The sequence below is a fragment of the Salmo salar genome, chromosome 12 (genome assembly GCF_965601325.2).
Source record: "Salmo salar chromosome 12, fSalSal1, whole genome shotgun sequence".
Taxonomy (NCBI): domain Eukaryota; kingdom Metazoa; phylum Chordata; class Actinopteri; order Salmoniformes; family Salmonidae; genus Salmo; species Salmo salar.
Genome location: NC_138302.1, coordinates 69,453,611 through 69,525,699, shown reverse-complemented (window position 1 = coordinate 69,525,699; position 72,089 = coordinate 69,453,611). Strand labels below are relative to the sequence as shown.

The following is a 72,089-nucleotide window of genomic DNA, read 5'->3' as shown; positions in this document are numbered from 1 at the left end:
ACCTCTTCCTAAATATTTGGTCACATGATTCATTTTGTGTATGATTTCCTAGAAAGAAAGTGAAGCTCAACTTACTACATTCTCCCCTACTACCCATGTGCTCAGCTACTGGAACAAAAAAAGTCATCACTAGCTACGTTTCAATCCAATTGGTGACAGATTTTCATGTGAATAAACAATATGCAATTTCCCACCAGAGATGTTCTTGTAGCAGATAAAAGGCTGTGAGTGATGAGGTAGTGCACATAAAAATACTATTACAATACTGATCATTGCAATTCTGTACCTTTTGCTGTTAAATCCCCATGTATTGAATAAAACATTAAATGGGTTTCCATCGCATTTTCAACTATACTGACGGGTTTTCTCACAAACAATGTTGCATTATATAGCGAGTGTGGTAAAGCCCACATCACAGAGTTTCAAAACCCAGAGGCACAAGATCTCGAGACTTCCGAGTTTCTAAATCCAGAGGCGCAAGATCGCGAGACTTCCAGGAAAGATTGCGAAGCAGATCAAGCAGACTAGACAGGGGTTTGGGGTTAGCGAAGTCAATGAGAGAAGTTAAACATTCTTCTTAGTTGTTAATTTGCTCGAAATCTAAAGGCAAAACCTAGAGTACTTGAACATGTTATTACACCAACCTCGTGAGTGACAAACTGACTCGTTTTCATTTTCGTCAAAAATAACTTTGTATCGAAAGTGTGCCTTTGATTTGATGGCCTGCACATGCGCAGTTTGGCGCGAGAAGACCGTTAAACCTAACACCATACCCAAACCCGGCCACGGGCGCCATTGATTAAATGGCCTGCACATGCGCAGTTTGGCGCGAGAAGACCGTTAAACCTAACAGCATACCCAAACCGGGCGCGGGCGCAATCGTGTGCAAATTGATTTTGTCCCCCCACACCAAGTGCGACACGCAGGTTGAAATATCAAAACAAACTCTGAACCAATTATATTAATTTGGGGACAGGTCGAAAAGCATTGAACATTTATGGCAATTTAGCTAGCTAGCTTGCAGTTGCTAGCTAATTTGTCCTATTTAGCTAGCTTGCTGTTGCTAGCTAATTGGTCCTGGGATATAAACGTTGAGTTGTTATTTTACCTGAAATGCACAAGGTCCTCTACTCCGACAATTAATCCACACATAAAACGGTCAACCGAATCGTTTCTAGTCATCTCTCCTCCTTCCAGGCTTTTTCTTCTTTTGACTTTATATGGCGATTGGCATCTAACTTTCATAGTTACCATGACGACCGACCGAACTCAGTTCATATTTCAATCATGGGTATTACCAATGAGGAGATGGCACGTGGGTATCTGCTTCTATAAACCAATGAGGAGATGAGAGAGGCATGACTTGCACCGCATTCAGCATCACAAATACAACTGACTTCTATTTTAGCGCTTGACAACGCAGATGCTCGTCGGGTGCAATAATTGAATAGCATGTATGTTTACATTTATTTTGCGATTTATTTAGCAAAATGTCATACTAGCCTACAAGCAAGAGCACAACTTTGGTTTTAGAAGTGAGGGGTTGTGGCTTCCATCAATGTAATTGTCTGCATCATTTCCAATCCCCCATATATTTTTTGGTAAATAAATATACACTGCTCAAAAAAATAAAGGGAACACTAAAATAACACATCCTAGATCTGAATGAATGAAATAATCTTATTAAATACTTTTTTCTTTACATAGTTGAATGTGCTGACAACAAAATCACACAAAAATAATCAATGGAAATCCAATTTATCAACCCATGGAGGTCTGGATTTGGAGTCACACACTCAAAATTAAAGTGGAAAACCACACTACAGGCTGATCCGACTTTGATGTAATGTCCTTAAAACAAGTCAAAATGAGACTCAGTAGTGTGTGTGGCCTCCACGTGCCTGTATGACCTCCCTACAACGCCTGGGCATGCTCCTGATGAGGTGGCGGATGGTCTCCTGAGGGATCTCCTCCCAGACCTGGACTAAAGCATCCGCCAACTCCTGGACAGTCTGTGGTGCAACGTGGCGTTGGTGGATGGAGCGAGACATGATGTCACAGATGTGTTCAATTGGATTCAGGTCTGGGGAACGGGCGGTCCATAGCATCAATGCCTTCCTCTTGCAGGAACTGCTGACACACTCCAGCCACATGAGGTCTAGCATTGTCTTGCATTAGGAGGAACCCAGGGCCAACCGCACCAGCATATGGTCTCACAAGGGGTCTGAGGATCTCATCTCGGTACCTAATGGCAGTCAGGCTACCTCTGGTGAGCACATGGAGGGCTGTGCGGCCCCCCAAAGAAATGCCACCCCACACCATGACTGACCCACCGCCAAACCGGTCATGCTGGAGGATGTTGCAGGCAGCAGAACGTTCTCCACGGCGTCTCCAGACTCTGTCACGTCTGTCACGTGCTCAGTGTGAACCTGCTTTCATCTGTGAAGAGCACAGGGCGCCAGTGGCGAATTTGCCAATCTTGGTGTTCTCTGGCAAATGCCAAACGTCCTGCACGGTGTTGGGCTGTAACCTGTGGACGTCGGGCCCTCATACCACCCTCATGGAGTATGTTTCTGACCGTTTGAGCAGACACATGCACATATGTGGCCTGCTGGAGGTCATTTTGCAGGGCTCTGGCAGTGCTTCTCCTGCTCCTCCTTGCACAAAGGCGGAGGTAGCGGTTCTGCTGCTGGGTTGTTGCCCTCCTACGGCCTCCTCCACGTCTCCTGATATACTGGCCTGTCTCCTGGTAGCGCCTCCATGCTCTGGACACTACACTGACAGACACAGCAAAACTTCTTGCCACAGCTCGCATTGATGTGCCATCCTGGATGAGCTGCACTACCTGAGCCACTTGTGTGGGTTGTAGACTCCGTCTCATGCTACCACTAGAGTGAAAGCACCCCCAGCATTCAAAAGTGACCAAAACATCAGCCAGGAAACATAGGAACTGAGAAGTGGTCTTTGGTCACCACCTGCAGAACCACTCCTTTATTGGGGGTGTCTTGCTAATTGCCTATAATTTCCACCTGTTGTCTATTCCATTTGCACAACAGCATGTGAAATGTATTGTCAATCAGTGTTGCTTCCTAAGTGGACAGTTTGATTTCACAGAAGTGTGATTGACTTGGAGTTACATTGTGTTGTTTAAGTGTTCCCTTTATTTTTTTGAGCAGTGTATATATTTTTAAATATATTTTCAATTATTATTTTTCCCTAACCCTAACATCCCTCCCCCAATTGGAGTAAACTAATGGCCAACAACATTTAGGCTTCTACTTCCAGCTTATATATACTATACACATTTTGCGGACACAGTATATTTTACAATAGTTATATTTTGTTTGTTTTTAGTCCCATCCTTCAGCTCCACTCAAACGCTCCCATCTATCTCTGAACACCATCTAGTTTTGATTTCGATTTGCCATGTATTTTTCAACTGTGCTATGATGTTTCACAAAAGTTCTGAACCTTTCTATTCTCATATGTTCTACATATTGTAAAAAAATACATTTTTGCTAAGAGTATTATTATATTATTGATCGATTCACTATTACTTTTTAAATCACCCAGCAGTGCTATTTGCAGAAGGGGACATAACATTGCAGGGGGTCTGGGGGTCCTCCCATTTTTGGGGGTATCTAAAGGACATTTCCTGCATTTCTACACAATCTAATACGACCCTTCTAGCCATCTCTATTTACAACAACAAAAATGTATCAAAAATGCCCACAATCATCAAGCTAGGTAAGAGATTATTAAATATGTTTAAGTGATTGATAAGACTGAACTAGATCCATGATAATTAAATAATCAACATTGTGTTGCACCTTTAACCAATAGCCTAACAAATGAACAACTCTTACAAATGAGGTACAAAGACCACTTTTAATTGTCTTTAAGACATCCTCTATATCAAATTTCAGCCAGACCGCCCAGCCAACCCGAGCCGCCTACACGCCCGACCACCACCAGTCTAGTCAATAACTCAACTCTCTCCCCAACACAACTTCCTTCCCATATGTCTCAAGGGAAAGGTTTGGAAAACAAAAGTTGAATGAAAACAAACATACACCTACACATTAACACACAGAAACTATCATGGTGGAACAGTTTTCAAATAAATTATACATTTAATTTATTGATTGTCCTATTATGGGGAACAACATTTTTTCAATAAATTATATCTAATTATTTATTTATGATCCTAATTTAATGGTACGGTCAACAACCCTATACCCTAGACACCCACCTGAATGACCCAGATACTAAGGAGAAGTCGCTAACTGTCTTATGTGCCTGCTGTAAGCGGTCTCTATGCAGCCCAAATACGGTCAGAGACCAAGAGCAGCACTGCCCCCTCAAGATTCTGAGGGGGTATATTATTGTGACCCTGGTGGCACAAAATCAAAAGTCTGACTGCATGGAGATACTTGGGAATATGGTCAATACGGGTGACCATATTGTGGGTGTTTCAGGGAAAAGGTGTACATTTGACCTCCATCATCTAGGATGTGACAATGGTTAATAAAATCTCTCAATTTCTGCCCATTTTTTTGCACGGTCTTGCAGGCCTTCTAATGCAGCTGCAACTGTAAATGCATTTGTAAATCAAGACCTTTCTTGAGTTGGGCTCTGGGATGGTGCAACTGTTGAGAATGTGAGCTTATGGTTGTGTGGGGGGAAAGGGATGAGTGTGTGTGGGTCTATGTGTGTATCCCACAACTGTTGCGAAGGAGTAAAAGATGTTAGGGACAATAGACGATGATCCACAGCTATATATAATACAAATCGAGGTGAGGGCGATGGAAATGCATTTGGCAATTGATTTACTTCAATTCGGTAAATGGCACTGTGTGCTCTTTTCGAAGGATGGATCCCAGTCTGTTCAGGGCTATGGGATACGGGGGATCGGGGGTGGTCTGCCGGGCATTGGGATGACAACCCAACTAGGGATGAGGAAGGCTTTTAGCGGGTGGAATAGTAGGGACCAATTGGTTTACTTAGTAGCAATGCAAATATCATGGTACAGCTATATAGACACTCAATCATTATGTTACTTTTTAATGGTACGTTTACAAACATATATTTTCATAAATAGAATTTAAAGTTGTGTCTTATTATAGTAAGTGGTGAAATAAGTATAGCCAGTTACAATTGTAATGGCCTAGCAGATAATAAGAAAAGACGATCAGTATTTACCTGGTTAAAAGAGAAGGAATATAATATCTATTGTTTACAGGAAACCCATTCAACAATTTTAGATGAAGTTTTGTGGAAAAAGAACTGGGGGAAGGCGAAATATATTTCTCCCATGGGCAAAGAAATTCAAAAGGGGTGATGGTTTTAATTAACAGTCATTTTGATCCAAATGTGCAAATTGTCCAAACAGATTATCAAGGTAGATGGATTATTTTAAATATGTTATTGGACAATAAACAGATATGGCTTATTAACCTATACGGTCCGAATAATGATGATCCAAGCTCCATTGAAAATATATAAGAATTGATCAACTCTACAAGCAACACTAGACTCTATTATTATCGTAGGAGATTTTAATACGGTCTTAAATACCTCTATGGACCGGAAAGGAAATCACACTACAAACTATCACCCTCAGGCACTTAAGGAAATCATGAATGTCATGGATATAATGGAATTAGTGGATATATGGAGACTTAAATACCCTGACCTAGTGAGATATACATAGCGGAGGCTTAATCAAGCGTCGTCTTGACTACATTCTTATGCCATTCTCTCAAGCACCAAAAGTTTTAAAAGTGTTGATAGGGGACAGAATGCGGTCAGATCATCACATAATTGCCATATATATTACTCTTACAGAATTTCCACGTGGGCGAGGATATTGGAAATTTAATCAAAGCCTACTAGGTGATAAATTGTTTAGAACTAGAACAGAAGAATTTATAACTGACTTTTTCAGACATAACATAGGTACAGCAGATCCCCTTATTGTATGGGACACTTTTAAGTGTGCCTTTAGAGGCCATGCAATTCAGTACTCATCTATAAAACAAAAGCAATTTAGATCAAAAGAGTCCATATTAAAAACTCTTACATCTAGATGTTCCGCTAGCGGAACACCACTCCAATATCCAATGATAGGGCGTGGCGCGAATTACAAACACCTCAGAAATCCAAAAACTTCAATTTTTCAAACATATGACTATTTTACACCATTTTAAAGACAAGACTCTCCTTTATCTAACCACATTAGATTTTGTCAGGAGAGTACCCAGCCAGAAATAATCACACACCCATTTTTCAAGCTAACATATAATGTCACAAAAACCAAAACCACAGCTAAATGCAGCACTAACCTTTGATGATCTTCATCAGATGACACTCCTAGGACATTATGTTATACAATACATGCATGTTTTGTTCAATCAAGTTCATATTTATATCAAAAACCAGCTTTTTACATTAGCATGTGACGTTCAGAACTAGCATACCCACCGAAACTTCCGGTGAATTTACTAAATTACTCACGATAAACGTTCATAAAAAACATAACAATTATTTTAAGAATTATAGATACAGAACTCCTTTATGCAATCGCGGTGTCAGATTTTAAAATAGCTTTTCGATGAAAGCACATTTTGCAATATTCTGAGTAGATAGCTAGCCATGATGGCCGGGCTATTTTGACACCCACCAAGTTTGGCACTCACCAAACTCAGATTTACTATAAGAAAAATTGGATTACCTTTGCTGTTCTTCGTCAGAATGCACTCCCAGGACTTCTAGTTTACACCCAATGTTGTTTTGGTTCCAAATAATCCATAGTTATATCCAATTAGCGGCGTTTTGTTCTTGCGTTCAAGACACTATCCGAAGGGTGACGCGCCGGCGCATATCGTGACAAAAAAATTCAAAATATTCCATTACCGTACTTCGAAGCATGTCAAACGCTGTTTAAAATCAATTTTTATGCGATTTTTCTCGTAAAATAGCAATAATATTCCAACCGGGAGATGTCGTTTTCGTTCAAAGACTGAAAATGTAAAATGGACTCTTCATGTGCACGCGCGCACCCGTTTCATTGTTCTCAGATCGACCACTATCCAAATGCGCTACTGTTTTTCAGCCAGGGACTGCAGAGTCATCATTCCCCGTTCTGGTGCCTTCTGAGAGCCTATGGGAGCCTTAGAAAATGTCACGTTACAGCAGAGATCCTCTATTTTCCATAAAGAGGCTATAGAAGGCCAAGAAATGGTCAGAGAGGGCACTTCCTGTATGCAATCTTCTCAGGTTTTGGCCTGCCATATGAGTTCTGTTATACTCACAGACACCATTCAAACAGTTTTAGAAACTTTAGGGTATTTTCTATCCAAATCAAACAATTATATGCATATTCTAGTTTCTGGGCAGGAGTAATAACCAGATTAAATCGGGTATGTTTTTTATCCGGCCGTGAAAATACTGCCCCCTATCCTAAACAGGTTAACAAAGGAAATTGAAGGACTAACAGTACAGTTAGGTAGCAATAAAAACGGTACCATAGAGGCACAGAATAAGTTAGAGGAAAAACAAAAATAAATGGGGGAACTTATTCAAGAAAGATCCAGTGTAATATATTATAAAAATAAAGCGAACTGGATGGAATATGGGGGAAAATGCACCAAATTCTTTTTCCATCTTCAATATAGAAATGCTACCAAAAATGTTTTATTAAAACTTGTTACAAATGATGGAGTCACGCATGATTCACCAAATTATATTTTGAAAGAGGAAGTAAAGTACTTTAAGAATATGTTTTTGTTTCAGGCTCCTCCATCTCCACTAACTGAAACTAATTGTATGGATTTCTTTCCCTAATAATAATGTAAAATTAACATCTGTACAGAAAGACTCATGTGAAGGCCAAATTACAGAGGGGGAACTGCTTGATGCAATTGGGGCCTTTAAGGATGCGAAAACTCCAGGGCTGGATGGCATACCAGTGGAAGTATACAAAACCTTTTTTGATATACTCAAAGGACCATTATTAGCATGTTTTAACCACTCCTATATAAATGGTAGATTATCAGACACTCAACAAGAAGGTTTGATATTATTATTACTGAAACAGGACCCAAATGGTATTTATAAAGATCCAGTCCATTTAAAAAAAATGGAGACCTCTTACACTTCAGTGTTGTGATGCAAAAATCCTAGCAAAATGCTTGGCGCATAGAATTAAAAAAGTATTTTCAGATATTATTCATCCTAATCAGACAGGTTTTTTACATGGACGATACATTGGAAATAATATAAGACAAGTACTGGAAACAATAGAATACTTTGAAATATCGGGGACACCAGGCCTGGTTTTCATAGCTGATTTTGAAAAGGCTTTTGATAAAGTACGACTGGAGTTTATATATAAATGCCTAGAATATTTCAATTTTGGGGAATCTCTTATAAAATGGGTTAAAGTTATGTATAGTAACCCTAGGTGTAAAATAGTAAATAATGGCTACATCTCAGAAGGTTTTAAACTATCTAGAGGAGTAAAACAAGGTTGTCCACTATCGGCATCGAAATGTTAGCTGTTAAGATTAGATCAAACAATAATATTAAGGGATTAGAAATCCGTGGCTTAAAAACTAAGGCGTCATTGTACGCCGATGATTCATGTTTTCTTTTAAAACCACAATTAGAGTCTTTCCACGGCCTCATAGAGGATCTAGATACTTTTGCTATCCTCTCTGGATTAAAACCAAATTATGATAATATTACGTATTGGATCACTAAAAAATGCAAATTTTACATTACCATGTAGTTTACCAATTAAATGGTCTGACGGAGATGTGGACATACTCAGTATACAAATCCCAAAAGAAAGAAATGATCTCACTCCAATACATTTTTATAGAAAGTTAGCAAAAATAGATAAGATCTTGCTACCATGGAAAGGAAAATACCTGTCTATTTGTGGAAAAATCACCCTGATTAACTCTTTAGTCATATCACAGTTTACCTATTTGCTTATGATTTTGCACCTAGTGACCTGCTTTTTAAATTATATGAACAAAAAATATTCCATTTTATTTGGAACGGCAAGCCAGATAAAATTAAAAGGGCCTATTTATATAATGAATATGAATTCGGAGGGCAGAAATGATTAAATATTAAAGCATTAGACCTCTCACTAAAGGCATCAGTCATACCAAAGTTATACTTAAATCCAAACTGGTTTTCTAGTAAATTGGTACGAATGTCTCGTCCTTTGTTCAAGAAGGGCCTTTTCCCCTTAATTCAGATTACACCTGCCCACTTTCGGTTGTTTGAAAAGGAAATAATCTCCAAAATATCTTTATTTTTTTAAACAAGCCTTAGAAAGTTGGTTGCAATTTCAGTTTAATCCACCTGAAAGGACAGAACAAATACAACAAATATTGTGGTTAAATTCAAATAGTAATTGATTTAAAAAAAATACGGTATTTTTGGAAGAAATGTTTAAAAAAGGTATAATTTTAGTGAATGATATTATAAATAGGACTGGTGGAGTGATGTCACACATGCAGCTAACACAGACATATAGAAATGCCTGCTCTACCCAAAATTACAACCAATTAATTGCAGCATTACCACAAAAATGGAAGAGGCAAGTAGAAGGGGAAAAAAGTAAGGAACTTGTATGTCGGCCCTGTATTAAAGAACATAAATGGTTAAAGAAAAGTGTGATAAATAAAAACATATACCAATTTAATTTAAGGACCAAAAAACTGACAGCTGTGCCATATAAATTGCTAAATAGTTGGGAAGAGATTTGCGATGTACCCATTCCATGGCACATGGTTTATGAATTGATACGCAAAACAACGCCGGATTCAAACTTTGAATTTTTCAATTTATATTACTATACAAAATTCTTGCAACTAATAGAATGTTATATATATGGGGGATACTGTAATGGCTGTTGAAGGGAGTAGAACAAGGTGCAGCGTGGTTAGTGCTATTCTTGTATTTATTAAACTGAGAACACTGTAAACAAAGAAACAAAAACGATAGCCCACAGTTCTGTCAGGTTAGCCAACTAAACAGAAATAACCACCCAGAAACACAATGAAGAAAAAAAACCTACTTAAATATGGTCTCTAATCAGAGGCAACGAGGTTCGGCTGCCTCCAATTACAGGCAAACTCCAACCAATTCCAACATAGAAATAGATACCCTAGAATAAACATACAAATAGAATAACATAGAACATAACCCAAAAACCCCAAAACTCACAAACACCCCCTGCCACGCCCTGACCAACTACAATAACAAATAACCCCTTTTACTGGTCAGGACGTGACAGATACAATCTTCCCAGCTCTGCAGATTCTGCTGTGCGGAGGCAGAGTCATTAGATCATTTATTTTGGTATTGTCCATATGTAGCTCGTTTTTGGTCACAGGTCCAGGAATGACTGAAGAATTGCAACATTTGCCTAGAACTAACGCTGCAGATAGCAATACTGGGTGATTTGAAAAGCCATTGTCAATCAATCAATAATATACTAATTATTTTAGCAAAAATGTTTATTTTTAATTTACAATCTGTAGAAGCTATGAGAATAGAAAGGTTCAATTGTTTTGTGAAGCATCACAGCACAGTTATATGGCAAACATATGGCAAACAGAAATCCGAAATGGATGATGTTGAGAGATAGATGGGAGGGGTTGAATGGAGCTGAAGGGTGGGACTAATAACAAGATAAACAATGTAAAACATACGGGGTCTGTAAAATGTATATAGGTTCAGAACTTTTGTGAAATAGCACAGTTACAAATAGAAATCAAACTGGATGGACATCAGAAATAGAGGAAGGACTAAAAACAAACAAAAAAGAACTATTGTAAAATAGACTATGTCTGTAAAATGTGTATAAGATGAATACATTGAAGGTAAAAGCTGAAGTGTTTATTAGTTTACTCCAATTGGGGGATCGGTGGTAGGGTTTGCGGGGAATAATAATAAAGGTATATTCTTTAAAAAAGTATGTGTCTATATAGGTATGTGTATATATATATGTGTATATGTATGCATGCGTGTATGAATATATATATTTACCAAAAAAATATATGGGGGATTGGAAATGATGCAGACAATTACATTGATGGAAGCAATATTCTTTCTGCAATATTAAGCTAATTCACCCCTAAAAAATAAATTAAAAAACACACAGAAACAGTACACCCTCCAAATAATTCATATCATAGGTCTAATAGTGCTGTAGAGCTCTTTTTACTTGCACACAATATAGCTGTGTCACCCCGTCCTGCCCCTAGGGGTGTATGGCCCTGTAGCGTCCCAACCCAACACAACCCAACACACCCCACTCAGGGTCTTAGTAAAACTTTCCTTATTGGTGGGCGCCGGAGGAGATGGCTGCCGTTTTACATCCACCTAACCAATTGTGCTATTGTGTGTGTTTTTTTCGCGTTATTTGTAACTTATTTTGTACATAATGTTTGTGCCACCGTCTCTTATGACCAAAAATAGCTTCTAGATATCCGGACATCGATTAATCACCTAGGACTGGAAGAATACTTTTTCTTTAACAAGCCGGACGCGGAGGATTTACTTCAGACACCCGACAAGGCCCCCATCCCTGTCATTTGCAGGAGAAAGAGACGGAGATATCGGGGACATAGGTCGGGGTGCCTTGTTAGGATCCGACGACGAGTGGGTAATCCTTTACCATCGGTCCTATTAGCCAACGTACAATCATTGGATAATAAAGTAGGCGAACTACGATCACGTATATCCTACAAACGGGACATTAAAAACGGTAATATCTTATGTTTCACCAAGTCGTGGCTGAACGACGCCATGAATAACATACAGCTGGCGGGCTTTACACTGTATCGGCAAGATAGAACAGCAGCCTCTGGTAAGACTAGGGGTGACGGTCTATGTATATTTGGAAACAACAGTTGGTGCACGAAATCTAATAGTAAGGAAGTCTCATGATAAGCTGTAGACCACACTATTTACGAAGAGAGTTTTCATCTATATTCTTCGTAGCTGTCTATTTACCTCCACAAAACGATGATGGCACTAAGATCAAACTCAATGAGCTGAATACGGCCATTAAAAAAAACAGGAAAATGCTCATCCAGAGATGTCTCTCCTAATGGCCGGGGAATTTAATGCAGGGAAAATTAAATCCGTTTTTACCTAAATTCTTTCAGCATGTTAAATGTGCAACCAGAGGGGAAAAAAACCTAGACCACCTTTACTCCACACACAGAGACGCGTACAAAGCTCTCCCTCGCCATCCATTTGGCAAATCTTAACATAATTCTATCCTCCTGATTCCTGCTTACAAGCAAAAACTAAAGCAGGAGGCACCAGTGACTCAGTCAATAAAAATGTGGTCAGATGAAGCAGATGCGAAGCTATAGGACTGTTTTGCTAGCACAGACTGGAATATCAGCGATCACTGCCTCATTGCCTGCATCCATAATGGGTCTGCGGTCAAACGACCACCCCTCATCACTGTCAAACGCTCCCTAAAACACTTCAGCAAACAGGCCTTTCTAATCGACCTGGCCGGGGTATCCTGGAATGACATTGACCTCGTCCCGTCAGTAGAGGATGCCTGGTTATTCTTTAAAAGTGCCTTCCTCACCATCTTAAATAAGCATGCCCCATTCAAAACATTTTGAGCCAGGAATAGATATAGCCCTTGGTTCACTCCATACCTGTCTGCCCTTGACCAGCACAAAAACATCCTGTGGTGTTCTGCATTAGTATCGAATAGCCCCAGTGATATGCAACTTTTCAGGGAAATTAGGAACCAATATACACAGGCATATAGGAAAGCTAAGGCTAGCTTTTTCAAACAGAAATTTGCATCCTGTAGTACAAACTCAAAAAGGTTCTGGGACACTGTAAAGTCCATGGAGAATAAGAGCACCTCCTCCCAGCTGCCCTCTGCACTGAGGCTAGGAAACACTGTCACCACCGATAAATTCACAATAATTGAGAATTTCAATAAGCATTTTTCTACGGCTGGCCATGCTTTCCACCTGGCTATCCCTACCCCGATCAACTGCACTGCACTCCCCACAGCAACTCGCCCAAACCTCCCCCACTTCTCCTTCACCCAAATCCAGATAGCTGATGTTCTGAAAGAGCTGCAAAATCTGGACCCCTACAAATCAGCCGGGCTAGACAATCTGGATCCTCTCTTTCTAAAATGATCTGCCAAAATTATTGCAACCCCTATTACTATCCTGTTCAACCTCTCTTTTGTATCATCTGAGATTCCCATAGATTGGAAACCCACTCTTCAACCCCCTCTTCAAAGGGGGAGACACTCTAGACCCAAACTGCTACAGACCTATATCTATCCTACCCTGCCTTTCTAAGGACTTCGAAAGCCAAGTTAACAAACAGATTACCGATCATTTTGAATCTCACCGTACCTTCTCCGCTATGCAATCCGGTTTCAGAGCTGGTCATGGGTGCACCTCAGCCACGCTCAAGGTCCTAAACGATATCATAACCGCCATCGATAAGAGGCATTACTGTGCAGCTGTATTAATCGACCTGGCTAAGGCTTTTGACTCTGTCAATCACAACATTCTTATTGGCAGACTCAACAGCCTTGGTTTCTCAAATGATTGCCTCGCTTGGTTCACCAACTACTTCTCAGATAGAGTTCAGTATGTCAAATCGGAGGGCCTGTTGTCCGTACCTCTGGCAGTCTCTATGGGGGTGCCACAGGGTTCAATTCTTGGGCCGACTCTCTTCTCTGTATACATCAATGATGTCACTCTTGCTGCTGGTGATTCTCTGATCCACCTCTACGCAGACGACACCATTCTGTATACCTCCGGCCCTTCGTTGGACACTGTGTTAACTAACCTCCAGATGACCTTCAATGCCATACAACTCTCCTTCTGTGGCCTCCAACTGCTCTTAAATGCAAGTAAAACTAAATGCCTGCTCTTCAACCGATCGCTGCCTGCCCGTCCAGCATCACTACTCTGGAAGGTTCTAACTTAGAATATGTGGACAACTACAAATACCTAGGTGTCTGGTTAGACTGTAAACTCTCCTTCCAGACTCACATTAAACATCGCCAATCCAAAATTAAATCTAGAATTGGCTTCCTATTTCGCAACAAAGCATCCTTCGCTCACGCTGCCAAACATACCCTCGTAAAACTGACCATCCTACCGATCCTCGACTTCGGCGATGTCGTTTATAAAATAGCCTCCAACACTCTACTCAACAAACTGGATGCAGTCTATCACAGTGCCATCCGTTTTGTCACCAAAGCCCCATATACTACCCACCACTGCGACGTGTATACTCTCGTTGGCTGGCCCTCACTTCATACTCGTCGCCAAACCCACTGGCTCCAGGTCATCTACAAGTCTCTGCTAGGTAAAGCCCCGCCTTATCTCAGCTCACTGGTCACCATAGCAGCACCCACCCGTAGCACGCGCTCCAGCAGGTATATCTCACTGGTCACCCCCAAAGCCAATTCTTCCTTTGGCCACCTCTCCTTCCAGTTCTCTGCTGCCAATGACTGGAACGAACTGCAAAAATCTCTGAAGCTGGAGACTCTTACCTCCCTCACTAGCTTTAAGCACCAGCTGTCAATGCAGCTCACAGATCACTGCACCTGTACATAGCTCATCTGTAAATAGCCCATCCAATCTACCTTATCCCCATACTGTATTTATTTATTTATTTATCTTGCTCCTTTGTACCCCAGTATCTCAACTTGCACATTCATCTTCTGCACATCCTACCATTCCAGTGTTTAATTGCTATATTGTAATTAATTTGCCACCATAGCCGATTTATTGCCTTACCTCTCTTATCCTACCTCATTTGCACATGCTGTATATAGATTTTTCTACTGTGTTGTTGTATGTGTCGAACTGCTTTGCTTTATCTTGGCCACAGTGATTGTACGTAGACACCGTAACCAGAAGCCATGAATCACAGGCAACATCCGCACTGAGCTAAAGGGTAGAGCTGCCACTTTCAAGGAGCGGGACTCTAAACCGTAAACCTATAAGAAATCCTGCTATGTCCTCCGGCAAACCATCAAACAGGCAAAGCGTCAATACAGGAATAAGACACTGGCTCCGACGCTCGTGGGATGTGGCATGGCTTGCAAACTATTACAGACTACAAAGGGAAAAACAACTTGGACAAAACAGAGATGCTAGTTCTAGATCCCAAGAAACAAAGAGATCTTCTGTTGGATCTGACAATTAATCTTGATGGTTCTACAGTCGTCTCAAATAAAACTGTAAAGGACCTCGGCATTACTCTGGACCCTGATATCTCTTTTGACGAAGATATCAAGACTGTTTCAAGGATAGCTTTTCTTCCACCTACGTAACATTGCAAAAATCAGAAACTTTCTGACCAAAAATGACGCAGAAAAATTTATCCATGCTTTTGTCACTTCTAGATTAGACTACTGCAAAGCTCTACTTCCGGCTACCTGGATAAAGAACTAAATAAACTTCAGTTAGTGCTAAACACAGCTGCCAGAATCTTGACTAGAACCCAAAAAATGTGATCATATTACTCCAGTGCGAGCCTCTCTACACTGGCTTCTTGTTAAGGCTAGGGCTGATTTCAAGGTACTGCTAACCTACAAAACATTACATGCGCTTGCTCCTATCTATCTTTCCGATTTGGTCCTGCCGAACATACCGACACGTACGCTACGGTCACAAGACGCAGGCCTCCTTATTGTCTCTAGAATTTCTAAGCAAACAGCTGGAGGCAGGGCTTTCTCCTTTAGAGCTCCATTTTTATGGAATGGTCTGCCTATCCATGTGAGAGACGCAGATTCGTCTCGACCTTTAAGTCTTTATTGAAGACTCATCTCTTCAGTAGGTCCTATGATTGAGTGTAGTCTGGTCCAGGGGTGTGAAGGTGAACGGAAAGGCACTGGAGCGACGAACCACCCTTGCTGTCTCTGCCTGGCCGGTTCCCCTCTCTCCACTGGGATTCTCTGCCTCTAACCCGATTACAGGGGCTGAGTCACTGGCTTACTGGTGCTCTGCCATGCCGTCCCTAGGAGGGGTGCGTCACTTGAGTGGGTTGAGTCTCTGACATGATCTTCCTGTCTGGGTTGGCACCCCCTCGGGTTCGTGCCATGGGGGAGATCTTCCTGGGCTATACTTGGCCTTGTCTCAGGGTATTAAGTTGGTGGTTGAAGATATCCCTCTTGTGGTGTGGGGGCTGTGCTTTGGCAAAGTGGGTGGGGTTATACCCATCCTGGTTGGCCCTGTCTGGGGGTATAGTCGGACGGGGCCACAGTGTCTCCCGACCACTCCTGTCTCAGCCTCCAGTATTTATGCTAAAATAGTTTATGTGTTTCGGGGCTAGGGTCAGTCTGTTATATCTGGAGTATTTATCCTGTCCTATCAGGTGTCCTGTGGGAATTTAAGTATTCTCCCTCTAATTTTCTCTCTCTCTCTTTCTCTTCTCTCGGAGGATCTGAGCCCTAGGACCATGCCTCAGAACTACCTGGCCTGATGATTCCTTGCTGTCCCCACTCCACCTGGTCATGCTGCTGCTCCAGTTTCAACTGTTCTGCCTTGTGGCTATGGAACCCTGACCTGTTCACCGGATGTGATACCGTGCTGTTTTCAACCCTCTCTCTCTACCGCACCTGCTGTGTCTAACTCTGAATGATCGGCTATGAAAAGCCAACTGACATTTACTCCTGAAGTGCTGACCTGTTGCACCCTCTACAACCACTGTGATTATTATTATTTGACCCTGCTGGTCATCTATGAACATTTGAACATCTTGGCCATGTACTGTTATCTCCATCCGCACAGCCAGAAGAGGACTGGCCACCCCTCAGAGCCTGGTTCCTCTCTAGGTTTCTTCTTAGGTTCCTGCCTTTCTAGCCACTGTGCTTCTACAGCTCAATTGATTGCTGTTTGGTGTTTAGGCTGGGTTTCTGAATAACACTTTGTGACATCACTGATGTAAAAAGGACTTTATAAATAAATGTGATTGATGATTGATGTTTCAAGCAGATCACCATACTGCCCTACCAAGCAAAAAGGCAGTAACTACTCATTTGGTCAAAAATTAGTTCATGTCATTTTTGAAACATTAAATACGTGCTTAATCATGTGGACAAGTATCCTGCCTCTATTGTATTGTGTTTTGGAGAAAATGGGGGTCACGTTAGCAGTAATTGCATGAAGTTACTGTGAAACCAAGGTAAATAAAAGCCATTCTTCTCAGTTCCACGCTATGAGCAGTTACTGCCTTTTTGCTTGGTAGGGCAGCATAGTCCCTGTGCCCAAGAACACTAAGGAAACCTGCCTAAATGACTACCAACCTGTAGCACTCACATCTGTAGCCATGAAGTGCTTTGAAAGACTGGTCATGGCTCACATCAACACCATTATCCCAGAAACCTTAGACCCACTCCAATTTGCAAACTGCCCCAACAGATCCACAGATGATGCAATCTCTATTGCACTACACACTGTCCTTTCCCACCTGGACAAAAGGAACACCTATGTGAGAATGCTATTCATTGACTACAGCTCAGCGTTCAACACCATAGTGCCATCAAAGCTCATCACTAAGCTAAGGACCCTGGGACCAAACACCTCCCTCTGCAACTGGATCCTGGTAAGGGTAGGTAACAACACATCCACCACGCTGATCCTCAACATAGGGCCCCTCGGGGGTGCGTTCTCAGTCCCCTCCTGTACTCCCTGTTCACTCATGACTGTGTAACCGATGTGAAATGGCTAGTTAGTTAGCGGTGGTGCGCGCTTATAGCGTTTCAATCAGTGACGTCACTCGCTCTGAGACTTGAAGTAGGGTTGCCCCTTGCGTTGCAAGGGCCGCGGCTTTTGTGGCGCGATGGGTAACGATGCTTCGTGGGGTGTCAGTTGTTGATGTGTGCAAGGGTCCCTGGTTCGAGCCCGGGTTGGGGCGAAGAGAGGGACGGAACCTATACTGTTACAACTGCATGGCCCAGCACGACTCCAACACCATCATTAAGTTTGCTGATGACACAACAGTGGTAGGCCTGATCACCGACAACGATGAGACAGCTTACAGGGAGGAGGTCAGAGACCTGGCCGTGTGGTGCCAGGATAACAACCTCTCCCTCAACGTGATCAAGACAAAGGAGATGATTGTGGACTACAGGAAAAGGAGAACCGAGCACGCCCCCATTTTCATCAACTGTGCTGTAGCGGAGCAGGTTGAGAGCTTCAAGTTCCTTGGTGTCCACATCACCAACAAACTATCATGGTCCAAACACACCCCTCATGACACTGAAAATATTTAGCATGGATCCTCAGATCCTCAAAAAGTCCTGACTGGTTGCATCACTGCCTGGTATGGCAACTGCTCGGCCTCCAAAAGCAAGGCACTACAGAGGGTAGGGCGTACGGTCCAGTACATCACCGGGGCCAAGCTTCCTGACATCCAGGACTGCTAGGTCCAAAAGGCTTCTTAACAGCTTCTACCCAAAACCATAAGACTCCTGAACAGCTAATCAAATGGCTACCTAGACTACTTGCATTGCCACCCCTCCCCCTATTTTACGCTGCTGCAACTCTCTGTTTATTAGCTATACATAGTCACTTTAACTCTACCTACATGTACATATTACCTCAATTACCTCGACTAACCGGTGCCCCTGCACATTGACTCTGTATCGGTACCCCCTGTATACAGCCTTACTACTGTTATTTTACTGCTGCTCTTTAATTATTTGTTACTTTTATTTTCCACATAACACTTTCTTTTCTTACAAATGCATTGTTGATTAAGAGTTTGTAAGTAAGCATTTCACTGTAAGGTCTACACCTGTTGTATTTGGCACATGTGACAAATAACATTTGATTTGATTTCAGGTTTGTTAGGCCAAGGCCAGAGTGACAACAGTACAGCAGACCCCCAGGGCCAGGACTGAGCAGTTCAGCAGCTAGGGATTGCCTAAATAGGTATCTCCCCTGACGTGGCCATGTTTTCAACACAGACTATTTTTGTTGTACAGTATTCTCTATAAGGCATCCAGACCTTATGAAAGTTGCACAGTATACCCTTAATCTTAAAACAAATCTAGTGATACTGTACATAACTTGACATTTCTTCCATACATTCTGGAAGGATAACCAACCTTCCAATTAATGGCAATGCATTTATTAGCCACTATAAATGCTAGGTTACACATTTTCTTCTATTAACAGTCTCCAGTATCAACATTTCCAAGCAAACAAAAACAGGGAGAAGGGAAAATCTGTAGCGATGCTGAGATAAAAGAACATACTCTTTGCCAGAATTCAGCCAGCCTTCACAAGACCACAAAATATGCAAATGTGTCCACTTTTTTATTTTACACATCCAACAGAATAATACAATTTCTGAGTGCATGATATTCCGTTTCACTGGCATAGAGCACGTTCTATGGATGGCCTTTAACTGCAGCAATTTATGTCTGAGATTATATGAACATGACTGGGCATTCTAACGTAGACTTTTTCCACAATTTGTTATGTTACAGCCTTATTCTAAAATTGATTCAATTGTTTTTCCCCATCATCAATCTACACACAATACCCCAGAATGATAAAGCAAAAACAGGTGTTTATAAAGTTTTGCTAATATATAATTTTTTAATGGAAATATTACATTTACATAAGTATTCAGACTCTTTATTCAGTACTTTGTTGAAGCACCTTAGGAAGCGATTACAGCCTCAAGTTTTCTTGGGTATGACGCTACAAGCTTGGCACACCTGTATTTGGGGAGTTTCTCCCATTCTTCTCTGCAGATCCTCTCAAGCTCTGTCAGGTTGGATGGGGAGCATCGCTGCACAGCTATTTTCAGGTCTCTCCAGAGAAGTTTGATCAGGTTTAAGTCCTGGATCTGGCTGGGCCACTCAAGGACATTCAGAGACTTGTCCCGAAGCCACTCCTGCGTTGTCTTGGCTGTGTGCTTAGGGTTGTTGTCCTGTTGGAAGGTGAACCTTCGCCCCAGTCTGAGGTTCTGAAAGCTCTGGAGCAGGTTTTCATCAAGGATCTCTCTGTATTTTGCTCCGTTCATCTTTGCCTCAACCCTGACTAGTCTCTCAGTTCCTGCTGCTGAAAAACATCCCCACAGCATGATTCTGCCACCACCATGCTTCACCGTAGGGATGGTGCCAGGTTTCCTCCAGACATGACACTTGGCATTCAGGCCAAAGAGTTCAATCTTGGTTTTATCAGAACAGAGAATCTTGTTTCTCATGCTATGAGAGTGTTTAGGTGCCTTTTGTACCTTTTACTGAGGAGTGGCTTCCGTCTGGCCGCTCTACCATAAATGCCTGATTGGTGGAGTGCTACAGACATGGTTGTCCTTCTGGAAGGTTCTTTCATCTCCACAGAGGATCTCTAGAGCTCTGTCAGGGTGACCATCAGGTTCTTGTTCACCTCCCTGACCATGGTCCTTCTCCCCCGATTGCTCAGTTTGTCTGGGTGGCCAGCTCTAGGAAGAGTCTTGGTGGTTCCAAACTTCTTCCATTTAAGAATGATGGAGGCCACTGTGTTCTTGGGGTCTTTAATGCTGCAGAAATGTTTTGGTACCCTTCCCCAGATCTGTGCCTCAACACAATCGTGTTTCGGCGCTCTACAGACAATTCCTTCAACCTCATGGTTTGGTTTTGTTCTGACATGCACGGTCAACTGTGGGACCATATATAGACAGGTGTGTATCTTTCCAAATCATGTCCAATCAATTGAATTTACAATAGGTGGACTCCAATCAAGTTGTAGAAACATCTCAAGGATGATGAATGGAAACAGGATGAACATGAGCTCAATTTCAAGTCTCATAGCAAAGGGTCTGAATAGTTATGTAAATAAGGTGTTTCTGTTTTTTATATTTAATAAATTAGCAAACATTCTAAAAACCTGTTTTTGCTTGGTAATTATGGGGTATGGTGTGTAGATTGCTGAGGATTTTTATTTATTTAATCAATTTTAGAATAAGGCTGTAACGTAACAAAATGTGGAAAAAGTCAAGGGGTTTGAATACTTTCTGAAGGCACTTTATCTGTATCCATTCATCATCATCAATAGCGTCTTCCTCACATTTTTGTTATACATGTTTTGTGGCATTGGGAAAATCCTCTATTAACCCTTGATACGGTTTGAAAATCAACTTTGGAGGTTTGTCAGACTGCCATAAAATAGCATCTGGCTTGTCCTGTGTTTGCTGGACAAAGAGAATAAAGTGTTGTATCTGCATAAATTCACCTCACCTCTGTCACAGACTGGTCTTCCCTGGCTGCCTGACCCTGCTGAGACCCCTGTCACCATCTGATCCTCCTAAAATTAGGCATGACAAAGAATGACCTTTGTGTACATTTATACACTATATTATCCAAGAATCGAATCAATGGTTCAATAATTGAAATTACCAGTATTCCCAGATCCTAGACTGTAGCTTTAAGCTTATGCTGCTGTCCTGTAGCTACTGTAGGTCTACCCATCAATTCAAGATGGAACTTTGCATCATTCACTGAATATACTGCAAAATTCACATGAGCTCCGTAAATTGGTCTTCCCTAGCTGTCTGATCCTCTTGGGACCCCTGTCACCATCTAATCCTTCTAAGACATGATGAGCATAGTGTTGTGTACTGACTGCACTAGAGGGCTGCATTTCTGCAGGATACCAGAGATCAGATACCACAGTCAGCATTTTTCAAGCTGCAGGCGGGAGCGGGCGTCAGACAGATGAAAATATTTTTGTTGTCCCACAGATTATTTTGAAAAAGTTCCTCCTTCTGCTTTGTATGTGTTTAGCGTACCTATCGTATTAAAAACATATCTTTTTTGCATTAGTCACAAACTTCAGTAGTCTACCTCTCCTAGTTGGGTGTTAGAGTTCAAGTGCGCCTAGTATGTGTGGTTTCATTGAAATAGAGTAGGCTGCCTACATGGGTGGAGAACTTAAATATGATTAGACTGTAGTTTACTACAATGTCTGTAAATATATATTGGTAAAGAAAAGAAGTGGAGGGCGCTCAACCAACGTGAGTCGAAGTGCAATCATAAAATTGAATCATCATTGAAACGGAAAAGGCACAACATAGTTTACTACATTGCCTAGAAATAGGCTTAAATGTTGATCACCCATATTTTTCTGTCTGAAAATCTTCCCTCTCCAAAAAGGTAGGCTATAAAAATAGATTAAGAGAAAGTGCCAGTCTCTCCAACTCTGCTCTCTTCAAACTACAGCTAGCATGTTGGCTGATATAGCCCAGTAATACAGATAGCCTAATATAAGGGCCATGTGAAATCTATGGTAATTTAACCTATTTCTTAAGTAATTTTTGCGCATTTGATATTGCCTATAGGGCGCAAAATTGCTGGGACCCTGGCTGGCAAGTGAGCTGCATCACATATGCCTAAAATAACATTGCAGGACTGCGGTTGGGTTTGGCACCATCGGAAAGAAAGCCAGGAGGTGCTGGAAGAGTGAGGTATGAAAAGCTGTGTCTGAGGGCAGGAGCTGGATGAAGAAATCGGTCCTGTGCAGACCTCTACTGTACACCATGACAGCGATGCCTGTAACTTTAGAGCTGTTTATTACTGTGTCAGTGTGAAAAGTAGGGAATTATCTAGGGAAACTGACAGATCAATAACATTACATTGACATACTGACTAATACAACTCACATTGCACTGAAAAAATATAATTCTTCAATCATTTGGCTGATGGTTTTATTGTTTGATTCAAGTCTAGTTTGAGGCAAAAATAATTGCTAATGTAAGCCAACTTTTGGCCAGCTCTCTCTCTAACGGTACATCAACTGGCAAAAGCTTGCCAAGTTCATTTACTTCTGAAGCGTGACAAAACAAAGGCTACAAAACATTTCCATACAAACAACTGCTGTTAGATAGTAATAATAGCCACCTCATATCGCTATCTGACAGATAACTAAAGGCTAGAGCTGACCTGGCTGTGGAAGCTTCTCACTAGCGTAGCTTATTCATTCACCTCAGTCAAGACGGGATGAAACATTAGCTAACGTTACATGTCAGTTACAATACTAGCTCAGCACAGCGAATAAACACTCGTTTTGTATTTTTTCTGATAAGTTAAACAGCAGTTACCTTGCCAGCTACATCAGTCAACTAAAGAGTAGCCAGTTTCAGTTCTGCTTCTTTTACAACACGGTGAAAGAGCGCATCACTATGTTCAACTCTCCCATGCTGGTCCAGCCAGCCTCCCAGAAGCTTTGACTTCACACAGCCTGTCAGCCCGCTCTGTGGTGTCTGTGTGGTCCTAAATCCAGTCGGATAACCACTCCGAACAGCCTACCTGATTGCTCGGCGGCGTCTGCATGGTCTTAAAGCACACTGTTGCCATGTTTTGTATCACATTCCAATGATACATTTTGGGGGACAAAAATGCAATTTCAGAACGTGGGGGACATGTCCCCCTCGTCCTCAGTGAAAGTTGCGCCCCTGCCTACAAGTGTGATCTGGGATTTCTATTGGATAAGCAGTTTTAGGCTATCTTCAGACTGTACTGTCTTTGCCAACATGATGAGATTATTATGGACAAAAGACCGAGATTATTTATTGGAAAGGAGCATCAAGCTCATCACCTTGCACTTTCACTACCCTGTGAAGTTCATCATAATTTATTTCAGGCTTACCCTGGCGTAACGTTTTGATAACTGTGTAAATCTCTCTAGGACAAGGTGACTTTTGTCAATATATTCGCCTGTATTTACCCACCAAAAATGAAATTCTAATTATCTGCTAATGTGGCTATCATAAAGAGCTACAAATGCCATGATGATCTGGACGAGACTGACGAATCGAGGCAAAGGTAAGAATCTCTGGATTAACTATCAGGTGTATCAGGTCTATCACCTACACAGGTGTAATTAATGTTAGCTAAATTTGGTCATGAATAAATTGGCTAAATTTCTTTCAATTAATATGAACTAATAAATACCAGGAACTACGATGTGAATTTTGCTAAACCTTTTACATGAATTTACCATTGATCCTGGTGATACCGTAAATGTGTACATTCATTTTCCCAACAGAGATGTTTCCATCAAATTGACTTCTTGCAGATAAAAGCCTGTGCGTGATCACATAGTGCACATAAAAATACCTTTTGCAGTTAAATGACCAAATAAAGTTAAATGGCTTTCCATCGCATTTTGAACTTTACATATGGTTATATAGGAAGTGTGCCCACTATGGTATTGGCACGTGCATTCTAGCCAACAGCAGATAGGGGTACAGTACTGTATCTGCACGCTGGTGGCTAGAGCTCAAATATAGCCTACAGGATGAGATTATCATGCACAAAAACACAAGATTATGTTTGTCTAACAGCAGCCAAGCATCGATGATTATGTCACCAGAATAAAACCCTTGATATTTATTGAAAAGGAGCATCAAGCTCATCACCTTGCACCACCCTGCTAAGTTCATCATAAATTGTTTCATCTGTAGCCTAATGAACTGTTTGCTTTCAACAAATTGTACTGGGAGGACCACACAACATGTCATTGGGTGACTCCAAGTTTACTTTGATATGATGGTTATTATATCAATATTTGTGCATAAAAGCGTTGCCAACGACATTTCTCACATAATTTGTTTAATCGACACAAAGAGATCCCTACTTCCCGTGGCATGCACTTTACTTGGATAAAAAAAGGTTGGATGGTAACCTGGTTTAGCCTGTGTATGTTGGTCCTTCATTGGACCTTGAGGTGTGTCACAGGAAGTGAGAAAGAAATTAGAAGGAGGCCTATGCCCTCAGTGTCCATAGCACTTTATCAGAGGAACCCGTCTGCCCCCTAGTGGTTATTGTGCTTCTCACATCCACCTGGCAACAGGTTGCTCATGGCAAAAGGAGTAATGCAATTGTATTTGTATGCGAATCAGACATTTAACAATAATAAACTTAAAGTTTACAAATTTGCACAAATTAATGAAAGGGGGTAGATACTGTATCTCCAAAGGCCTGTACTGTAGCTATGGTGCTTACCCTATCCTCCTGGTTCAACTGTTGCTGTAATTGAGGCATCTGTCTGGCTGTAATGAGGGCAAATGACAGTTATGAATAGGTTTCCTCTTCTCCACCAGCTGCTCCTCATCACTCCTCCGATGTCTCTCTGGCAGTGCACCAGTACTGGTGCCAGTGACTTTGGCTGCAGCCGTACAGACAGAGAGATTGTGTCCCAAATAGCACCCTATTCCCACATAGTGCACTACTTTTGACCAGAGCTCTATTGCCCCTGGTTAAAAATAGTTCAATATATAGAGGATTTGGGACATAACCAGAGAGGTTCTACCTAAGTAGGCCCCAGAAATAAATGTGTCAGTCCCTGTCAGTCGATGCAGGCCTCATTAATCAACTCCTCTACCACTAACCAGTTCCACCTCACTCTCCCCCATCTCTTTCATGACTTTGATTGATATTGTACATGATGTGTCTCTCTCACACTCTCTCAAAGAATTTACATCAGTATAGAGCAGATCACTATGTAGACATAAAACAATCTATAGGCTGAGTCTCATTGTAATGTTTTGTTACTACTTTTATTAATCTTATCAGTTTCTATTTTTAAAGCACACATTTTTTTCTTATTTCCTACCATATGCCTTAGCCTACATTTTCAGCCTAATTTTCTAAATCTTCACTAAACAATACAAAAATGTGTTGGAGTTTCTATGGCGCAATCTTATTTTTAGCTTGTTGCATTTCCCTCTGATCCAAAAAGGATAGGCCTACTATAATATTAACATTTATGTGTCTCATACATAAAGCCTAAGATATTAGAGGTTACTGACCTTCCTCACTGTATTTTAGGCCCAGAACCGCACCCATACTGTGTTGAGTGACATGTGTGGAACCAATCGTTCTTCTCTACGCGAGCCGCATTCCACCAAGCACCAAAGCTGGGCGGGACTTTTAATGCTGCTCTTCAACATGGCGGACCTTTCGCCTACGAGTTGAATTTAAATCACATTTTACTTACTTAAGTTAGAGACAAAAACAGTGTGTAGTAAGATTAGAATATATCGCTTTCAAGACGCTAACTGCAGTCTACTAAAAATGAAAGGCAAGGAGCGGTCGCCCGTTAAAAAGCGCTCGCGGATTCTGGACGATATTCGAGATCGGGGAGGAAGCCACCCAACAAGTAAGAAAATGGGAACACTCTCGACGGCAGGCAGCAACGGGAATAGTTCTGTCAAAAGTGGTGGTTCGGTAAAACGGAGTTTACCATCTGAAAAGAGAGACTGTCGAGATTTTGACGGACATGTGTCAAATCGAACTGGGAGTAGCCATGGATATGCTAATACAACTGGTTCGAGTAGCAAGCTACACATTAGCATTGCTCTGGACCCCACGACAAGGACCAATTCTCGTGGGGAACCGCGGCCTCTTCCGAGTAACGAAAGTGAGTACAAGACTCTAAAAATTAGCGAACTGGGCTCTCAGTTGAGCGACGAAGACATTGAAGATGGATTATTTCACGAATTTAAGAAATTTGGGGACGTGAGTGTCAAAATAAGCCGAGTTAACGACGAAAGGGTGGCATTTGTGAATTTCAGAAGGCCCGACGATGCCAAGGCGGCCAAGCACGCACGCGGCAAATTGGTACTCTATGACCGCCCTCTAAAAATTGACGCGGTGTACATGAACCGGAGGAGGAGCCGCTCCCCCATCGAAAAAGATCCATATGCAGGAGTTGCAGGACACAGACATTTGCATGTCCAAAGACCCCTTTCACCAACGGGGCTAGGATACAGAGATTTCCGACTGCAGCAGCTAGCTTTGGGCCGCCTCCCCCCTCCCTCCCTCCCTAGAGAACTGGAAAGAGAGAGGGAATTTTCTATCTATGAAGCCAGGGCCCGGCCACCCTTCATCCCTGACTGTGCAGCTTTCTGTGAGGAGGACCTCCTCTCCCCTGAAGATGATCAGCGGGCCAACAGGACGTTGTTTCTTGGCAACCTTGATGTCTCAGTGACAGAGAATGACTTGAGGAGGGTGTTTGACAGGTTTGGGTTGATCACAGAGGTGGACATCAAGCGGACATCCGCTCGCGGACAGAACAGCACCTATGGATTCCTAAAGTTCGAGAACCTGGACATGGCTCACCGTGCTAAGATCACCATGTCAGGAAAAGTGGTGTGTCACAACCCTATTAAAATTGGCTATGGCAAAGCAACACCCACAACCAGGCTGTGGGTGGGGGGTCTTGGCCCCTGGGTCCCCCTTGCTGCTCTGGCTAGGGAGTTTGACCGCTTCGGCACCATCAGGACTATAGACTACAGGAAGGGGGACACGTGGGCCTACATCCAGTATGAGAGCCTGGACGCTGCCCAGGCCGCCTGCTCCCACATGCGTGGCTTTCCTCTGGGTGGTCCTGAGAGGAGACTTAGGGTGGACTTTGCTGACACAGAGCTCCGCTACCAGCAACAGTACCTGCAGCCTCTCCCTCTGCCGCCTCACTTTGACCTAGTGGCAGACTCGTTCATCCACCGGCCCACCCTCGAGGCCATCAGAATCAGAGAGAGGAGCCCTCCACCCCCACTCCGCTTCAGGGAAAGGGAACTGTACAATGCAGACTGGGCTGGCCCAACAGTCTGCGAGAGGGTGCGAGGGACATCTTTTGAACCCGTGGAGCACCTGGAGAGGCGTTCACGTGAACCCTGGTCTCTGGAACGGGAGCTGCAGAGCAGAGACCAGGCCCGAAAACGGCGCCTTTTAGAGGATGGGCGTCGCCCGGACCGCTCACCAAACAGCAGTGAACATGGGCGTCGTCGTCACGGCACCTCTCTGGAGCACAGCCCTGGTGGCAGCAGCCGGGACGGGGGGCGCTACAGCCCTCCACGCTCCAATAGACCCTCTCCCGTCAGAGAGCAGCGGGGCAGCCTAGGCCGTGGCCCTGGGGACAAGCGGCTGCGGACAGCCAGCCCAGCCTTACCAGAACGGGACCGAAAACGCAAAGCCAGTGACTCATGCACAAGCCCTGTAAAGAGGGAGGACCGCTCTGATCACCCCTCCTCTTCCATGTCCAGCCTGCAGTCTAAGCAGGGGGCTGGGGGGCAGAAGCTGTGTCAGGCCTGGCAGGGCGTGCTCCTGCTGAAGAACAGCAGCTTCCCCATCTCCATGCACCTGCTAGAGGGGGACTTAGCTGTGGCAGCCAGACTACTGGTGGAGAGCTCCACTGGTGGCCAGGTGTCCCAGCTAAAAATCACCCAGCGCCTGCGTCTGGACCAGCCCAAGCTGGATGAGGTGTCCCGTCGCATCAAGACTGCAGGCCCCAGCGGCTATTCTGTCCTCTTGGCTGTGCCCGGGAGCTGTGAGGAGGGGCCCCAGGATGTGGGAAGCTCCACCGAGAGGCCTCTAAAGAACCTGGTCTCCTACCTGAAGCAGAAGCAAGCAGCCGGCGTCATCAGCCTGCCTGTGGGTGGCACCCGTGACAAGGACGGCGCAGGAGTTCTTCACGCTTTCCCGCCCTGTGATTTTTCCCAGCAGTTCATGGATGCCTCAGCTAAAGCCCTTGCCAAAACCGAAGAGGACTACCTGGTGATGGTCATTGTCCGAGGAGCCTCATAAAATGAGAATCGTTCGTGTGTGATGCATTGGTAGCACATTAACACCCACAATGTGTTACGGGATTTAGCTGTCATTGAAACAGGGAACAGGGTGGGGTTGATAGCTTTCTGTCTTGCTACAAGTAGAACTTCTTGGCAGAACACAATGCTATACTAAGAGTCATTTGGTAATCAAAAATAACAAGCCTTTCAGATATTTTAAGTTGTCAACTCAGCATGCATTAGCATGTAGCCTGCATTACATTCTATTGGTGGTCTACTTTTAATGTGAACAATTTAAATCGCAAGAAGTGGATACATTTAATTGAAAATGGTTAAGTCAAAGTAGACTCACCTTTCTCTATTTGCGCAACTAATCTGTAAATCATTCATCTGTAGAGTAATTTATGCATTTTTGTGAATCACAACTACATTGGTTATTGCCTTTTTATTTGGAAAAAATCTGACATCCATTGTATTTGCAAACAATCATTTATCTGGTGTCAAGTCTTGTTTGCTATTCATTGCAGTAGAACATAAAAGCATGTAAAATTAATCTGAGACCTGAAAAAAAACTGAACTACACTTAGTTATCTCCTCATTTGAATTTCTTACACTTAGTCAGACTGGTAATAGATAAGCCATGCCATATTTTAGGAGCCCTGTGAAGGTGTGTAGCTGTAAGACGATACAGGTTTCCGTTGCGTTATCAATAATTTATTAGTAAAATTGGCGTCTGCTTTTGTTGATCAATAGGAATATACCAGTCTCTATCAAGCAGCCAATGTAAAGGGGCATGAAAGGTTTTGAAATTCAGTTATTTACATAAAACTACCTGGAATATTTTCAAATTAAACATTGCTGTTTGATAAGGTCTTACTTATTTGATCCATAATTGGGACGATTTTTGTTATTTCTAATCGCCAAAGTGCTCACATTTTCACCTACTGTATCACCGACTGTTGTCAGTGTATCTTTGCTTGGCACCAATAGCACTCACAGTTAAGTTTGAATTTTCAATGTTGGAAACAATTATTTTGTGTGATACATTATAAGAGAATCTAGGATATCAGAGTTTGTTTTACAAGTGTTGCATTGCCCTGTTGACTATATAGACTAATAGTAAAAAAACAAAAAACAAGGCTCATAAGTTTCTTTTGAGTGGTCTAGTTTAAAAGTGCCTATTAGTTAGGCAATATCCAAATATTGAATCTATTAGTGTAAATCCAGAATGGTTTTGATTGTCAACAGGTCTATGATCCTTGGGTTCATTCAATAGAGATGATGCCACACAAATTCCATAGAGGGTATTATTTTTGACTAAATAAGAACTACCACTATTTTCCTGTGCCACTGAGGTCCTTGAGGTCAGGATGTTATCCTGGTTTTTATATTGTGAGTAATGTTATTTCCAACAATCATCCCCACAGTTAAATGGCTTAGTTAAGTTTAAGTCTTTTACTATACATAGTAAAGAGAGAAATAAAGCTTCTAAACCAAATGATGATGGCCCCCCATGGCAGTAATATGTGTCCCTTGATGACTTCCCCTTTTGGTTCTGAGAGAACTGTCTAGAAACCATTTAGACTGCCTAGCCTTCCAGAAAGCTAGACAGAGCCATTTCAAATAGTCTTTTCAGTTCCACAAAAGTGAGTCAACAAGGTGAGAAGGAACGTAGTTTATCTAAATGGAATTTCTCCAATGAGTTCAATCAGTTATGTCAAATGTATGACTCACTTTTCAAACAGGATACCTTTCTATTTGCTCTCAAGGACCAAGAGTATGTATGTCCCTAAAACATATATAGATTTTTACAATTGGTTTAGTTCAACAGTGTACTTAAATTCTGTTTAGAGTTAAACTAAGGATAAGGTTTGTTGACTGGCATTAAGCATATGTATCAAAATCTTTCCAAATACTAGTGGAAGTTAATTTACGTAATTGTTGATTTTCAATTTGGCTTTTACATTAATTGCCAACTTTATACTTGGGGAACTCACCAGTAGTGTTGTTAATGCCATAGCCTTCTGCTTCTACTTAGAATTCAAAGTATATTGGCATTTTTATTAAAAAAAACATCGTTTTATTTAAAAATGTATTTTAAGTGACATTTCTTGTATAAAATTATTACTGTATGTATGTTATGGACACTTCAGATTTGAGCAAGGAATACCAGAGTGGATAACACCACCATACCACCGTTGGACACTGGAAAACACCATACGCAAAAATACTCCAGAATGCACAGGGGCAAGGGTCCTTTGCACAGTGGCCCTTTGTGCATTTCCTCAGAATTTACTGCTCGTTGTGTTAATGCTTTGTGATGCCATTTCCCGTGTTTTAAATGGAAAAAATGCTTTGTGCTGTGTCCACCTGATTTTTGGAGAAAAAATGGAAACCGCAATTGCACATGCGCCTAAGACGTAGTTGTCAAAAAACACAAAGTGCAGCTTGCACTTCATAGATTTTGTTTCGGTATCAATAAATGTTCTCTTTCGTGGGAAAACAAATGTTTCTGCCTTGGAAGACGACTTTTGTGACCTTTTCTGTTGTGTTGCGAAGGAATTGTCTTTTGCACTTAAAAACCCTGGCCCTGCCTGTGTGAAAAATGGGAGCACCTTTTCAGACCAGAAAGGAAAAAGAAAAGTGTTGAGAGCAAGGGAAAGAGCTCAAATCTTTGTGTTGACATCATTGCTCACCATCATTGTTGACACCGTTTTTTGAAGAGTTGCTGATGTTCCAGCTGTTAATGCCCAAATTTGCCCCACCCCCCCACACCTTTTACCTGGCCATCATTACTTTGCTGAGATGTCCCTAGTGTCCCGTTGAAGTGGGAGTGGGGCCCTACTCCTGTGTCATCTCTGGTCCTCATAGCCGTAGGTGATGAAGCTGTTTTCCAGTGAGCTGTTACAACGGGGGCTGGAGAGAGGCTCACCTCTTGCTGGCTGCTGCTCTGATGGTGGCGCTGTTGTCATCACCTTGGGCCACTGATCCAGTTGTCCCGGGTGTTCCACTGCTCTGCACACCACACCTCCTGCTGTGTGTCACTTTGGCCAACAACACACAGCTGGAGTGCCTGTCCTGTCCACTCAACTCTACTGACGAAAACAACCCTGCAGAGCTAGGAGGGTAATGCCTCAAGATCTGTTCCAGCTTAACAAGGAGCCATAGTTTTAATTATTTGTGTATTTGCCAGTTGCTTTGCTCTCCCTGCGTTGAAGCCTGCAGGAATAATATTTTACTGTGTTAGGGTCAGTTTACATTGGTACCCCACCATGGGATGAAAGTGACTCGGCACCCAGGCTTTCCACAAACCACCATGTGCCACTCCCAGTGAAAGGAACCTCCCGCCCTGTGCAGGGATCGATGATTTGAATTGATTTAGTTCTAATGTTTATTCTAAGTGAATATGAAATCAAAATGAAGAGACCGTCATTGGGCTGCCATCAGGGATCCAGAATCCACAGGAGGCACTGCCCAGTTAACAGTCGGCTTAGTGCCAGGATTCCAGGCCTGACTAGCATAGTTGCGGATTTGGTATGTAAACTTTGGTAGGAAATGCAAATCCTGCCTTGCGAGAAACCCACTGTGTGTGCCACACCCTGGACGGCAACACAAGGCTTCTCAGAGGTTTTGAGCTCTGCCTGTCTATGACAGGAGTAGGCACCTCCCTTCCCCCCACAGACACCTGTCCCTGCTCAGGTAAAGATTGCTGCCAGCCTGAACGACATACTTTGGTACGTATAAACAAAAAACAGTCTGATCCCTTGTTATGAACACCTGAAAATCACTTAATCTGGTATTGTGTACTTAGATGCATTCTATATATGAGGCAAGCAGATAAGCCGTTCATTAATGATACCTGGTTCATAATAAATGTAATACCATACACTTGTATATATTGCACATAAACGTGCATAGACATCTCCTTAAAGCAATGCCATCAGTATAATAGCACTGGTTACAATTTATAGAAGTGTATTGCTCCATGATCATTTTGTTTCACTTTCAAAATGTCCATAGGTCTGTTATACAATTCATTAACAGTGCGTTGTAAATAGTTTTTTCTCCCTGCATGCTGTTTTGTCACAGGCAAATTTAGATTAAAAATATTGCTTAACCAATAGAAGTCCCTCTGATGTGTGTGTCACATACCAGTAAGTTAAATTGAGTATGACATTTTACTCTGTCAAGTGTAACTGGGGAGTGATAGATAAATAGCTAGGTCAGGACTATTCCTAAAATCATACACAAATCTAATAATATCCTCTGGCTATATTGTTTTAAAAATTGTAAAATATTCAGATGCGCTATGTAACAGCATGCAGGAAGAACAACTGGTAGAGAACAAATGTTAGAGTTAAAATTAGAACTGCACATTATCAGGGGAGACAGGATCCATTTTGTTTAATGATATGAATGGGTAGGATAGTGTGTTCCCTGTTTATAATGAGTGGGGGAGTGACACGCTCTTGAAAATATCAGCCTTTTATGTCTGCAGCATGAGCATAACATTCAGTTTAACAGAAATCTCTGTGATGGAAATATCTGATAACAGGTGCCTGAAGACCTGGTAGTATGCCTGATATGATCAATACTGCTTGTACAACTGCATAAAATGACAGGGACACGTGAAATAATCTCACAGTTGCATTTGATAGATTAGACACAAATGGAAGAACAGCAGCGGACTCGTGCCCCCACCTCCTGTTGAGAATAGCAGAAAGGATAGATGTATAAATATGCCATGAGTATTGATCATCAGTAGTTGTGTTATGTTGTCAGATCATGCAGCGCCTTCTTCACTGATGATATTGAATGGGTTTTGATGAATGACTTATTTCACAGTAGATAACGCTGCCTTTGCGTTATGAAGCGGTAAGTAGTGACTTTCTCTTAGACATCACTAGTCCCAGGGGGCTTTGAACAGTCAATGCGGTCTTTTTACCATTCACAATACGATTCTAGAAGATTCAATCAGCTTTTTTCTACTAAATTATAACGCTTAGTTAATTTGTTTCATACTGAAGGCTTTGGTTTATTTAGAACATATCCTTATGTGATATTAAGTTGTTAATTTTGTCCAGTAGAATTTCAGGGGATTTCGATTTTTGTATGACATGTTTTAATGTGCCACATGTGTTTGTTGTTTCTCTGGCCAGTCTTGTCTTTGTGTTAAGGATGTGGCCCGGTTTCAGTCCTCAGCTCATCGATTAATCCTCCAGGAAACCGTTTGCAGCAGGTACTACATCATGCACTGTAGTAAATACACATTAACCCCATACTACTGTATTATGACCTCCTTTTGTGTTCCTCATGAAAGAAGTGAACAGGGATTAATCACGTTTGAGTTTCACAAGAGCAACATTCAGAAAAGGAGGAAATAAAGAAGCTTGCTCCATTAAACTTTCTGCTCTGGAAGAGTCATACAACCTGAAAACAGTTTTACCTTAATGTTTTATCTAATTAACAAACATCTGGTTGATACAGTATTAAACAAGGAATTCATCTGACAAGGGATCCACACGTTGGTGAGTACATTTTCTAATGCTGCCATTTAATGTGCATTTAGCCAGAGTCACTATTTACTATTTGAGCTAATTAAAATTTGTACATACCACATTACGTTTCAATTAAAACAATTTGTAGAATGATTTTTTTAATAAAGAGTCTTATTTTAAACATGGCTGTTGTTTTTTATTAGTGTGTTCTCTTTTATTTTGTACATTTGAAGATGAGGTTGAATGATCTAACGTTATTACAGTTTTACAATGTTACAACCTGTTGGCATTAAATACAATTTTACGAAATTATAAGACAGTGTAAATTATGATGATGTCTGACTTTGTCCTTTAGAGGGCAGAGTTGTCTAAAGAAGTTAGACAATTACCTTCGTCACTTAGATCTTATTCAGACGCATGGGAAATCGGAAACGTTATTACTGACATTATCTTGTTTAAAAACACTCTAATCTAGTGATAATTGAATCAAATTGGTGAGACGCAAACAATTGAACAATTCCCATCAGACTCAAGTATGCAAAAAGTACGCTCAGACCTTTATTTGCAGTCATTAAAGTCACTATTCTTTGTATCAAATGGCCATTCATAAATAATATGGGTAATTGAAGCCATTAAACTAAAACCAATCGTACACACTCATGTGTTACATGCTCACGTTCTGAAAAGTCAACAGCCCCATTTTACAGACATCTTTGTGGGAAATGCTGAGTCATGACGTACTGTTCCAGTTTATCTATGTGACTTATTATTAACCTGTAACAAGGTGTGACCTACATGTACTGTATACGCACTTCATTAGTGCAGATGTAGATTTATTGTATGCTCGTCAGTCTCATGCAGTTGACAACAGTACACAAATAGAAACACTTGCCACTTCAAATAATTCACGCTGAGTGTACAAAACATTAGGAACACCTTCCTAATATTGAGTTGCATCCTCTTTTGCCCTCAGAACAGCCTCAATTCGCCGGGGCATGGACTATACAAGGTCTCGAAAGGCCGATCTTGACTCTGAAGTTTCCCACAGTTGTCATGTTGGCTTGGTGTCCTTTGGATGGTGGACCATTCTTGATTCACACAGGAAACTGTTGAGAGTGAAAAACCCAGCAGCGTTGCAGTTCTTGAAACACTCAAACCGGTGCGCCTGGCACCTACTACCATACCTCGTTCAAAGGGACTTAAATATTTTGTCTTGCCTATTCACCCTCTGAATGGCACACACAATCCATGTCTCAAGGCTGGAAAATCCTTCTTTAACCTATCTCTGCCCCTTCATCTACACTGATTGAAGTTGATTTAACAAGTGACAATAAGGGATCATAGCTTTCATTTGGATTCACCTGGTCAGTCTGTCATGGAAAGAGCAGGTGTTCCTCACTGGCATAAAACACTGGGTGAGCACTGCTCCTACCTTTGTTTGCCCTGTCTCGGTGCAGGATCATACGTCAAAAAGATTCTATGGAAATTATACTATTGCTTCTATTTTTAGACCCTCTTTATTCCTAATTGTTGGATCATTTGAGGCATGGATAAGACATTTTTGTTTGAAAGGTTTCAGGTGAACTAGTCTGTTTATTGTTAGGTGAACTAGTCTGTTTATCTGATATATTAACCTATTGAACTCTGTTCTTATTGTTGTTAAGTAGTTTCTTATCACTGCATTAGATATGGCAGACGTATAGGAGGGGTAAATTCTGGGAATAATGAACACTGTCCAAACACTAGGGTGTATAAAAGGCCAGGGTTGTTCATACCCTGTCCAGTGTACTGTACTCCCAGGTAACTGAGCAGGTGAGATGAAGTCAGCTGTTGTGCTGTTTGCCTTAATGGCCCTTTGAGTGCCTTCTCAAGTATATAATCTCTGAATTATGTAGGGTATTGTGTTGCTGAGAGAGACTTGAGGGTAGGTTTTGAATATGTTGAAATGTAATTGAAAGGAAAACAGTTTTTTCTAACTGCAGTATCAGACTGTTTTAAAGCTCTGTTCCTCTCTGAGTCACAGTAGATGGTCGTAGTGTTGTGTTATCTGATGCTAAACGAGTGATGTCCACTTTGTGGCCCAGGGTTACTCTATTTAAAGGGGAAGTCAGCCAGCCAGGCAGGCTCTGGTTGACAAGGGTCTGTATGAAGAGTATAATAGGAAGTATCCCTACAACCCCATAGACAAATTTAACACCAGGCCTGGGGATGCCACGGTGCCCATGAGGTGTGTGCACCTACCTAAAGCCCAGTCTGTCTCCATTGGTGACTGCTCAGCCTAACTTGAGTGTCGGGCTGAAACATTCCTCATATGAATTTCTCTCCCTTGACTCTGTCTCACACAGTCCACATACTATGGAGTCATCGCCATCGGTACACCCCCTCAGTTGTTCAAGGTTCTCTTTGACACAGGCTCTGCTGACCTGTGGGTGCCCTCTACACTGCAGCAGCAGCCAGGCTTGCAGTGAGTATGTACAGAATGATAGAGATGCACAACAGTGATACAATGAAATAATACCTTGTTGTGGAACTGTAACCTCTAAATAAGATATTATGTATTTGTTAAAAATGTTCCTTTAAATCCGGGGTCGGCAACAAGCGGCCTGCTGGCCAAAACCACCCTGAGTGATTTTTTTTTGTGGGGACCTCAAGTGTTTGGGCCCTTATTTTTAGGATTTTATTTTTAGGTAAAATACAAATCACCAGGAATTCAGATAAAAATTTGTTTCATTTAGGAAATCTGTTAAATATATTTTTTATTTGTGGGAATACTTTTTGTGGCACAGTGGTGGTCAATTTGCAGTGTACAAATGATTATATTTATTTCCTGGCCCCGACCATCTGCTCTGACACAAATCAGCCCGTGACTGAATGTAGTTGTCTACCCCTTTAAAGCATGTCTACTCTTTCTACTTTTCTCCCAAACCAGGAAACTTGCAGCCCACCTCAGAGACTTTCTCCATCCAATATGTCACTGGTTAAATGACAGGGGATGTGGGATATGACACCATAATAGTGAGAAACATAAATATCTATTTACTTTCTTTCACATTGGTAATGTAACATTATAAACTGGGTGGTTCGAGCCCTGAATGCCGACAGCCATGGTATATCAGACCGTATACCACGGTTTGACAAAACATATATTTTTAATGCTCTAATTACGTTGGTAACCAGTTTATAATAGCAATAAGGCACCTTGGAGGTTTGTGATATATGGCCACTTTACCACGGCTAAGGGCTGTATCCAGACACTCTGCTATGCGTCGTGCATAAGAACACCCCTTAGCCGTGTTATATTGGCCATATACCACACCTCTGGCATTACTGCTTAATTATAAACTGGGTGGTGACAGCCGTTGTATATCAGACCGTAATCCACGGGTATGACAAAGCATTTCATTGTTACTGCATAAATAGCATGGCTGGGCTGATGAGAGTGGATTGTGCAGTCAGAACAGAGTAAATAGGCATTTTCCCAGGCACTCCGTGTTGCGTCGTGGTAAGAATAGCCCTTGGCAATGGTATATTGGCCATATACCACAAAGCCCCGAGATGCCTTATTGCTATTATAAACTGGCTACCTGACCTCCACTATAAATTGCATTTAGACATTATCTCACATTTCTTTTAGACTAACATTTCGTTTTCAACAGCAGAGATTTGTATAAACCTTGCAAATGTCAGAGAGACAGACAACTTTGTTTCAACATTCAAATTCGATCTCCAGATGTCGCATAGTAATGAACGTGTCGGGATGAGACAGACAGACAGGCAGCTTGTCTCAGCCAGTCGAAATCATGAATCATTATTTTTTTATGGGTATATACAAAGAACTATCAATAGAAAACAGCTCAAACGAAACGAAGTGCAGCTAGTTTGCTGTCTTTCCAGCTTCAGTTTGAAGTGATTGTGTTAGCTGTGTTGTTGGCTAGCTCCTCTGAATAGGTGTCCTGACTAGAGCACGTTTTCTACGCCAGGCGAAATCGCGCATCATTAGCTCATTGTTATGGATGTATCCAAATAAATGTCACTAGAAAACAGCTTAAACAAACGCAAATGCAGCTACTTTGCTGTCATTCTGTCTGCACTGTTTGATGTGACTGTAAGTTAGCCGTAGTTGGCTAGCAAGCAAGGGATAAGAATGTTGCCAGCCAGTATGGCAGAGGAACATTTAGAACGAACGACTGGGTCGCGTCCGTAAATACAGAACAAAAAGACTGAAGGACTGGGTTGCTTCTCTGGCAACCGAACCAATTGAACGAAAGACCAGCCGGTTTGGGGCCCAACACAAGATTTGTGTCGGGGTTATATCTTGTGGAAGGAAGAAATTGTATTAATAAATTTATCAAAATAGCGTTTTTAATGAAAATATGTAAATAATTATTTGAATATGGTAACCGGTTGTATAAAAGTGATAATGCCCGAGAAGCCGGTGTTTGGAGGATATATTTGCCCTCAATGAACACCCGTGCCAATATATCCTCCAAACACCGGCTTCTCGGTAACAAATACAGCCACATCACATTCAATCCCCTCAATTTATGCTGTTGAGAGAGGCTTGTAGTTCTCATTCTTAAATGTCACCAACAGCATTTTGAGTGGATGTGTGTGACTGCTTTCTCCCCCAGATCAGTGACACCATATCTTTGGCCGGAGTCTGGTGGGGGACACTCATGCAGACATTACCATGGGATGGGATTATGGGTCTGGCCTTCCCCAAGCAGCTGTCAATTAAGGGAGGCACTCCTGTATTTGGCAACATTTGGAAACATGGCAAGATCCCCCAAGACCTGTTCTCCATCTAACTGACCAAGTGAGATTTCACTGGAGGACAGGGTTGTAGATGGCAGTTTGTTAATCCTGGGAGGAACCGAGCCCTCCTACTTCAAAGGAAGCATCCAATGGATTCCCATCTCTCAACCTACTGGCTACTGGCAGTATAAAGTAGACAGGTAATATTGTGGACGGCTAATGAATTAGTTTATGTGTAACAGAATAAAAGATTATCATTGTCCCACAGAAGACACCAACCAAGTTCAAACTCATGAGCAGTCATTGGTGTTATGTGTACTTTTGTTGTTGATGACTCTATAGAATAGTGATGTTATTTGTCTTAAGGTGGCAGGTAGCTTAGTGGTTAGAGCGTTAGGCCAGTAACTGAAAGGTTGGTGGATCGAATCCCAAAGCTGACAAAATAACAATCTGTCGTTCTGTCCCTGCACAAAGCAATTAACCCAGTGTTCCTAGGCTGTCATTGTAAATAAGAATTTGTTCTTAACTGACTTGCCTAGTAAATAAATGTGCCTGTCTGTTGCAGTACAATGGGAATACTGTGGTGTGTGTAGCTGGCTGCCAAGCTATAGTTGACTCTGGCACCACTGAGATCATCGGGCCTCCCAGGGAGCATACAGGCGGGTTTCACTGGATCTCAATCTTATAAACGAACACAGTGTTATGTTTTTCATATGTATAATAACGGAACAACTCATTTATGGTACTAATAAGTGGCTCAGTGAATTTCAGAAAATATTTAGGATACATTTCTTTACTACTTTACAGAGTATCGTGAGATGCAGTAACATGCCTGAGATTACCTTTAACATCAATGGATTCAGCTTCACTCTCCCAGCGTCTGCCTATTTTTCCACAGTAAGTATCGCTAAAATGTAGTGTAATGTTCCGTTTGAGCATATACTGAGCGATGCTCAATAAGAAAGCTTAAGCCACACACCCGGCACCGGAACGAATCATTTGGATGGGCCTTTGATTTCCAACAGGGGGGAAAACATTTTCACGGGACTTCCTATGTGTGCACGTGCTAGGCCGTTTACATTTTTTTTTTATGCCTGTAACAGTAGCCTAAAAACAATAGGCAGCTTGTGAGTTTCAAGTTTAGGGAAGCTTACAATTTATCCTTCCATTTATACTGATCTGCATGTCAGTTATTATTTTTATATGCACATTTTTTTGTGGAAAAGTTTCATTTCAATAATAACGTTTTCGTTTCTCAAAATCTTTGTCACATGGTTAATCATAAAAATCTGAAGTAAAATGATACAAATCTAAAAGTTAAAATTCAACTATGGCGAGAGCACTAACCTTTGCCCTATGGACACACTGATGCACTTGGAACCATTGGCAGCTACATAAATGAGAGCATACAACTCAGATGCAGCCGTAGGCCTTTAACTTCCATTGTCAACTAAGTCAAATACATAGCCCTAAAGCTGACAAATAAAAACAGTAGAAAATACCCTGATGAAAATTCTGGTTCTTTCAATCACATGTATCTCTATCGCTCTACTCTGCCTTTCTGCCTGCCTTTCTGTTTGTCTTGACTTGAGCTATTCCCAGTGAAGTGCAACATTGTATCAAATCATCACTTGGTCTTGCCTGGAGCTGTTGCTAGCGAACTTGCAACATTGTATCAACTAGCCTATTCTGGGCCCTCAGAGCAATGTTCCCTCTAATTATTTTGGGCACTGAGCAAATTTCATGTCTGCTGAGTTGCACATAATTTGTGAAAGTTATGTGCAACTTCGGGCATGTGTTTATTGTGAACATTGAGGCTGTACATGCTTTTAAGTTAGTTTTAACAGTGGCCAAGTAGGCTACTGTGGCTATGTGACCATAATGTAGGCCTACCAGAGTGGCCAACCATCAAAAACTATGGAGAAAAATGCATCCCATAACATTTTAACATAGCTGAAATAGCTGTTCTATCGTCAGCCTACAGTAGCAGTCAATGTGTAGCAGCCATGAGATTTTTGAAAAAAACTAAAACATGCAGGGCAGGGGCGGAAATCGCGGGGGGGACACGACCCCCCCATCCTGGGAAAAATATGATTTGTCCCCCCCCAATATATCACTGAAACATAACTATGTAATTTAAATAATATTAATAATACGCAATGAAAGCAATTGTGCTGATTATAGACACTTAATAGCGCGTTTTTAAGTTTCAAAACATTGCGACCCCCCCCCCCCCCCACCCTTTTCCTCACAATGGTTTGATCCACTGGCAAGGTAACAGAGGGGTGTATCTACTGTAAGTTAGTGCTTCAAAGTCCCTGTGATAAGGTTAGCGATAAACTGAAGTCCAAACTGAACAGAACTACACTCTCTTCTACCATTGTCTTAAATATATTTAATGGTCTCGTTGCAAAAGCTAAATTGTCGCAAGGGAACTTTTATTTATTTATTTTATTTAACCCGGGTAGCAAAGATTATAGCAAACACCACTGAAACTGAATTGGTGCTTGCTAGCTTTGCAAATTCAGCTATTGTTGGAAGCCAGCCAATATGAAACAAACTATTAAAATTACAAAAGGTTGCAGCATATGTTGTGTAAATGGTGAACTCATACAGCTGTCAACTCTTGTCATTTTAATCCGTTTCACATTTGCTAGCTACCTTTTAGATCGAAGCCCAAATAGAATGATAAAAGATAAGATGATAGAAGCCCATCTCCTACTGTAAATAACCTACACACTGTGTGTGTAGCCAGCCAGGTAGAAAAATGGCAGAAAAATAAAAGACGGACATCAGAGTATTTTTCAGTACACCAAAACGCAAAGTAAGAACCCTAGTAGCCTAATATCTCAAAGACTAGTTGATAAAATGTTCATAAGAAAGAAATGAAATTCTAATGGAAATGTTTCACAATGATGTCATTAGGCAGATTAGGCAACAGATGGCACACAGACAGCAGAGTTGGGGACAGATATGCAGGGACAGACTGGCAGAGACAGGGAGTCTCAGGTAAGTTTGTTGAGTCTTTGTTTGGCAACATTATGAAAGGTTCTCCATTTTTTTACTTGTAAAATAGGAACATAATTGGAAAATGCCATGGATACCACCACTCTCAACTTAAACTGGTGACTGAACTAAGATTTGTTAAAGGCAATGGTATTGCTGTTGTGAGTAGTTGTGTAGTTTTGGGTACCGGTAGTTAGGAGTACGGCAAACACCTTATTTCTTTGGTTCCTCAATATACATTTACCATATTACAATGTAGGCTATGTGTTACAGCACTACTTTTGGTGTCCCCCTCAGGAATTGCTCTTGAGAAAATGTCATGTAATTGTCCCCCCCAAAGTTGATATCAGATTTTCGCCCCTGATGCAGGGCTTGCCAACCTGTTTATCCATTTGTCCTTCAGACAAGGAGGTGACTGAAAATGTTGTTTGATGAAAGAAACCACTTTGCAAAATAACATTTATTATTCCCATACAATTATTACAGAGAATCAGACAAATTATGCTACGCTCTGCCTATTGGCTACTTAGCTTATTCAAGACTTTCTCAAAATACAACACATCGCTTTTGCGACATTAAAAGGCTCTATATCTGATTGCTTTTCCCAGATGGCGAGAAATGCACACATTTTGTGCTCTTGTTGGAAGCAACCACCCCCCCCATTGTTGACTAGAAATTAACTATAACTGGGCTAATAACTCACTAACTAGCAAAGAATATGAACAAATGTGTGCAATCGTGGCTACATGCAGCTCTCACTTTGATCTCAAGAGCATCTACTGGCGACCGATCATACTGTAGCCTAAACAGCCCAGTTCAAAGGGAATGGCACAGATCCAAATATGGCAATGGCTATTTGCATATAGGCCTACTGCAGCTCTGATTGGTTATGGCGCACCGGTCTGTGTAAAGTATGGACCTGAGGGGTGCCTGTCAATGCAATAGAATCCTACTCCAATGCCTACAAGAAAATCTCTCGCACAGTTCGTTTTGCATACTAAATCTTGCATAGTTCGTTTTGTTTTGGTATATTACGTTGAAAGTGGCTAATATTGCATTGATTCGATCACAATTCCCACATTAGAGCAAAACGTTGATAGTGTAACTAAAGGAGAATATTGTAGAAAGTTGAGTGAAGTTCAGCCTCGTGCTTCTCTGCACCCGCTCATATTTTTTCTGGTTGGCAGTCTGAGTGGAGCTGCTCGCCCGCGCATTGCCTTACAATGTTCCCGCCTTACAATGTTCCAGAATGGCGCAGCAGTCTAAGACACTGCATCTCAGTGCAAGAGGAATTACAGTCCCTGGTTCGAATCCAGGCTGTATCACATCCGGCTGTGATTGGGAGTCCCATAGGGACTGGCCCAGCGTCGTCCGGGTTTGGCTGGGGTAGGCCTTCATTGTAAATAAGAATTTGTTCTTAACTGACTTGCAGAGTTAAATAAAAAATAAACACCAGACCGCTCCTGCACATGTTGATTTTGTCCACCCACACCAGACGCAATCAGGTTGAAATATCAAAACGAACTCTGAACCAACTTGGGGACAGGTCAAAAAGTATGTAACATTTATGGCAATTTAGCTAGCTAGCTTGCTGTTGCTAGCTAATTTGTCCTGGGATATAAACCTTGGTTTGTTATTTTACCTTAAATGCAAGGTCCTCTACTCTGACAGTTACTCCACATATAAAAGGGTCAACCGAGTTTGTTCCTAGTATATGCTCCTCCTTCAGGCTTCTTCTTCTTTGGACTTTATATAGCGGTAGGCAACCAACTTTAAGGTGCATTACCACCACCAACTGGACTGGAGTGTGGACCTCAGTTCATCTTTCAATCACCCATGTGGGTATATGTTTCTAAAAACCATTGAGGAGATGTGAGAGGCAGGACTTGCAGAGGGTCAAGAGTCACAAATAGAACCAAGTTCTATTTTAGCGCTTGGCTACGCAGATGATCGTTGACATGTGGGTGCAATTATTGAATAACATGTATGTGCACATTTATTTTTGCAACGCTCGCCCACCCGACGCGAGCGGTGTGCTCAGCATGTCAGAGGTTCCTGCACCAGTGAGCTTCTGACGTTTCCACTGGATATATGGGATAATCAATCATGATATTTCGATTTTCCAAATACTGAGGAACTATCATTCGCAATGGATGTAAAAAAAAAAAACGGTACATTTTCTTAATTCTTCCTTGACTTGTATGAGGCGAAGAAAAAAATGAGTGGTGTATATGGTAAGTTAAGACAATCAGACATTGCCAAATGGACGCGCTATATTTTTGCCACACCCCTCTACCTTTCTTCTTGATGCAACATTTAAAAATTATACTCAAGCCACATAATATTCACACATATTTTAGACGCTTTTCACTGACAGCCGCAACTCAATTTGCTAGACCTATTGCCACGCGCACTACACAGATGGAGGGCTTCCCAAACACACTTGTGCTTTAAAATAATACACAGCTATTTTAAAAAAGAAACTAATGATCGACTGTGGCTAAGTCATGTTCCCTGGTGAATTATTTTAATGATTTTATTTAGACAGGAGTAGTTGTATAATTTTGGCGAAATCCAGTATCCTAAAAGTGCACTGTGCACCCGCCACTTTCTTTTCCAAAACGCAAGAGGCTGAAACCAGAGATCATTATATAATGATAAGATACTCATGTCTCCGCTCTAAAAATTGAAGTCTTTGTCTCAAAGGCGGGAAGGCAGGCGACAAGCTTCGGCCGGCATATTATTCGATAGAAACGCATTGGGCTTATACTGGACATATTTTGGCGAGAGTGAGCCCTCTCGCTTCGCCTCTTCCTCTCTGCTGTATGTAGCCTATGTACAGAATCTGATGCTGTCTGGCCAGAAGTAGTATGACATGCCATAATCTTTTGGTCCAGACAGCATCAGATTGTTTGTCTCTGTCAAATAAATGATCAATATTTCAGTACTTTATTTGGACGGACAAGGAGATACGGTAGGGTGGGCCAGGCCCTCTAAGGCCCGCCCATAACTCCGGCCCTGCTTGGGTCACTCAATTTAAAATCACCACAATGTGCCAATGCTATTACTGAAATCTGTATTCCTTGTTGCAATGTAAGGACTCAACATTGTTAAGATCAGAGATAAACTTTTTCACTAGCCCTGCTGCTATGTGTCCCCTGGCAACTGGTTCATACATAAAACATCCTCTGTTCAGGCTGCAAAGATGTCGGGTTTCCTCCTTAATACTTTTTTTCCCACCACCATGTGGGGTGGCTAATGCTGATGTTGCGGACCATGTTCAGGCAGGGGTAAACAACAGACCCACCCGGTGTGCAACATCCAGAAGTTGGTGGTGAAAAATATTATGCATATTGGCCTCCCGAATGGCGCAGTGGTCTAAGGCACTGCATCGCAGTGCTAGCTGTGCCACTAGAGATTCTCCCGCGACCGAGAGACCCATTGGCCCAGTGTCGTCCGGGTTAGGGGAGGGTTTGGCCGGCAGGGATGTCCTTGTCCCATTGCGCACTAGTGACTCCTGTGTCGGGCCGGGCGCAGTGCACGCTGACACGGTTGCCAGGTGTACGGTGTTTCCCCCGACACATTGGTGCGGCTGGCTTCTGGGTTAAGTGGGCATTGTGCCAAGAAGCAATGCGGCTTGGTTAGGTTGTGTTTCGGAGGACGCATGGCTCGATCTTTGCCTCTTAATTGGATACCACGAAATTGTGGAGAAAAAGGGGTAAAAGCAAAAATATATATAAAAATAAATCATTAAAAAAGGGCATATTTTCCGTTTTTTTTTTTTTTTTCCCTTCCACCCACAGACCATTAAATCGAGATAAGGAGGAAACCGACGCCGTTGCAGCCTGAATGGAGGATGTGTTATATACGAACCGGTCGCTAGGGGACACGAGTGTATCACCTTCTGGGCACTTTAAGTCTAGATGATAGTGGACAATAGCACCCAGTAGCGGCTGTCCAGGCTACTTTTCCACCTGCAGTTATACTCCGCTTTCTTCTCTCTCCAGTATGGCTCCAGTTGTAGAACTGGTTTTGCTTGGGACAATGATCAGTGGATCCTGGGTGAGGTCTTCATGAGGCAGTTCTACACAATCTTTAACAGAGACCAGAACTGGGTGGGCTTGGCACAAGCTGAATCATTCTGATATTTCTTTATTTTGGGGGATTTGTGTGTTGTTTTGTATTGTTAGATATTACTGCACAGTTGGAGCTAGAAACACAAGCATTTCGCTGCACCTGCGATAACATCTGCTAAATATGTGGATGCTGACAACCACGCTGGTGCCCCAACACAACACTGAGACCATGCCTTTTTTAAATGTATTTTTATTTCACCTTTATTTAACCAGGTAGGCTAGTTGAGAACAAGTTCTCATTTACAACTGCGACCTGGCCAAGATAAAGCAAAGCAGTGTGACACAGACAACAACACAGAGTTACACATGGAGTAAACAATAAACAAGCCAATAACACAATAAACAAGTCAATGACACAGTAGAAAAAAAGAAAGTCTATATACAGTGTGTGCAAAATGCATGAGGAGGTAGGCAATAAATAGGCCATAGGAGCGAATAATTACAATTTAGCAGATTAACACTGGAGTGATAAATGAGCATATGATGATGTGCAAGTAGAAATACTGGAGTGCAAAGGAGCAGAAAAGTAAATAAAATAAAAACAGAATGGGGATGAGGTAGGTAGATTGGGTGGGCAATTTACAGATGGACTATGTACAGCTGCAGCGATTGGTTAGCAGCTCAGGTAGCTGATGTTTAAAGTTGGTGAGGGAAATAAAAGTCTCCAACTTCAGCGATTTTTGCAATTCGTTCCAGTCACTGGCAGCAGAGAACTGGAAGGAAAAGCGGCCAAATCAGGTGTTGGCTTTGGGGATGATCAGTGAGATATACCTGCTGGAACGTGTGCTACAGGTGGGTGTTGTTATCGTGACCAGTGAACTGAGATAAGGCGGAGCGTTACCTAGCATAGACTTATAGATGACCTGGAGCCAGTGGGTCTGGCAACGAATATGTAGCGAGGGGCAGCCGACTAGAGCATACAGGTCACAGTGGTGGGTGGTATAAGGTGATTTTGTAACAAAACGGATGGCACTGTGATAGACTGCATCCAGTTTGCCGAGTAGAGTAATGGAAGCTATTTTGTAGATAACATCGCCGAAGTCGAGGATCGATAGGATAGTCAGTTTTACTAGGGTAAGTTTGGCGGCGTGATTGAAGGAGGCTTTGTTGCGAAATAGAAAGCCGATTCTAGATTTAATTTTGGATTGGAGATGTTTAATATGAGTCTGGAAGGAGAGTTTACAGTCTAACCAGACACCTAGGTATTTATAGTTGTCCACATATTTTAGGTCAGAACCGTCCAGGGTGGTGATGCTAGTCAGGCGGGCAGGTGCGGGCAGCGAACGGTTGAAAAGCATGCATTTGGTTTTACTAGCGTTTAAGACCAGTTGGAGGCCACGTAAGGGGTGTTGTATGGCATTGAAGCTCGTTTGGAGGTTTGTTAGCACAGTGTCCAAGGAAGGGCCAGAAGTATACAGAATGGTGTCGTCTGCGTAGAGCTGGATCAGGGAATCACTCGCAGCAAGAGCGACATCACTGATATATACAGAGAAAAGAGTCGGCCCGAGAATTGAACCCTGTGGTACCCCCATAGAGACTGCCAGAGGTCCGGACAACATGCCCTCCATTTTGACACACTGAACTCTGTCTGCAAAGTAGTTGGTGATCCAGGCGCGGTAGTCATTAGAAAAACCAAAGCTATTGAGCCTGCCGATAACAATACGGTGATTGTCAGAGTCGAAAACCTTGGCCAGGTCGATGAAGACGGCTGCACAGTACTGTCTTTTATCGATGGCGGTTATGATATCGTTTAGAACCTTGAGCGTGGCTGAGGTGCACCCGTGACCGGCTCGGAAACCGGATTGCACAGCGGAGAAGGTACGGTGGGATTCGAAATGGTCAGTGATCTGTTTATTAACTTGGCTTTCGAAGACTTTAGATAGGCAGGGCAGGATGGAAATAGGTTTGTAACCGTTTGGGTCTAGGGTGTCACCCCCTTTGAAGAGGGGGATGACCACGGCAGCTTTCCAATCTTTAGGGATCTCGGACAATACGAAAGAGAGGTTGAACAGGCTGGTAATAGGGGTTGCAACAATGGCGTCGGATAGTTTTAGAAAGAGAGGGTCCAGATTGTCTAGCCCAGCTGATTTGTACGGGTCCCGGTTTTGCAGCTCTTTCAGAACATCTGATATCTGGATTTGGGTGAAGGAGAAGCTGGGGATGCTTGGGCGAGTAGCTGCGAGGGGGGGGGGGGGGGGGGGAGCTGTTGGCCGGGGTTGGAGTAGCCAGGAGGAAGGCATGGCCAGCCGTTGAGAAGTGCTTATTGAAATTTTCGATTGTCATGGATTTATCGGTGGTGACCGTGTTACCTAGCCTCAGTGCAGTGGGCAGCTGGGAGGAGGTGCTCTTGTTCTCCATGGACTTTAGTGTCCCAAAACTTTTTGGAGTTAGAGCTACAGGATGCAAATTTCTGCTTGAAAAAGCTAGCCTTTGCTTTCCTGACTGGCTGCGTGTATTGGTTCCTGACTTCCCTGTTGCATATCGCGGGGACTTTTCGATGCTATTGCAGTCCGCCACAGGATGTTTTGTGCTGGTCAAGGGCAGTCAGGTCTGGAGTGAACCAAGGGCTATATCTGTTCTTAGTTCTGCATTTTTTTAACAGCACAAGCTTATCTAAGATGGTGAGTAAATTACTTTTAAAGAATGACCAGACATCCTTGACTGCCGGGATGAGGTCAATATCCTTCCAGGATACCCGGGCCAGGTCGATTAGAAAGGCCTGCTCGCAGAAGTGTTTTAGGGAGCGTTTGACAATGATGAGGGGTGGTCGTTTGACCGCAGACCCATAGCGGATACAGGCAATGAGGCAGTGATCGCTGAGATCCTGATTGAAAACAGCGGAGGTGTATTTGGAGGGCAAGTTGGTCAGGATAATGTCTATGAGGGTGCCCATGTTTACGGATTTAGGGTTGTACCTGGTGGGTTCCTTGATGATTTGTGTGAGATTGAGGGCACCTAGCTTAGATTGTAGGACTGCCGGGGTGTTAAGCATATCCCAGTTTAGGTCACCTAACAGAACGAACTCTGAGGCTAGATGGGGGGCGATCAATTCACAAATGGTGTCCAGGGCACAGCTGGGAGCGGAGGGGGGGTCGATAGCAGGCGGCAACAGTGAGACTCATTTTTGGAGACATTCATTTTTAAAATTAGAAGTTCGAACTGTTTAGGTATAGACCTGGAAAGTATGACAGAACTTTGCAGGCTATCTCTGCAGTAGATTTCAACTCCTCCCCCTTTGGCAGTTCTATCTTGATGGAAAAAGTTGTAGTTGGGTAAGGAAATCTCAGAATTTTTGGTGGCCTTCCTAAGCCAGGATGCCTGTCTGCATCTGACTCTGAAAGATTCACCAGGACCGACCATCTTTATTCCAGTTCTGAAGTGAACTGCAGACAGAGGTAATGAAAAGTGAACAAGCTCCACTACTGTGCAATTATTCCAATTATGCGAATAAAACAAAGTTAACCTGTATCGGATTTGTGATTTATTAAGTCTATTGTGCTGTTTTGCAAATGTGGTTGTTTGACCATTGACATGGATTCTCGTTCAGATTAACCAGGTTATGGGCCCATTCACAGTGTTAGACTGCATGTTCAGCTAAATCATTCACAATACAGCCCACTAGATGGCATGAAACCCATAGACTCACAAATACACAATATTATAGGCAGTCATTTCATTAAATCTGGAGGGGGCTTACAGAGAAAGGATGAGTCATCTTCTGAATTCAGTCTACATACACACAACTACATGCCAATCATTGAGCAGGCACTGACTGCATGCACCATGCCATCTGTGCCTGCTCTAAATACAGTCATCTTCAGGTCGTTCTTACATTTCTTCTGCGGGTTGATTGGTTCTAATTATAAACTATGCTTGAATATCTACTAGCTGGAAATGTGTCATTACCACACCTCAATACTTCCTATTACTTAACTATTTGTGACAATACATATTGTACAGTATGTTACTGCAAGGCCATAGACCTAGTTTTAGTAAAAATGTGCAGGGATCTTTACATTTGTTATCCAGAGCGACTTACAGTAGTACATTTCCATACCGGTCTCCCATTGGATTTGAACCCACAACCCAGACATTGAAAGAGCCATGCTCTACCAAATGAACCACATGGGACCTAAGCATCTAGCATCTGCTGACATATCACCCAGTTAAATCAAACTTGTCACTTCATTACAAAACCTGGATGATTTTGCTTTTGGTCAGCATTGCTAAATCAGGGATTACGTCCCAAATGGCACCCTATTCCCTAACCAGAGGCAAATGGGCCCTCGTCAAAAGTAGTGCACTATATAGGGTAGTATACTATATAGCCTTTTGGAATGAACCCAGGGTCTTTAGACTTCCCTCTCCAGTCCTCTTGAATCATTAATCTAGTAGAAGTCTTCATTTACACTTTAGCAGTATTACATTAGTGGGTTCTGGCACACACGCCTTCATATTATAGAATCTAGATGGAAATATACCTTTACTTCTGCAGATATTGACACTTAATCCAAAATGACATCGAGTACAGTAATTCAGATTGGTGATAAACAAAAATCCACACAGAAACACACAGTCCTTCCCTCAGTTTACCTGTAATTAAGTTACCTGTAAATGGCAAAAGGGATGTGATGGTGTGCACCTACAGCCACATGACAGTGCCAAAGGTAAATGGTCCAAAAGAGGAAGAATAAAGAGCCTGCATGAAATGGTGCCTGAAGAAAGTAAACGGACTGCTCCTCCAGTGAACTGAGTTTTCACCTCAGTGATCCTGTGAGTTCTAACATTTCACCCCCTAGTGATCACAGTACATGTCATTAGGGTAATTTACTGTAGAAAAAGAAGCCAGTGGAGTGGCATGCCATTTGGCCCCGTGAGGAGGCCTGAATATCAGGCTTCACTAACACTGGACACTCACGTCACAATATCGCAAGGAGGGCTGTAATAAAGCATACATTCTAGGCGATCAGATATTGACAGTAGTGGAAAAAGTGCCCATTTGTCATACTTGAGTAAAAGTAAAGATACCTTAATAGAAAAGGACTCAAGTGAAAGTTAGTCACCCAGTAAAATACTTGAGCAAAAGTTTTTGGTTTAAAAGTACATCTAATTGCTAAAATATACTTAAATATCAAAAGTAAATAATATAAATAATTTAAAATATATTAAGCAAACCTGAAAACATGGTTTTCTTGATTTTTATTTGCGGATTGCCAGGGGCAGACTCCAATACTCATTTATAAATGAAGCATTTGTATATGGGAGTAAAAAGTATATATTTTCTTTATGAATGTAGTGGAGTTAAAGTAATCAAAAATATAAATAGTAAAGTACAGATACTACAAAAAAACGACTTTCAGTCACTAGTGAAAGTCTACACATCCCTTGCACAGCCTTCACATGTTGCTGCATGTTGCCCTAAGAGTTGTGCAAAGTTGGTAGAATATGATTCCAAATTATTCACAGCTGTAATGGCTGCTAAAGGTGCTTCCACCAAGTATTACCTCTGGGGTGTTGGGACATACACAATCAATACAACATTTTGTATTTCTTAGTCATTTGGAAAATGTTCTATAAATGTTCTATAATGTGGAGCAAGTTGTATAGATCGATAGGAAAAATAATCAAATTTAATCTGTTTTTTTTAAATACAATTTTAAGGCAGCAAAATGTGTAGACTGTGCAAGGGGTGTGTAGACCTCCACTAGGCACTGTAATAAGTATTTTTACTTAGTTACTTTACACCACTGGATATCAATATTCATGTTGTGTGTCTCTTGAGTGCTTCTTTCCAAGAAAAACACAGCATCATCACACTTCATGGTTTGGAAGTTTGAGGTTGTGAATACAGTTGACAGGTACAGTGGATGAACAGGAAGACATTTGAGAGCATAGCAGAGAGATTCTGACAGAAGTCTGTCATTACAGATTGTCTTTGTCCTTGACCCAACAATTCATAAGCAGTAAGTAGTAAGTAACACAGACGTACAGTAGGCAAACGCAGAACATCACAAGAAATGGCTACCACAAAGACGCATAATACTTTTACATATTTTAACAGATAACAATTGCTCAGCTGATTCCCTATGTGAGTGTATAAGAGATTACACACTGGTTACTCTTTAAATATTTGAACTAATCATTGCTTGGTCAGAGATGATACATTTTTCTTCAGGAGATTATAATGCAGTCTTTATACAGAAGAGCCAGAGGTCTAATAGCTTCTACCAGAAATGACCATGTCAATTGTACAATGTCAGCAAATTGTCAAATGTAAGGGTCTTCAAAGCATAACAAGATTCTAGGTTATGATAATATTCTCATATAACATTATCTGTTTTTAATTTACAACTCCTCTGCTAGTATGCAAAAACACATACAGTATCTTGCAACATCTTTATATAATTATGTATACTGTAGGGATACATACTATTAAACATCTGATTAATAGATAGTTAGATAATGTGTATACACATACATATGAAACTATATGACCCTGAGCAGGCAGAAACATAGACATGAATGGATAGCTTAAGAAAGTCTTGCTTCTAAAAATGTTAGTGGCACATGTTTTGTTGTGTGTGTTCTGTAACTGCTTTACTGTGAGTTAATAATGCACCTTTCAGCTTATACTATAGGTTTGAGTATATGGTCCTAAGAGGCGGGAGTCTGTCTTCAGAGATGTCCCTCTATAACAGCAGCGCAGTTCCTCCATCAAGGTACTGAAATTACGATGGCACCTGGTTTCAAGTTAAGAGGCCCAGAGATTCTCAGGTTGAAAAGCTGTTAGTCAAGGTTAGGTAATATCTAATGAAGTGTGTTAAGAAACCCCTATAGCATACAACTGGATTGAGTGACTAAACAGAGGTTCAGGTACAAAACAAGAGCTCAAACTTCATTGAGCTCAAACCTGATTTTCAGCTGGGTAACATTAGCATCTGACTGCATGTTGACCATTTTTTCCGAGCTCATGGTGCTGGCATAATATCAATGACTTTTGTTTATATTATACCTCCTACATCAGTCCTTAATCTTAGTTGTGCCTGTTTAGCAATACAAGAATGACAGCAGAATATCTGTTATTCCAGTGCTAGAGTTGTGTTTACATCCGATGCTCAACTGTGGCAGGGCCGCTGAGTGGGCTAGCGTATTAGCTGTACTACTGGTTGCTATTTCTGACCATGTTTATAAGACAATCGCCCAGTCTGCATTTGTCTGTTTGCTTAGGGACTTGAACCCATGCCCAGAAGTACTCAGTGGATTTTCACAGCAACTCTCTTTGGTAGGACTGGGCCTGGCTGTTAACAAATATCCTTTCTGTCCCACACTGTCCCACTAGCATTTCCCTCCCAATAATGACTAAGTGACAGAGACTATTATTAGCCTGGTGATCCAGGCGTCACAGCAGCACAGATGTATTGGAGCAATGTTGAGTCTATTCGAGTGAATACACTTCAATGCAGCTTCTGTTGGTTGCATATATTCAGCTACAACTCATAACGTTTTTGTGCCCCTTATCACTGGAAAGAATCAACAATATTGGTATTCTAACACAAAGAGATGAAGCATTTGATGAACACATAGATTGCTACAGAATAAATTAGCGAGAATTAATCCTCATTTGGTTGAAAGTTCTTGTCTTATAAAAAGACAAAATAGTGTAATCCCACTACTTAAAGCTACTTACCCTATTGAATTTCTACATATGGAAAATGGATAGCCTCCTCCTGCTTCATGAGCAAGTTACAGTCCTACTGAGGCAGCTGAGTCACCCATCCTCCACCCTCCCCCCAGTGGTTTTATGTGGAAGATCCTCCAGTTGAAGCGAAACACCCTCTCACACCACAATAGGGGTGTCCGAGCACACAGAGCTCAGAGACTCTGCGTCTGATTTCCTTCTCTGTTCCTGCCTCCCTCTGTCCTCCTCCTGCCACTCCTCATCCTCCTCCCCACATGGGCTCAGTCGCCCATTCTGCTCCAGCAGGCCCTTTGGGTCCAGGTAGGCGATATGCCTGTTAAAGGGAGGCTTGTCAAAGGCACACCCTCCACCTCCGCCCCCCTCCGGTCCTGTGTCCTCATGGGTGGGAGAGACGCTAAGGATGGAGGAGTGAAGGCTGTCCCCCGGGGCTCTCTTGTCCAGGCCCTGGCCCGGGCAGCAGATGCAGCGGCAGGGTGTGAGGTAGAGGTAGATGAGCACCATCATCGCACTAGCCAGACAGCCCACCAGTGTGGTGTAGGCCGTCTTCATGCCCTCCTGCCCTCCAGCCTGAGTGGCGTTGTGCACTAACACAGTCACATATAGGGTCTCGTTGAAGGATTCCCCCACTGCGTAACAGGTGTAGATCCCAGAGTCCTCTAGCGTGATAGGGCCAACCTGCAGGCTGCCGTCGCTGAGGACCCTGGAACTCTGGTTACCAGAAGACAACTGCACATTGCCTGGAAGGACCCAGCTCTTCAGCATGAACCTCTGCCTAGTGTCACAGCCCAGTCTTATGAACTGCTCAAGGTAAGCCTCCTCATCTAAAATGGTCACTGCGCTGCAATTCAGATGGACCTTGTTCAGCTCCAGGGTGAGTGCCTTCTCCTTCTGTGTGCCTGGGAGGAGGCAGGTGTGGTCGTCTCTGAAATCAGTGGCGGAGCTGAGCTCCTGGCGGTGCCAGCGGGCCAGCATGCTGTACAGCTCACAGCTGCAGGGCAGCGGGTTGTTGTGGAAGTAGAGGCCATTCTTGATCCAGGCGGGCAGGACCTGGAGCTCCTGTATGGGCAGCAGTTTGAGCCGATTGGTGGACACGTCCAACAGAGTGAGCTTCTCCAGCCGATTCCTCTCTTTGACCAGCTCCAGGGGGAAGCGTTGGATCTGGTTCTGGCTGAGGTAGAGCTTCTGCAGGCTGTTGAGGCTGGAGAAGGCAGTGCGGTCAATCTGGGAGATGTGGTTGTTGTAAAGCAGAAGCACCTCCAGGTGCTCCAGGGGCTCGAAGATGAACTCCTCCAGAATTTTCAGGCCATTTGAGGACAGGTCCAGGTAGCGCAACCGTGTGACGTATAGGAAGGCCTCGGAAGAGAGGAAGGTGAGGCCGTTGTGGCTGAGCAGGAGGCTGTGCAGCATGCTGAGCTTGACCGGGGTCCATTCAGCTTTCAGTTTACTGATTTGGTTGAAGCTGAGGTCCAGCACAGCAGTGTAGCGAGGAAAAGTCATGGGGATGCCGGTCAGGTTCATCTTGGAGCAGCTAACGATGTTGCTGGCGCACAAACAGATTTTGTGGCAGGTGACAGATTTTGAGCTGGTTGTTGCTCCTGAAGGCAGTAGGAGACTCAGGACCAGAAGAGCAAAGAGCCCCTTAATAGACACTCCTTCTATGGCACAGCGGGAACCAGAGAGTTGCCCACCCACCATGTCAGGTGCAGGCATGGTAGAGGATGTTGAATGTATTTTTAGATAGGGAATCTGTCTTCACAATGCAGAATTTAGACTGCATATGACATACATCCTCAATCGGCCATGTGCTGAAAGAAAATATATTGGAGGTCAGCAGCACATTGCTTACCTATACCTTGATATTTGTAGTGTCCCCTGGCTAAAATTATGCCAACACCTAGCAATAACATAAAACAACCCCATGACAGTCATAACTCACACACGTGGGCTGTCAAGCATAGTAAATGCGCTACTAAACAGTAATAGATGAGCAGAATATTTCATCTTCCATGCACTTTACCCATGCGCACATGGTACACTTACCGGGGTGCATTGCACCACAGGACCGCTACAAGTTCCCATAATGAGCTGAACTTCATGCGTCTCAGAACAGATCTCTAATTTCTACGCTTGTTTCATTCACTAACTCATGTTCGACATTGAATACACTGCCTACATTACATCCTACATGTCTAGCCACATTAGCCACAAAAAGCACTGCCGATATCCTATTGCTAAAGAGGAGAGTAGGCTATCTATTATTAATAAAGCCAAAACAATTTAAATACTTTTTTATTAGCTGATGCCATGCAACATAGTTTTATTTTCAAAACCTATAGAAACGTTCAACATCCAGGTGACCTCTGCCTAAAATAAATGATCCACAAGCATTATTTTACCTTCCGCTCCCTCTCAAGGCGTAAACTGAAGAAGATCAAAGGCGATATTAAGAAATGTCGCAGGTTGAACAGCAAATGGACCCAGGACGTCGATGCAAAATAGTAGCCTACCAATTGGCTATACTTCATATAATAAGAAAATGCAATTCGAAGTGATTCTTTAAGAGCGAAGTAGACCACAGCCTATGATGTCAAGCCTTCTATTCCGTATCAGAGAGAGCGAAGCAGCAGCCTTCTGCCGGATGAGGAGCCTTCTGATTGATTACTGGGAGGGCGATGCACTATTACAAACACAGCACCGACCTCGAGTCAAGTCCGTTAGTTTCCACTCCAGTAGCTCAATGCAACGTTCGTACGGATTATTATCATGGAAGGTAGAATAAAACGATTAAATACAGATTAGGATAAAGAGGTATTAAAATATATTTATTTTAGGTTATTTAATTCCCTTCAGACTGTAGGTCTGATAACAGGTACAACATTTACACAGGTGTATATAAATGTGGCCTCATTGTACTATACCAGTCAGCCTATTTTGGTTTCTTAACTTCGAAAATAGGTCATGCAATATGATGAGAAAAAAGGGAATGTCAACTGAATGAGAATGATAATCTGAGCTAACCTGTAGCCCATGGATGGGCAACTGGCGGCCCGCGGGGCTGCATGCAATGCTTCATTTGTAAATTGGGAGGTGCCTGAACAAAAAGTGAGCTGACCTGGGGGGCTCTGAGGTACCGGAACGCATGAAAAAAACACACAAAAAAACATTTATAATAAAGCATTGCATGCATGTCATTGCTTTTGCGTGCTGACATAGAGCAGAAGAGTAGAATTCCTTGCAGAAGATGCACACATGGGGTAATTAATTTTGGCCTAGGGTCCTGGAAAATGTTTGCCTTATATAAACGCATTAAATGCAATTCTACACAATTTTAGATGACTGGAGACTTTGGCAGAATCTTTTTTAATACCTCACAAATTGAGAATCTGAGATGAATAAAAACGACCTTGTCTTGACTCCATCAATAGCCTAGGCCTAGGTGTGTAGTTCACTCATCCGCGATGGCCGATGCGCTCGTGTCAAAACCCTACCTCTCTCTTGTTTTACTTTGTAACGCATCGTTTTACTTTTACAGATTAGTCTTCTCTTTTCAGCAGAATCCATTTACTTTCAAACCTGTGTTTTCCCGCGATGTTTGGCTATTTGAAATACTGCAAAAGGCCTGTTTTGGCTTCATGCTGTTCACTGACAGATTTGCCGCGCGTCCCAGACTGTAGGCATGCCTTGTGATTGGGCTACACACAATCTGCAGCTAGGCTATTTTAAAATAAAATAAGCTATTGATCCTCTGTAGCTAAATTATAGACCTACTCCGGGTGTAGTATTCTACATTATTTCATTTCTATCTCAACAGACAGCAGTAATTCTATAACTTTGGCAAATATATTTCAATTTATCATGGGTGCTGCGGAACCTCCAGCACCCTTCCCGCGTCTACACTCAGAAAAAAGGTTCCAAAAGGGTTCTGCGGCTGTCCCCATAAGATAACCTTTTTTGGTTCCAGGTAGAACCTGTTTTGGTTCCAGGTAGAACCTTTTTGGGTTCCAGGTAGAACCTGTTTTGGTTCCAGGTAGAACTTTTGGGGGTTCCATGTAGAACCCTCTATGGAGGGTTCTACCTGGAACTAAAGGGGTTCTCCTATGGGGGCAGCTGAATAACCCTTTTTGGTTCTAGATAGAATCATACACTCTTAGAAAATGGTGCTAAGGAATAAATGACGAAGTGCAACGCTGGAGAGAAGAGAATTGCAGGAGCATGACTATCAAAGCAGAGAGAGGGAGAGCGATCATAGAAAGTGAATGTCATACTAGTTCTGTGAGATACAGGCGCGCTTCTCTCTCTCACCACAGCAATGGCAACGCATTGATCTATATAGGCTAATGCTGCGCAAACCATAAACTCGGGCAGGCCCAAGACGAATCAATTCTTAGAATATCAGGCACATTTTCACATTACGTTTTTAGGGGGAAGGAGAATTACAGAGAAGGCAACTTGAATTAACTTTGATTTTATTATATTTTTTACATTGCAAACAGGGACAATTATTTTTAATGACAAGAGAGGTACTGGCACATGGGTTCCGGATCAAAACAGTTCCGAATTGAGAGGTTCCGGATCCTGTTCATGCCGGATGCGGCTCGAATTAAGCATTGGCTGCATGTACGCACCTTTTGAAGACCCTCGGATCAATAAAAATAATAATAGAAACTGAATAGTAGAATAAGGTGTAATTTCGAAATGTGGTTGTGCATCAGCAGTGTTTCTCTTATGTCAGTCACTAAACTATCCCATGTCAGCTAACATTTTTAAGATAGGTAAATTAGTCTGGCTGCCAGCTATTTCAATTTAGTAATTATCGTTGAATTACTGCCTGGGTGGCCCCCATTTATGTATGCAGTTAGTCTCATTTCAGATATCATATTAAAAACTGGGTACAGAGGCCCATCAAAGTTAATATTTCATATCTTCTCCCTCCTTTTGCTGTGTGGATGTGAGAATCTTATATTTCCATACATTGATGTCATTATAGTGTTGTTCTATTGCTAACAGTGAAGGCTTCTGAATAAAACCTTGTTAGATGAGTTGTCCTCATTAAAACTGAGGAAGAGCGTTAGTAAGAGGATTGTGCTGCTCAGTTCAAAGCCTGAAGGATAACTACTGTCATATCTGTCCTCAGACCAGTGCTAATTTGATTATCAAATGGGGCTTTTTCACATTCTGTGCGGTTCATAGCCAAAATGGGTCATTGGAGGAGGTTTATCTCCATTGTACAGTGGGACATGCCCGTTTGTCCTTCTAAGTGAAGAACACCTCAAAAAGAGTCACGTGCTTCCATTGCCTTTGAGATGAGACCTCCTCATTGTTAAATCCCCCTGAGCTCTCGCTGTCTGTATAGGAGCTGGCAAAGAGCAAGTTTATCACTATCATGATCCATTTGAACTGTAGATGCCCTGTATCAGGGGGAGTGATGTGTGTTGGTGAAGCAATATGGTGATTTAGGATTGCAAGGAGTGGAGTGTTGCATACAGAGGAATTACGGACATTCACTGTTCATTGTTTAGCAGATTCAGAAGTGTGACATTAACCGAAGAGCCCTGGTTTAGATTGCATGCAGGTGGCACTCTACGTAGGATTATCCAGTACATTGCCCTGACTTTGATAATTTACTGTAGTGGGGATTTTTTTTATTTCATGTTGCTGAGAAGGTCTCACTTGAGATGAGTTGACCCCACCTCTCTGTTAACTCTCAGCTCACATGGCACAAAAGATGTCACTTGAGCTTTCAGAGCGAAGAATGATGGGAACAGTCTACAGGGCCAGTTGCCATGGAAGCCAAGGTCAGTGATGACTTTCTGCTGCAGAGGCATTGAGGAGCGAGAGCAGAAAGGTGTGTGTGTCATAGTGTGGAAAAGTGACAGATTCTAGGGTCTGGGCAGGCATAGTGAAGTAGAGGCAGACAACAATAAACATAAGGCATGATTTTCAATAGTCAAGTTTCAACACATCTTAATTAGTTTTCACAATTCATTTAGAATGCTTCATTTCCATATACAATTTTCTCTTTACTTTTAACTCCATCGTTTCTCAGACTTAGTCATACAGCAAAATGTCAATTTGCTATGTGCTCTCATCAGACATTTTACCATCATGCCTCTGGACTGCATCACTTCCTGTGAGGGGCCGCCTGGAACACAAAAACGGGGTTTAAACACACAATTCAAAATCACATGATGCGTTAATCATCCAGTAGGAAGGCTTGACTGTTACACATGCAAAATAGTCACACCAATGACGTGTGTGTGTTTACTTGTGTGTAGCGCAGTGCAGTGCATCCACATGATGTCTGTGTATACGTGGGTAATACTTATGTTATTGATTGTTAAAGGGAACTATAATGCCAGGTGATGGGGATGTATCCAACAATAGACCACAGTGCTTCTTCTTCTTTCTCCTTCCCCTGTGAGACACATGTAGATTTGTGTATGTCTGTGAATGCATCCTACAAATGGAAGGAGAGAAACTTGTGTGTACAATATCCACCATCCTGGTGCAGACTCACTCCCTCCCTCCCCCTACATGAAGCTTGATTCCCCCTCATCTCCAGTCACACATTACAGTACTCATCACATTATCCAAATATGACTCATGTATTATGGGGTGCATTCTAAATGATGAGTATATTTCAGTCACCTCAATTTGATAATGGAAGTGGAGTAGTTGTCCATGTATATCACATTGACATTCTGGCTCAGAAAGGCTTTGAGGAGATGGCTGACATTTTCTTGGAGAACATGCTGAACTGTCACTTCATCAGGACATTGCTAAGACACTTGAGTCTCTAGACTTGTCATGGCCTGAAAGAAATGATTGGCTGGGAAAGCCAGCAGAGAGCGGGGGTTATTGATTACCTATGGTCACTTTGGATCACCTCAGTTAGGGTGTCTGTCTCTGCTCTTGAGTGAAGACTATGGGTGGGTTAGTATGTTACATCGGACATATTACTGCACTCTATGGATGCCATGCCCAATAATAACCTGCTGTCGGTCCTTGTAAGCTAAACAACACACACATTTTCAGTATAAGAATAGTAGAGATGTGCATCTTTCCATTTCAAGACGATTTGATACATACACTATATATACAGAAAGTATGTGGACACCCCTTCAAATGAGTGGATTTGGCTATTTCAGCCACACCCGTTGCTGACAGGTGTAAAAGAAAATCAAGCTCAAAGAAATGCAATCTCCATAGACAAACATTGGCAGTAGAATGGCCTTGCTGAAGAACTCAGTGACTTTCAACCTGGCACCGTCATAGAATGCCACCTTTCTAACAAGTCAGTTTGTCAAATTTCTGCCCTGCTAGAGCTGCCCCGGTCAAGTGCTGTTATTGTGAAGTGGAAACATCTAGGAGCAACAACGGCTCAGCAACAGCTCAGCCGTGAAGTGGTAAGCCACACAAGCTCATAGAATGGGACCGCCGAGTGCTGAATCATGTAGCGCGTAAAAAAAAAAGTCTGTCCTCGGTTGCAACACTCACTACCGAGTTCCAAACTGCCTCTGGAAGCAATGTCAGCACAAGAACTGTTCGTAGGGAGCTTCATGAAATGGATTTCCATGGCTGAACAGCTGCACACAAGCCTAAGATCACCATGTGCAATGCCAAGCGTCGGCTGGAGTGGTGTTAAACTCGCAGCCATTGGACTCTGGAGCAGTGGAAACAAGTTCACTGGAGTGATGAATCACTATCTGGGTTTGGCGAATGCCAGGAGAACGCTACCTGTCCGAATGCATAGAGTCAGCTGTAAAGTTTGGAGGAGGAGGAATAATAGTATGGGGCTGTTTTTCATGCTAGGCCTCTTAGTTCCAGTGAAGGGAAATCTTAACACTGCGGCATACAATGACATTCTAGACGATTTTGTGCTTCCAAATTTGTGGCACCAGGAAGGCCATTTCCAATTTCAGTATGACAATGCCGCCGTGCACAAAGCGAGGTCCATACAGAAATGTTTTGTCGAGATCGTTGTGGAAGAACTTGACTGGCCTGCACAGAGCCCTTACCTCAACCCCATCGAACACCTTTGGGATTAATTGGAACAACAGTGCCCATCCTCACTAATGCTCTTGTGGCTGAATGGAAGCAAGTCTCCGCAGCAATGTTCCAACATCTAGTGGAAAGCCTTCCCAGAAGAGTGAAGAATGTAATAGCAGCAAAGGGGGGACCAACTCCATATTAGTGCCCATGATTTTGGAATGAGATGTTCGACAAGCAGGTGTCCACATACTTTTGGTCATGTAGTGTATCTAGATACATGGGCTCTGATACAATACAGGAAAGACAGGTTTTAGGATGAAACCATTCAGTTTGATTCGGTTTGATTAGAGAACGAATCGATGTGATTCGGTGCGATACCATGCACTAACATTTGTTCCATAAAAACATTCCTTTTCAATACAAATCTGCTGCTGATGGAGTGCATGAGCTAGGCCTCTCTGATCTGTCTGGGCTGATGTGTGTGTGTGTGTGTGTGTGTGTGTGTGTGTGTGTGTGTGTGTGTGTGTGTGTGTGTGTGTGTGTGTGTGTGTGTGTGTGTGTGAATGAGTGATGTGTGAATGAGTAACGTGTGTCTATAGTGTATGTACTACAGTATGTAGGCACCTTAGCTGAGCCATAAGGGAGACAAGGCATTTGTTATTTATTTATTTTATTTAACCTTTATTTAACCCGGACGACGCTGGGCCAATTGTGCGCCACCCTATGGGACTCCCAATCATGGCCGGATGTGATACAGCCTGGATTTGAACAAGCTGTTTGTATGTGTCTGGTATGAAAGTGAACTGTGTTTGCTTGTGATCAGGGGTGTATTCATTGCGGCGATTCGGTTGAAAAAAGTTTCTTAAACGGAACGAAACAGTGATAAACATACCTGAATTTGTCCAATAGAAACTAACGTTTGATTGTCTGTCACCTTGATTACTCAAAATTCTCTCGACCTGTACACCTACATTGTAAACTTAGGCTAGGTTGTAGCAACCTCATGATGGGTACAGGAAAAATTTTAGTATCATGTAGTAGCCTAAACATATCGATGTTACATTGAGCTTGATGAATGGAAAATGAATGACAGTGAACCAATAAGCTGTAATAGAAATTAGGCCATGTTCATAAAACATTTGTATCATCCATCCTCATCTTAAACGGCACTGACCGCCACTGGGCTACAGATATTTCCTGGGATTGTCGGCATGCAAAATTACTTGTAGATCAATGACTGTCAACTCAGTCACATGTAGTTCGACATTGAAGGAGAGTACACATCAGTTGTCACAAAAGACGAGAGGTATTTTCGGAAGGTAGAAAGAATGTAATGAGCAAAACAAATTTTGTGAACTGGCGATTCTTAAAGTTTGAATCGATTTTCTGACCGATGTATCTTGCTACATTTGGATCGGTGCGGACTGATGCACTTGTATCTTAAACATTTGGATCAGGGACTGATGCGTATCAGTGATTCGTTACATCCCTAGAATAGTATTGATTACTTGTCTTCCTAGCGTCATACCCAAAGTGTTTATATGTGTGTGATGGAGTCATGATATGAATCAATCTGATGTTATTGAATTTACCATTTGTCTCTGTTCCTGTTGACAAGGACTCTGCCAAGGCCAGTGGTTCCTGCTGCTCTGTTCTTGTCCCTTCAGTGGACCCTCAGAGGGGAGTGAGGTAAGACAGAGGAGGTATCAATCAATTTTCTGCCAAGCACCTATGCTTACACAAATATAGAATATATTGCAAGAGAATTCACCGATAAATTGGTCCACATGGAAAACTAAATGCATAGAACCCATAAATGATTTAAATAGGAAATACATGTATTTCCATGACAGCATTACAAATCAATGTTGGATTGACCAATTTAGATATTTTCAAATACATGCAATTTAACAGTTTTACATCACAAAATGTTGATTTGAAATCTTTTGGGCATCAGATTAATCTCGATGGAATCCTATTTGAGTCAGAAAATGATATTCATATGGTAGGTTAGCTATAAAAAAAACTTGCAGAGAGCCTATGCATCTGACATTAATATATTCCCCTTGTAATAATGTTATTTTTTGTTTGATCATTATTGTGTTTTTCTCTATTGTCTAATCTTGGTTTGTATGTGTTTGCATGCCCACATTGTGTGTACTTTGTGAGTCTTCACATGTGGGAGGTATGTGTGTGATGAGTACACACTGTTCTGAGCTTTTGGAGGAATAATTTATCACCCTCACTCTCATTACACAAGGTCCGCATTGCATTGTGGGAAGGAGTAGTGCCACATTTATTGTGCTGTAAATAAATTTAAAATGAAGGGTTGGATCTCCTTGGGTTTACAAGTCTATGGAGTAGCCTAGGTTCTAACACAGATCTGATTATGTCAGGTACCGTGAAAGGTTTATACTCCTGTCTCATTGCGATATAATGTGTGCAGCGTATCCATTTTACATGAAACCCTGACCCTGCCCATCCCCCACTAACTGAGACACAACCCAGATGCAGCTGCAGCTCCCTGGGTATTAGCGTAAGATGTATGGCTCTTCTAATAGCAGTAATGAACCCTGACTGACTGTCAGTGGGTTAATACTAGGACCAGAGACCGGGACACAAAATGACCCTTTCTCTCTCCCTCTGTGTCACTGTCACATGGCAGTCACAATACATTGAGTTATTATATGGATAATGGTCATTAACAGGCTGACAAGGGAAAGGTAAATCTATCAATAACCTTTGGGACCTCTAGGAACCTCTACGCTGCTCATGACATACTCTTAAGTGGTTAATTAAACACAATACATTTTAATAGAACTTCCAAAAGAAAAAAATGCTGTGTAGAATGAATAAGATTGGGCATCAGTTTAGTCATCGGCCGGCCAGTTAGAGGAATCTGTGACTAAGGCTGTGGTTTGGAACAAAGAGTTACCCTAGTAATGGAATACACCTCTTACTGTCACAACAACAGCCTGACAGCCAATGGGACATGGTGGTGTGTTATTTTGGAGGGGTGTCAGGGAGAGGTGTTAGAGTGTTGATCCCATCCCATGGTTGGTTTTGGCAGCAGCCCTGAAGATCTAACATTCCCTGGTAAATGATGGATGAAACTGGCTGGGCTGGGCTGGTGGCGGTGAAGGAGGCAGGAGAGCAGGGTGGTAATACATCTCCCTGCCCAGCACTCCATCAGCCAAATGAGAAGGGACTCAGAAAACGGTGCTCTGCTGCTCACACACACATCCCTATTCAAGGGTATCAAGGTGTTTTAGCAGGAGATGGTATAAATGTTTGATTTAGGTACTATTATAGATGTAGGTACTATTTCTGCAGTACCCTATCCATTATAAAATGGTATACAAAAAAGGTATGGTTTATGGTTTTATATAATTGTATTACATTATATGCAATTACATCATATTTACAGTCGAAAGAAAGATGCATATGCAGAAACAAACCCCATACCTACTGTAAAATATGGTGGTGGATTTTTGATGTTATGGGGCTATTTTGCTTCCACTGGTCCTGGGCCCTTGTTAAAAGGTCAACGTCATCATCAACTTTACCCAGTACCCAGACATTTTAGCCCAAAACTTGGTTGCCTCTAGCAGGAGGCTTTAAACTTGGCCGATCTTCCAGCAAGACAATAACCCTAAATGGTTTATTGACCCCAAAACAACATTTTGCAATGGCCATCTCATTTTTTTACATTTTAGTCATTTAGCAGACACTCTTATCCAGAGCAACTTACAGTAGTGAATGCACACATTTCATTTCATGCATTTTATTTTTTTTGGACTGGCCCCCCTGTGGGAATCAAACCCACAACCCTGGCGTTGCACACACCATGCTCTACCAACTGAGCCACAGGGAAGTCTCCAGACTTGAACCCCACTGAAAACCTGTGGTTTGAATTGAAGAGAGAAGTCCATAAGTACAGAGGAAGGATATCAAGGATCTGAAAAGATTCCTCCCAATGTGTTCTCCAATATCATATTTTTTTAGGAAAGGCTCAGTGTCATTATCCTCGCAAGGTGAGGTATTGAAAGGTATTGAAAACAAGGGTGTCAAGATGGATCATAACATGGGTTCCGGTGGCATGCATTGAAACACGTGGCCTAATCGTGACTTTCTTTTGCAAAATTACTATGAATTAATCGATATCTTTTTCTAAAATTGTCAATTGTAAACACCATATTAAGGTCTGGGACGTTCATTGTATGACAGGACAAAACTAGCAGGTTTAGTTAGTTACAGCAGATAGCATGATCTGTATGTCTACAATTCACCTGTGGGAACATGGCGGCTTTCAACACTTGACAGAAGAGCTGGCCTCTACTATCCGAAATATTGTTTGTGAGGAGATTACCTCCCCCCACGCCTTGCAATTAAAACCGGTAAATGAATCACTTCCATTGCTTACTTCTAAAGTGGATGCTAGGGTTGAATGGCGCGAACCAAGTTACCGATATTTACCGCCCAAAATCACTCCCTTTTCCAGGAAATAAATAACTGCGAGAAACCACTACATTTGAATTATTTATTTATTTATAGGAACAGCATGGCGTGAAATGGAACTGTTTAATTATATGCATTGTCTAAATCTGGCTTCTCTATGGCTCTAACTGTCACATTCGTCGTAAAGATGGGACCAAGGCGCAGCGGGAATGTGTATGCTCATCTTCTTTTATTTAATGAGAAGAAAACGAAACACTTAATCAAAACAACAACAACGAAAAAAACAGTCCTGTGAGACATACAGCTACACATGGAACAACTACCCACAAAAACCCATGAAAAAACACCCCTACTAAATAGGACCTTCAATTAGAGGCAACGAGAAACAGCTGCCTCCAATTGAAGGTCAAAACCAATAAACTAAGCATAGAAATAGAAAAACTAGACACAGACATAGAAATAGACTAACATAGAACATTACCCAAAAAAACCCGAAACACATAAAACAAACACCCCCTGCCACGTCCTGACCAAACTACAATAACAAATAACCTCTTTACTGGTCAGGACATGACACTAACGCTCAGGGTGGGGGCAGACAGCCCATCTCAGTATGGAGCTCGTTTCACAATGCATGTAGACCTATCATCTCATCATGGTAAATGTTTTTCTTGTGACAGGTAGGCCTACATTTGCTACAGTAATATAAGGACTGAATACGTGTCTAATTTACCCCTCTCCATCTGGGTTTCGGGGTCACTGTATTTTTTTATTTATTGCAGCTGCAGAGTTTTAAAAACAGCCTATCACTCTAATATCATTGCTTTAAATCGGTGCATGTGCACTCTCGCAGTCTCTCTCTCTCTCCATCAACTCCAGTCAATTTGCGTCCAAAATACTGAAGATAATCATGTTCTAGATTGATATATAGCCCTAAATATAGATGTCCTAGCCTACCTCTTTCAGGTAATAAATTCAATGCAGTATTAGCCTTATATTTAGCTAATTAATGGTTATGCATAATAAGCTTCTAATTTATAGCCTCTGTCTCTTGCGCAATAAGCACACACCTGTGCTCCACTGGCCTCTCCTTAAAAAAACACTCCTTAGCTCTTGGAGTCCCATGCACAAAAAGCTAGACCAGAATAGCTTGCTGGACATTATTTTGTTTTGCATTTCTTATACCAAAAGATTAGTCAAAGAGGGATGCAAGCTCTTGTTTGCTAAATGTTAAATACAGCAGCCAATATAACTCACGGGTAGTTTGAAAGAAGAGCAAACGTGCGATGCCAGTAGGCTATAGCAGTTATTTATGTAGACCCATAACATTTACATTTTAGTCATTTAGCAGACGCTCTTATCCAGAGCAACTTACAGTAGTGCATGCATACATTTCATACATTTTTTCTCCGTACTGGTCCCCCGTGGGAATCGAACCCACAACCCTGGCGTTGCAAACACCATGCTCTACCAACTGAGCCACACGGGACCTAACCATTCAATCTTTGTGAGGAGAAGTGAAAGTCTTCTGTATCTAATTCCAGTCCTATATTATTCAAGGATGTCATTAGAATGATGAAGATGAGGACAACAAAACTTAACTGTTAAAAGCGAGGAAGGAATGAGGCAACAATAGCGATAGAAAGCGGAAGTAGGCTAATAACGGAGGAAATATTCTGAAAAGGTGTATATATATATACACACGTCAGCCTACTAATTATACAAATAGGCCCTTATTATATTTCAAAATTAAAATCAAATTCGCTACCCTACACTTGTAACTTTTTAGGCTGCATGTGCTGCATCAGAATCACATGTTCTCTCCCTGCTTTATCATGGTTTGAATGATGTGCATAATTCCAGTCCATATAATACAGTATAATACAGTACAGTAAGAAAGTCCACACTCAAAAAGATTAGCCTACTGGAGCTAGTTTAATTTATTTATCCAAGAGAGCATATAGCTAGCTACATCTATGGGATTTTATGTTTTTCTGATGTGCATAATGTGCAGTAGCCTATATCATATATGTATTGGATAACGGCAAAATCATTTGGGCTTTTTTGAGCTTGGGATCATTAAATGCCTTTAATGTAGGGCTCATAAAGTGTATTTAATGTATGGCTCATCAGGCTCAGGTAGCATCAGGTCAGAAATACAGTACCAGTCAAAAGTTGACACACTTACTCATTCAAGGGTTTTTCTTTATTTTTACTATTTTCTACATTATAGAATAATAGTGAAGAGATCAAAACTATGCAATAACACATATGGAATCATGTAGTAACCAAAAAAGTGTTAAAGAAATCTAAATAATATTTTATATTTGAGATTCTTCAAAGTAGCCACCATTTGCCTTGATGACAGCTTTGCACACTCTTGACATTCTCTCAAACAGCTTCACGAGGTAGTCACCTGGAATGCATTTCAATTAACAGGTGTGCCTTGGTAAAAGTTAATTTGTGGAATTTCTTTCTTTCTTAATGCATTTGAGCCAATCAGTTGTATCCTCACTGTATAATGCTGAATAGTTTTGTTGATATATTTCAACGTTAAACAAATTACTTTAATCATTAACACTACAATTAAAATGGCTGCTGTAGTTCTGGCTATTTCCAGCAATGCAAAAACTGATGTCAAGGAAAATGAGAACTGGAGAGAGGTTGTGGGTCGAAATGCCCCAAAGGAGACTGTTTCATATATTTTTTATCATGGAGAGAGAAATCCTGACAAAGGAGGAGGCCATAGCCAACCCCATTAAGGAGGAGGAGCTCTACCACAGTCTCATACATGAAATTCATCCAAACTACTTGAGGTCAGTACAGAGAGTACGTGCACTCTGGCATAAATATATTCTCAGTCAGGAAGCAAGGGCAAAGCTTCTGATCAGAGGAATAACAGTCAGAGGAAAACATGTCGTGTTCAAAGAGAATAATCTGTTCAGTTTGAAGTCGCTCATGGCTGACTAGAACTGAATTCAAGTTACAATTAAATAACTACCTGAATCAGCAGATGATAGTGTTGTGACTGAGTTTCTGGCTAAAGCTGGATGTAGGGTGGTGGGGAGAGTGATGAGGCGCATGATAAGATACAAGGGTCAACTTACAAACTGCTCCAATGGAGATGGTTTTGTACAGTTGAAGTCGGAAGTTTACATAGACTTAGGTTGGAGTCATTAAAACTTGTTTTTCAACCACTCCACAAATTTCTTGTTAACAAACTATAGTTTTGGCAAGTCGGTTAGGACATCTGCTTTGTGCATGACACCAGTAATTTTTCCAACAATTGTGTACAGACAGATTATTTCACTTATAATTGTCACGTATTCTCTTAGGAACAGGAAAGGAGCAGAGTCAAATGCAGGAGACTGAGGTCCGGTAGATCAAAAGTTTATTTCCACCGTAGACAATAAGGCGTCCGAAAAAAAGCACAGGGTGCGCATAACACCCAAAATAGGAGAATCGTATGGAAACGTTTAACGCACGGGGCGCAGCCCGGCAAACACCGTACAGAACAGTAACACGCTTAATATTAAGCCAGCGCTAACTAATACCTGTCCTCTAGCGACAGATAGACAATCCCGCACAAGAATCCCAACTGAAAATGCACACTAAATAACCCCCCACTAATTACAGACACAAAACAGGTGCGGGCCGCCCGACCGAGGAGGGGCACCACCTTCGTTAGATACTGTGACAGTACCCCTCCCCTGACGCACGCGCTGACGCCGGCCTCAGGGATGGCCCGGAGGGCGAGGCGCCGGCCGATCCGGACGGCGGCGGTGGAATTCTTGTAGCATGGGTGGATCTAGAATGTCCGCCGCTCGGACCCAGCAGCTCTCCTCCGGACCGTACCCCTCCCAGTCCACGAGGTACTGCAGGCCCCCTACCTGACGTCGGGAGTCCAGGATGGCTCGGACTGTGTACGCCGGGGCCCCCCCCGATGTCCAGGGGGGGCGGGGGGACCTCCAGCACCTCATTGTCCTGCAGCGGACCAGCTACCACCGGCCTGAGGAGAGACACATGAAATGAGGGGTTAATGCGGTAATATGAAGGGAGTTGTAACCTGTAACACACCTCGTTTATCCTCCTCAGGACTTTGAACGGCCCCACAAACCGCGGACCCAGCTTCCGGCAGGGCAGGCGGAGAGGCAGGTTCCGGGTCGAGAGCCAGACTCTGTCCCCCGTGTTAAACACGGGGGCATCACTGCGGTGGCGGTCAGCGCTCTCCTTGTGTCGTTCACCAGCCCTCCTTAGGCACTCCTGGACACCATTCCAGGTCTCCTGAGTGCGCTTCACCCATGCCTCCACCGCAGGAGCCTCCGTCTGGCTCTGTTGCCATGGCACCAGGACCGGCTGATACCCCAATACCACCTGGAAGGGTGACAAGTTGGTAGAGGAGTGGCGCTGAGAGTTCTGGGCCATCTCGGGCCCATGGCACGAACTGCGCCCACTCCCCTGGCCGGTCCCGGCAATACGACCGCAGGAACCTGCCCACATCCTGGTTAATGCGCTCTACCTGCCCATTACTCTCGGGGTGGAACCCCGAGGTCAAGCTGACCGAGACCCCCAGCCTCTCCATAAACTATCTCCACACCCTGGACGTGAACTGGGTACCCCGATCAGATACGATGTCCTCGGGCACCCCATAGTGCCGGAAGACATGGGTGAACAGGGCCTCCACGGTCTGCAGGGCCGTAGGAAGACCGGGCAAAGGGAGCAGACGGCAGGACTTAGAGAACCTGTCCACAACGACCAGGATCGCCGTATTCCCCTGGGACGGCGGGAGATCCGTGAGGAAATCCCCGGGGGGCCGGCCGCTGTGGACATGGGAGGGGCTGTAATTTCCCTCGAGGCAGGTGCCTAGAAGCCTTGCACTGAGCGCATACCGACGGAAGAGACATAACGCCGAACATCCTCAGCCAAGGTGGGCCACCAGTACCTTCCCTTCAGGCCCCGCACTGTCCGTTCCACCCCAGGATGACCCGAGGAGGGTAGAGTGTGGGACCATCGGATCAGGCGATCGCGAACACCGAGCGGAACGTATTTCAGGCCCACGGGACACTGCGGTGGAGTGGGTTCTGACCGACCCGCCCGCTCGATGTCCGCATCCACCTCCCATACCACCGGTGCCACCAGACAGGAGGCGGGAAGTATGGGAGTAGGATCGATGGTCCGCTCCTCGGTGTCGTAGAGACGCGACAGTGCGTCAGCCTTCCGGTTCCGGGAACCTGGAATGTACGAGAGGGTAAAGTGAAACCTCGTGAAAAACATGGCCCACCTTGCCTGACGGGGATTAAGCCTCCTCGCTGCCCGAATATACTCCAGGTTACGGTGGTCGGTCCAGATGAGAAACGGGTGACGTGCCCCCTCAAGCCAATGTCTCCACACCGTCAAAGCCCTGACCACGGCTAACAGCTCCCGGTCCCCCACATCATAGATGCGCTCCGCCGGGCTCAGCTTCTTAGAAAAGAATGCGCATGGGCGGAGCTTCGGAGGAACGCCCGAGCGCTGCGATAGCACAGCTCCTACCCCAGCCTCGGACGCGTCCACCTCCACTATGAATGGCAAAGAGGGGTCCGGATGCGCCAGGACAGGTGCGTTGTGAACAGAACCTTCAGACGATGGAAGGCTCTGTCCGCCTCTGCTGACCATCGTAGCCGCACCGGGCCCCCCCTTCATCAGTGAGGTAATGGGAGCCGCCACCTGGCCAAAACCCCGGATAAACCTCCGATAATAATTAGCGAACCCCAAGAACCGCTGCACCTCCTTCACAGTGGTTGGGGTTGGCCAATTATACACAGCCGTTACGCGGTCACACTCCACCTCCACCCCCGAGGTGGAAATGCGATATCCTAGAAATGAGACGGCTCTTTTGAAGAACTCACATTTCTCAGCCTTGACGTATAGGTTATGCTCCATCAGCCGCCCAAGCACTCTACG

The 72,089-nt window shown here is 42.7% G+C and overlaps 2 protein-coding genes across 2 annotated transcripts; one reads left to right on the top strand and one right to left on the bottom strand.

The window, feature by feature from the left end:
- The first annotated feature begins 25,953 nt into the window (after positions 1-25,953).
- Positions 25,954-34,281, top strand: LOC106565663 (RNA-binding protein 15-like). Its single transcript, XM_082959263.1, has one exon. It carries the CDS (start codon positions 26,111-26,113, stop codon positions 28,619-28,621), a length of 2,511 nt encoding a protein of 836 aa, XP_082815389.1. The 5' UTR covers positions 25,954-26,110; the 3' UTR covers positions 28,622-34,281.
- Positions 34,282-52,617: 18,336 nt separating this feature from the next.
- LOC106565667 (amphoterin-induced protein 1-like) lies at positions 52,618-56,271 on the bottom strand. The gene is made up of 2 exons (XM_014133016.3): positions 56,093-56,271; positions 52,618-55,501 (listed from the first exon to the last, which is right to left on the bottom strand). The coding sequence occupies exon 2, from the start codon at positions 55,404-55,406 to the stop codon at positions 53,835-53,837; it is 1,572 nt and encodes a 523-aa protein (XP_013988491.1). The 5' UTR covers positions 55,407-55,501; positions 56,093-56,271; the 3' UTR covers positions 52,618-53,834.
- Between the last annotated feature and the right edge of the window lie 15,818 nt (positions 56,272-72,089).

Coding starts and splice junctions, on each gene's coding strand:
- LOC106565663 (XM_082959263.1), top strand. CDS start 26,111: ATGAAAGGCAAGGAGCGGTCGCCCGTTAAAAAGCGCTCGCGGATTCTG.
- LOC106565667 (XM_014133016.3), bottom strand. CDS start 55,406: ATGCCTGCACCTGACATGGTGGGTGGGCAACTCTCTGGTTCCCGCTGT.